The 72,089-nt window shown below is 42.9% G+C and overlaps 3 protein-coding genes, 2 long non-coding RNA genes, 1 other non-coding gene and 2 pseudogenes across 17 annotated transcripts in view; 6 read left to right on the plus strand and 2 right to left on the minus strand.

The window, feature by feature from the left end:
- The window catches only part of LOC9268054 (uncharacterized), a 6,577-nt gene extending 5,843 nt beyond the window's left edge, over nucleotides 1-734 (plus strand). For all 5 annotated transcript variants that reach the window (XM_066311250.1, XM_066311246.1, XM_066311242.1 and 2 more), the window contains one exon: nucleotides 1-734. This exon is cut by the window's left edge and continues 1,876 nt beyond it. The gene's annotated coding sequence lies outside the window, so the exon portion shown is untranslated.
- Nucleotides 735-4,119: 3,385 nt separating this feature from the next.
- Nucleotides 4,120-19,760, plus strand: LOC107279886 (uncharacterized). The gene is made up of 7 exons (XR_010741803.1): nucleotides 4,120-4,352; nucleotides 9,988-10,234; nucleotides 10,387-10,464; nucleotides 17,577-17,674; nucleotides 17,863-17,994; nucleotides 18,390-18,456; nucleotides 19,310-19,760. It is a non-coding gene; the product is annotated as an uncharacterized protein (transcript).
- A 196-nt stretch (nucleotides 19,761-19,956) lies between these two features.
- Nucleotides 19,957-22,998, plus strand: LOC107279885 (light-mediated development protein DET1-like; annotated as a pseudogene).
- Nucleotides 22,999-27,198: 4,200 nt separating this feature from the next.
- Nucleotides 27,199-28,038, plus strand: LOC136357192 (uncharacterized). Its single transcript, XR_010742372.1, has 3 exons — nucleotides 27,199-27,263; nucleotides 27,375-27,457; nucleotides 27,887-28,038. It is a non-coding gene; the product is annotated as an uncharacterized lncRNA (long non-coding RNA).
- A 199-nt stretch (nucleotides 28,039-28,237) lies between these two features.
- On the plus strand, nucleotides 28,238-29,531 carry LOC9268740 (uncharacterized). Its single transcript, XR_001543412.3, has 3 exons — nucleotides 28,238-28,425; nucleotides 28,504-28,543; nucleotides 29,224-29,531. It is a non-coding gene; the product is annotated as an uncharacterized lncRNA (long non-coding RNA).
- A 1,340-nt stretch (nucleotides 29,532-30,871) lies between these two features.
- Nucleotides 30,872-32,823, minus strand: LOC4324532 (NAC domain-containing protein 26). The gene is made up of 3 exons (XM_015774370.3): nucleotides 32,694-32,823; nucleotides 32,324-32,554; nucleotides 30,872-32,225 (listed from the first exon to the last, which is right to left on the minus strand). Exons 2-3 carry the CDS (start codon nucleotides 32,505-32,507, stop codon nucleotides 31,408-31,410), a joined length of 1,002 nt encoding a protein of 333 aa, XP_015629856.1. The 5' UTR covers nucleotides 32,508-32,554; nucleotides 32,694-32,823; the 3' UTR covers nucleotides 30,872-31,407.
- Nucleotides 32,824-40,150: 7,327 nt separating this feature from the next.
- On the minus strand, nucleotides 40,151-41,315 carry LOC107277234 (uncharacterized; annotated as a pseudogene).
- A 604-nt stretch (nucleotides 41,316-41,919) lies between these two features.
- Nucleotides 41,920-54,113, plus strand: LOC4324533 (ABC transporter B family member 9). Of its 8 annotated transcripts, none has more exons than XM_066308694.1 (6): nucleotides 41,920-42,066; nucleotides 42,147-42,346; nucleotides 42,425-42,626; nucleotides 43,358-43,473; nucleotides 43,699-43,809; nucleotides 53,524-54,113. In XM_066308694.1, the coding sequence occupies exons 2-5, from the start codon at nucleotides 42,232-42,234 to the stop codon at nucleotides 43,773-43,775; spliced, it is 510 nt and encodes a 169-aa protein (XP_066164791.1). In that variant the 5' UTR covers nucleotides 41,920-42,066; nucleotides 42,147-42,231; the 3' UTR covers nucleotides 43,776-43,809; nucleotides 53,524-54,113. The 8 variants fall into 8 exon arrangements, with proteins under 8 accessions (XP_066164791.1, XP_066164792.1, XP_066164789.1 ...); XM_066308695.1 differs by having other exon boundaries at nucleotides 43,699-43,786; XM_066308692.1 differs by having other exon boundaries at nucleotides 41,920-42,346; nucleotides 53,530-54,113.
- The last annotated feature ends 17,976 nt before the right edge of the window (nucleotides 54,114-72,089 follow it).

Raw genomic sequence — 72,089 nt, forward strand, 5'->3', positions numbered from 1 at the left:
GTTGACCACTCCGCCCTCCACCAAATGGTACATGGACTCAGGTGGTTCCTCTGATATGATGTCTAACACCGGTACCCTCACCACCTCCCAAAGCTCCACCCGCAATACTCCCTCTCATATTATTGTTGGCAATGGCTCCCTTCTCCCTATTACCTCTATTGGTCGTGCCTTTTTACATTACCCTAATCATTCCTTTGTCCTTAACAATGTTCTCATTTCCCCTGAGATTATTAAGAGCCTTATTTCCGCATGCCGTTTTTCTCGTGATAATTGGTGATCCGTTGAACTTGACCCTTTTGGCCTCTCTGTGAAGGATTACCCAACCAAGGCCGAGATCGTCAGGTGCAATAGTTCCGGTGACCTCTATCCTCTCCCGGCAGATGCGTACTCTTCGGCGGCCTCTGCACGTGCCTTTGTCACTACCTCCACCAACATTGACCTTTGGCATTGTCGTCTTGGCCAATTTGGTCATGAGGCTCTCATTCGCTTCGCACAGGCGTCTGTCATCCCACCACCCAGAGTCACCACCTCTTTATGTTATACTTGCCAATTAGGTCGTCATGTGTGTCTTCCCTTCCCCACTAGTACTAGTTGGGCCAAGGCAAACTTTGATTTAGTGCATTGTGATTTGTGGACATCACCTATTCCTAGTGTGTCGGGATTTAAATATTATCTTGTCATTCTCGATGATTGCTCGCATTATGTGTGGACCTTCCCACTTCGCTTTAAATCCGATACATTTTCTACACTATCTCATTTTTTTGCCTTTGTGAAGACCCAATTCGCCACGACCATTCACAGCATCTAGTGTGACAACGGTAGGGAGTTTGACAACTCCTCCGCCCGCTCCTTCTTCCTCACCAACGGGGTCTCCTTGCGGATGTCTTGCCCCCACACCTCCCCACAGAACGGTAAGGCCGAGCGTATGCTTCATTCCCTGAACAACATCACGCGCTCCTTTCTTTTTCAAGCCAACCTTCCCGCACAATACTGGGTTGAGGCCCTTCACACCGCCACCCACCTCATCAACCGCCACCCAACTAAGAATCTACAACACCGCACACCCTTTTTTGCCCTCTGCGGTGCCCACCCATCCTATTCCCACCTTCGCGTGTTTGGCTGTAAGTGTTACCCCAACCTCTCCGCCACCGCCCCCCACAAGCTAGCCCCACGATCCATTCCGTGTGTGTTCCTCGGCTATCGCCTCCACCATAAAGGGTATCAGTGTTTAGACCTTGCCACTGACAGGGTTATCATCTCACAACATGTGGTGTTTGATGAGACGTCCTTTCCGTTAGCCGAAATGACTAATAATGAGATTGCTATTGATTTGGAGTTTTTGGAGGATTTTACAGCTCCTATTCCGGCGCCTATTGGACATCGCTCCCGCCTTCCCCGTTCTGGTCCGGCGGCCTGCGAGTCCGACAAACCTACCACTCCGGGGTGGGGGGCAGCCTCCTCTACTCGGCCGGCCGGCGCGCCGACTGAGCCAGCCTCGCCTGTTGGGCCGTCCTCTCTTGCTCGGTCGGTCGGCGCACCGACTGGGCCGGCCTCGCCAGCTGGGCCGTCTCTTGATTTGTTGACCCAACCAAACCCGACTTGGTGTGGCGCCTCAACAAGTCTCTCTACGGCGTCAAGCAGGCCCCCCGGGCATGGTACAGCCGATTTGCCAGCTTTCTCCTGTCACTTGGCTTTGTTGAGGCTAAATCAGATACGTCTCTATTCATCTACCATCACAGTGCTGATAATACGGTCTACCTACTGCTCTATGTGGATGACATTATGTTGACAGCCTCCTCTGATGCTCTGCTTCGCTGGACCATACGGTCGTTACAGTCGGAGTTCTCCATGAAGGATCTTGGCAGCCTTCACCACTTCTTAGGCATTTCTGTCACACGACAGTCTTCTGGCCTCTACCTCAGTCAGCGGCAGTACTGTCTTGAGATTCTAGAGCATGCAGGCATGACTGACTACAAGCCGTGCTCGACCCCAGTGGATACAAATGCCAAGTTGTCAGCTATTGTTGGTGCTCCTGTTGCTGATCCTACCGACTACCGGAGTCTTGTTGGCGCCCTGCAGTACTTGAGTTTCACCAGGCCAGGCATCTCTTATGCCGTGCAGCAGATATGTCTTCACATGCACGACCCGCACGAGCCGCATCTTGCCGCTCTTAAGCGCATCCTGTGCTATGTTCGCGGCACCATTGACTTCGTCGTCCACCTTCGGCGTTCCACTACGGTCGACCTGATCGCATATTCCGACGCTGATTGGGCAGGTTGTCCCGACACCAGAAAATCTTACCCCTTCCTTCCTTGGGCTCGGCCCATTCCCTCCCCCTCCTTCCCGGCCAGGCTGGCCTCCCTTCCCCTCCCTCGGCCTGCTCGGCCCTCTCTCCCCAAAGTCTATTTTACCTCCCTAATCCAGCCTCCTCTCTCCCTCCATCGCCGACAGGTGGGCCCGATAACCCCACCTGTCAGGCCCTCCTCCTACCTCTGGCCTCCCAGGCCGAAGAAACCATGGCCGGCCGTTGCCGCCCACGTCCCACCGAATCCGGCGCCCTCCCGCTCGCGCCCTCGCGCCCAAACCGAGTGGAATCGGTTCCCCTCCATTCCTCCTGTAACACCCTGAAAATTCCCGACAATAAAAATCACTAAAATTTCAAACTTTTTAAAACTTTTGCATCATGCTGGATATTATAAATTGTCACAATGAAACATTAAAATTAAAGATGTACAAATCGCAAGAATAAGTTATCTATCGATCCCATAAATATTATGCACAAGGCAGAAAACTAAATGAAGGAAAAGTTAATTATTAATTTCTATAAATTATAAATCAAATATTAAATATTCAAACCATGTTGATAGCTTGGTTTCATACGTAACAAATGAAAACGGTAAGATTAAATCGAATTCATCTGAATCCAATCTCACATGAAATAATGGCCACTTCTTTACAATGATCTCATCTATAGATGATTGTTTCGCTGGAATATTTAAATTAACATTTAAAACACTTTATCAAGTACCATATGGTATAGAATTCATCATATAAATATATAAACAGAGTAAATACATCACTACCATTGTAATCGTCACATTAAATATTTTAATTAATTTTAGAATTATCAAACCCTCCAAGTTATATTGGAAAATTTTTGGATAATCTAAAGCAAATTCATTTGGGAACTAATGAATAAGCAAATAAATATTCAAATAAAATATTTGAATTCTTGAATCCAAAATGTATGGAGCTACATCTCAATTCCAATCCCAACTATTTTGCAGATTAACCCCTCCCTTTCCTTCCTTTTTCCTTTTCTTCCTTCTCTCTCTTTTCCAGCCGGCTACTGTTCATGGGCCGCCAGGTGCTCGACCGGAGCCCTATCCCGAACCGAACTCCTCCCGAGTCCCAACACAGCCGCCTCCCACCTAGACCGCGTTGTGTCCGCGTCGCGCCTCTTCCGTACGTCGCTCTGCACTGCGCCCCGCGTCGTGCCCGTGCGCTAAATGCCGCGCATCCCTTCCCTCGCGCCGCATCCATCCGCTCCCAGTCCCAGGCTGACTGCGCCACTCCCTCTCGTGCGCCACTTCGTCGCGTCTCGCACCAACATCATGTCCGCACCGTGTCCAACCCTGAACCGGACCAGCTCCCATGAGCCCGCGCCACGCCAGGCAGGTCCGCGACTCGACCCCGGTCAAGCCGCCATCTCCTTCAGCCGTCGCTCCAAGAGATGAGGAACGAAGCCGATTGGATAAGCGCGTCGCCATCGCCACATCCACCCCATTATCCAAACGCCATGACGTCCCGTCGCCCCTCCATGCACCCGCTAGACAAAACGATGCGCCCCTCTTTGTGTCCAGTGGATAAAACGGAGTCCCCTTCCCCAGCTAGGGCTAAAACTCGCAGACTATAGGTTATAGGGTGATGATGGCCCACAAAACCTTAGTATTGAAGGAGATCAATCTTTATCTGTGTCATCGACCTCATTGCTCTTATCCGATCGCCATTGAACTCTAGCTCGTCCAGGCCATGTGCTGGCGATCTTATCCCCATGGTTTCCTTACACCCTAAGCTAAGCCCCCATAAAAACCCCATCCCTCTCTGCCTTTTTCCCTCGAGTGCATTTCATCGAACACCTTGCGATCACTCTCTCACCACTGCTAGAGATCACCATTGCGAGGCTCTCTGGCCGGAGCTGGAGGTTGGAGGAAGTGGAGGCGGAGCTGCGCTGCCGCCGTCGCCATTGGGGAGGTTGGACGCCAAGGAACGCCGACGAACACCTTCGGGCGCCATCAACGCCGTCTGCCTCTGTTCCGCGACATGGAACTTCGTCGTTCCTCCTTTCCTCGGTAATTCCTCGCTCCTGTGACTCATACTAGTCCCCTGGGAACTAAATCCCCCATCAATTTCGTCGATTAGGTCCATAGCAGTGCCAAGCCCGAGCTCCAAAGCTCCGCCCATGGAGTTCAACGTGGACATGCCATCCCGGGGGCTCTTCCTTCTATTTTTATGTAAAAACGGAACTCGTACACCATAGATGCTCAATCCCTCATCAGTTTGGTCGGAAACAAACCCTACCACCCTAGCCCCTAGCTACCCGAGTTCGGCCATGGCGGCCATGCGACGCTGCTCGCCCCCGCACCATCCTACGCTGTGGCCGCCGGCCGAAGGTCGCCGGAGCCTTGCCGCACCCTCCCCTCACCGCCGTCGGGTCGCCCTCGACCGGCCTTGCCGTGCGCGCCTTATTTCCCTGCTGCTTCCGCTCGGTCGGGAGGAAGAAGAAGACGAAGGTAGAAGACGACTCCTGGCCAAGTCGCTGACAAGCCGGGCCCGCTCCAATTTTTATCCGGGGTAAAACAAATCGGCTGAAAGAATAATAAAACCCTGACCCCACCTGTCAGTCACGGTAGGTTATGGATAATGATTCGGAACTAAAATAATCAATTATGAACAGTGCTATTTCGCAATTATTCCTATTTGAATCTTTAAACTAGTGTAACTTACTCGGATTTGAGTGAAACTTGAACCTAAATTCATATAAAGTTCATATTCTTTTCAATGGTATATAATTCATTATTTAATAAAATATATTTATAATTATAAAATAATTAATATCAAGATGATGCATAATAGTCAATTTAAAAATGTGCTAACAAATAAAATTTATATTTTACAGTAAAGTAGATGTAAGAATATTTGTCTCTAACATGTCTTGTCACTGTACCAACCACACAAACTAATTTTAAATGATGTCTCAAATTAATGTATAGGATGATACTAGACTACTAGTACTATTTAATGGTTGTGTAATTAAACCCATGACTTATAAATTATTTACATAAAGTTTAGCCTCATATTTTATAACTAAAATATTAATACTTATAGATGAATCTTTAACTTGTTTATGAGAAATAATAACAGAGTTGGTTGTATTTGGACCACTTAGAAGTTAGTCGGTACAATGTCATCATGTGGAGTAGTATATGTATAGTTCGGTTAACCTCCAGTGAATAGTCAACAGAACCATCACATACAGTAAACAGGTACTTGTTATAAATCCTAACCACATATTAGCACTGTGTATCTCATTTATACTATGATGATTAGCCCCTAATAAGCCGCCATGACAATAGAAAGACTAAGAATCTTGGCCCTTAGCATGATTAGAATCCATTAGCAAGCCGGAATAGTATGAGCAACCCTAGGTTCGACACCATCATTATATTTTTCTTGTGCACATTTGATTGTTATTTGAATATTGGTTTTTCTCGCGTATTATAGAATTTGTATATCGGTTAGTCGTGAGGCAACGTATGTAGCTTCCAGGAGGTGAAGGTTGATCAAGATTATATTAAGAATAAGAACTATCCTGAGTAGGCAAGTCATCACCCCATCCCTTGAGCATGTTGGTCCCAATTGCGAAATTGTTTTGTTTATAAATAAAATTGCATGCAATGATGAATATCCTACTTGTTATTATGCCACGCCTTTGATTATTGTTTACCTCATTATTTCCTTGTACCCATGATTACGTATGAGTCCTTAGTCAATTATGACAAAAGCTTAGTAATGGTACTTTAGAATCATGCATTCTCATATACGGCTCCGGTGGGTTCCGTTCCCTTAACCAAGCCACTGCCTATGAGTCGCCGGCTCATTCTTCAACAGGCACGCGGTCAGAGATCACTTTCCCCTCCCACTGGTTGGGAGCTCAGCACGGTTTCACGTTCTATTTCATTACCCACTGGGGGTTCTTTTCACCTTTCCCTCACGGACCTTTGGTATAGGTTCAAATGCTATTGGACGCAATCTTATTTCTATCTATTCTTTAAATAACTATACTAAAACTTTTTTGCATGATATGCTATATGCTTGGGCAACTACCTTAGGGAAAGTAGTTGAGATACGGCATGTGGAGACATGAGCGCCACATTGCCATGACATTGGTGACATGATTTGTGAAAGGAAAAATGAAACTAAACAACTATTTTCGATTGGGGCGGCTGGAGGACTTGGGTGGTGTCCGGTAAAGGCTAGTGCCGTCCCTGTTCAGTTAAGGATCGAGCCATGAAGCTAAGCATGAAACGACCTCCGTACAACCGTACTTCTCGAGTGGGTATAGACCTAGCGTTGTAAATAGCCGAGCGGAGGCAGTATCCCTGCATAGTGGTTTTCTTGATGTGTGTGAGGCAGGGCCTACGGTGGGGCAGCCATTGGTAGGACCGCGTGGGGCGGGTGCCTACAGTGGTGTCGCCATCGGTAGGACTGCCATGTGTAAACCTAAACTTAACTATAACTTAATGCATGTGTGAGTCTTCCCTTCCCGGGAGAGCCAGAACTCCTCTCACTGCTAGAAACTTATGACGCCTAGAGTGCATGAGGATGTAAGTTCATGGAGTGGGTACTGCCAATGTGAGGTTATTGAAAGGCTTTGCCGTGACGCGTCTCATGTGTTGGGACGAGGCTCATGTGTTGGGCAGTCGCGGAGTACGGGTAAAGTGTACATCCACTGCAGTGTGAGTAAACCAAATCTATTCGAATACCCGTGCTCGCGGTTATTGAGCACCGGGACATGTATTACACTTGGCTAGACTCTAAATTCTTAAAATGATGGGTGAGATGATGCATGATGATTTTGTACTGGTGGATCAACTTCTCGAGAGGTGAGAAGGGGTAGACCCCAGAAAACCATGACGACCAGTGGCGGGAAGCTATCCTTGGGAATACAATGGATGGTGGATAGAACTGTCGTTGTTTAATGAACAATGGAGTTAAAACCTGATCAGTTTATGCTAGGTCTTAGGTTTGTGAAATGATATTTGAAAACTCAGCTTTACGCAAAGTAACCATAGCCACTCCTTGTATTATCCTGTACATTACTGCATTTTGTGTGGTGGCTTGCTGAGTACTTTTGTACTCATTGTTGCTCTATATATATCTTTTAGCAGAGTGTTGAAGAGAAGCCCTTGTTTTAGTACGCTTGCGTACTTAACAAGATGATCGGAGTGCGGTTTCGATCTAGGTCTCGTTCCCCAGTCGACTGCTTGTGGCATGTCAACCGGGCCCTTGTATTATTTTGTTTTCCGCTGTTGTTTCTCTGATAGTTGTTGGCCTGCCTGGCCCTAATGCAAGTATTTAACTCTCTTAGCCTGAATTCATACGTGATGTGTTGTGATTCGGCTATGTATGTGTGTACCAACTACTGATCCAGGGATTGGTACTGATAAACACAGAAGATTTCCGATTTCCAAAATCGGGGGTCGACACCTCCACTCAAATCCCCCACTCTCCCCGAGAAAATCGGCGCCGAGCCGCCCCAGTCGCCCACATTGCCGGAGTCCCACGCCGCCGCCCGTTGCCGCCCCGTCCGGGCACGTTCTCCCCTCCCCGAGCTTATAAAAAATGCTCCTCAGGACTCCCTCTCTCTTTTCCCCATCTTTCCAGAGCCCGCCGCACTCTCTCTCGCTCTCCCCACACCGAGCCCGTGCACCGCCGCTCGCCGGTGAGCTCCGGCCACGCGCCACCACTGCCCTAGCCACTGCCAAGCCGCGCCTCCGCCTCCACTACATTCGCCGCACCGCGTAGCACCCCGGCCGCTGCTCCATTTTCCCCATCCAGCCCAAAAATCCGCTCCCGCCGTGCCGACCTCTTCCGCCGCTCACCGGCGCTATTCAGCCGCCTGCCACCGCTGCTCCCGCAGACTGCCCGAGCTGAGCCAAGCTAAGCGAGCTCGAGCCAAGCCCGAGCTGAGCTCACGAGCCCAAGCTTTTTTTCCACCCCTACCCGCAGTCCCCGTGCCGCGCCGCTCGCACCACTAGCATCGCCACACCTCACCGCGCACCCGGCCTTCGCTTGGTTTCCCCAAATAGCCACCGCAACTACCACCCAACCGTGAACCCGAGGTCACCGCCGCGTGACTGACACCTCCGGCCGCTGTTTCCGACCTCCTCACGGTGCGCCGTCACCTCCTTCGGCTCCGCAAGGGCAAGGAGATCCTCGGCCACCACCTCACTGCTGCCGGGAGCCGTTGTAACCATCTCCCCTCGCTCCCCGGTGAGTCCCGCTGCAAACGCCATGCTCGGCCGGCGTTCCTCGCCATGCCGCGACGCCTCTCCCTCCTCTAACCCCTCCTCTTTGCTCCCCAGGTCCCGCTGGCCCTCGGCCGCACCTCCACCACTCTCAGGAGTCGCCGGAGCGCCGTCCCCGACCCCAACCCGAGAAGCGCCGCCGCTAATCCTTGTCGTCGGCCGCCTTCCCATCTTCGCCTCGCCATCACGTCCTCTCGGTGAGCCCCCTCTCCTTCCCCCGCCACCTCCCATGTGCGACGCCGCCGCTCGCCGCTGACGACCATCGGGCCCGGCGGCGCCGCCTCCTGATCGGTCAGCCGGCTGCTGCCGCCCTGCTAGCCCATGACCGCCCGATCCCCCTCTGGGTGATCTAGGCTGTGCACGTGGCCCTCCCCGTGCCACCCGGCATCGGTGCCCCCGTGGCGCCATGTCGGCGCCACGTCGCCCTCTCCGTCCGCCATGGCCACCACGTGGTGCGCCCGCTTGCCGGTGCCGCGTGGACCCGGTCCACTGTGCACCCGCCTCCCTTGAGCCACCGACAGGTGGGGCCCGCTTGTCGGCGCCACCAATCCCCTCGGTGACGTCATAAATCATGATAATTGCGCAATAAATTCGGTTAATAATTATAGAAATTCATTTAAATGGCTCAAAACTTCTAAAATTCATATCTAATTCATACGAACACCAAATTGAGCCGTTCAACTTTGCAAAATTCATCTAAAATTGAGCTCTACGTGTTTGTTTACTTTTTATATACTGTTTACTTAGTTTTTATTAGAGTTTTTCCTCATTTTACGTGACAGCACGGTGACATGCCGGTGGATTGTATCTTGTGGTTACAGTTGTGCACCTCTGGCCAAAGTAAAACTATTCGAATAGCCGTGCCCGTGGTTATGGGCGATTGACCAGATTCACTGTGATCAGTGTCACCCCTAATAAATCGACTCAATGCACTGGTTAGCTCAGGTGGGATGGATGGCCTGTTCAACGTGGTGTAGCGTTGATCTGGGGAGATTTAATATTACTTTAATTAATCAACTTTTTTACCGTTTGCTCAATAAAATGCTTTGCAACCGCCTTTATGCAAAGAGCCACAAGCCATCCTTTTACCCCCTTGCATGTCTGCATCATTGGTGTGGCTTGGTGAGTATGGTGGTTGTACTCAGCCTTGGTATTATTCCTCTTTTCAAAAGTGAAAAGTGTAGTGCTTCTGATCTGAAGACGATGTTAAAGGACAAAGGCTCAGACCCCAGTTGAGTGTTGCCTATGGAGTGGAGCTGAAGCCCCGCTAGGATCGCCTTTTTCCGCTGCTGCTGTTTTCGTTTCGATGCGAGGACTAAGTGCCTCTTCTCTAAGTATTTATGCTTTATTTACGTTGGGAACTGTATATTACTTGTTATTTTGTGTACCCTTGCAGATTTCTGGATAGGGATTTAATACACAAAATGGTCTGGAAATTTGGGCTAAATTTCTGGTTCAAGGATTTCTTAACACAAACTGAGTTCCAACTGGAACATGAATCAGAGAAGATTATGTGTACAATTAAGCAATTGAACTGATCCTAATGGCTGCCAGTGGTGGTGTCGCTGCCGGACTATTGTCCTGTTGTCTTCTTCGACCAGGGCTGGGAATGCACGAACTGACCATCAGCAACACTGAGTTAGGTGTGGATGGTTTAGTTCCTATTTGTCAATACTGATTTCTCACAAGATACAATTTCTGATTTTTCTCTATGCGCTGGGGATGATGGCCATGTAGCTTCCAGAAGCTTTTATTCTTTCCTGGTTGATGTGGTTGTCACCCTTGTCTATTGCAGACCACCTGTTCGATGGAATGCAACAGAAAGAGGACACTTTCAGCCAGATTGCATTAGCACCAACACTGCTTGGTGGACGTGAGTACTACACTATCCACATGCATTTGCTTGGTGCTATCAAGAGATGCAATTTTATTCAACACACCGTCACAACCATTCGTCTGAATCTTGTTCTGCATGATGGTGCATTTGCCAATCTGAATTTATGAATAGTTATGAAGGATCAGAGATCTAGACTGACCAATTGAAATTGGCAAATATATGCCAATATAGGAATTAATTTACAAAAGTTCGTCACGCGAATCACATAGTAATTTTTTTGCCGAAGACGCACCCAATACACTCCAATATGTCCAAAAATCATTTTTTATGCTTTTTGAACTTTTTCATTCCAGTGAAAAACATCGCACCCATGTGTGCCAATATTGGCATTAATTGACAAAAGTTCGCAGCGTGAATCACGGAGTGATTTTTTGCCACGAACGCACTCAATACACTCCAATATGTCCAAAAATCATGTTTTTGTGCTTTTTGAACATTTTCATTCCGGTGAAAAACATCGCACCCACTGTGCCAATATATACCAATATTGGTACTAATTGACAATAGTTCGCCGCGCAAATCACGGAGTGATTTTTTTGCCCCGGACGCACACAATACACTCCAATATGTTCAAAAATCATGTTTTGGTGCTTTTTGAACTTTTTCATTCTGGTGAAAATATCGCACCCACCATGCCAATATATGTCAATATTGGCATTAATTATCAAAAGTTCGCAGCGTGAATCACAGAGTGATTTTTTGCTACGGACTCATACAATACACTCCAATATGTCCAAAAATCATTATTTTGTGCTTTCTGAACTTTTTCATTCCGGTGAAAACATCGCACCCACGTGTGCCAATGTTGGCATTAATTGACAAATATTCACCGCGCGAATCACGGGTTAATTTTTTTTTTGCCACGAACGCACCCAATACACTCCAATATGTCCAAAAATCATGTTTTTGTGTTCTTTTGAACTTTTTCATTCCGGTGAGAAGCATCGCACACACGTGTGCCAATATTGGCATTAATTGACAAAAGTTCGCCGCGCAAATCACGAAGTGATATTTTACCACGAACGCACCCAATACACTCTAATATGTCCAAAAATCATGTTTTTGTACTTTTTAAACTTTTTCATTTTGGTCACAAACATTGCACCTACGTGTACCAATATATGCCAATATTGGCATTAATTGACAAAATTTCACCGCGCAAATCACGAAGTGATTTTTTTCCACGAACGCACCCAATACACTCCAATATATCCAAAAATCATGTTTTGGTGTTTTTTTGAACTTTTTCATTCCGGTGAGAAACATCGCACCCACGTGTGCCAATATTGGCATTAATTGATAAAAGTTTGCCGCGCGAATCACGAAGTGATTTTTTTTTGCCACGAACGCACCCAATACACTCCAATATATCAAAAAAATTATGTTTTAGTGCTTTTTGAACATTTTCATTCCGGTCAAAAACATTGCACATACGTGTGACAATATATGCCAATATTGGCATTAATTGAGAAAATTTCGCCGCGCGAATCAGGAAGTAATTTTTTTTCCACGAACGCACCCAATACACTCCACTATGTCCAAAAATCATATTTTGGTGCTCCTTGAACTTTTTTCATTCCGGTGAGAAACATCGCACCCACGACGTGTGCCAATATTGATATTAATTGACAAAATTTCGCCTCGCACTCCCATAATCCTACTGGACACTGCAGACAGCGCCATGACCATGATAGTATCCAATTGGTCCATCTCTGCCACCGAATCCTCCGATCCGATTCCCTGCACGACGTGCTCCAGGCGCCTCTACATGCTTCCGGCAACTCACCCTGGGACTGGGAGGGCTCTACACTCTAGTTGGTACAAAATTGAAAGACAATGCATGCATGCTCTCTCTCTCTCTAGGCAAAACTGTTACTGGCAAATTACAACCATGAAACTTCCTACCATCAAACAAAAATTTCCATGTTGGGCGTAATCAATTCGATCCATCAGCCCTTGAACCTAACACTACGGCTCACATTTGGATTAATACCAGACATTTCACCTCCGTATAGTCCTGAGGGCTTCTTCACGCCACGCACTTGACTTCCCCGCTTAACAAGCTTTGTTTGATGCTTAACCTGAACACTCACAAGCAACAAGATCATGATCCAAATGTGAGTCTCTCCCGGGTGTAACTAGAGATGTACCGTGTGTTTTTTCTGGCACTCGGTGAGTTCCGTAGTGTTTTCAAGATACACCACGTAACTATTCTCTTTACAGAGTGTTCTCTTGATACTAGGTAACACTGAAATATTACTAAGTGTTTTGTTGGTACACTAGGGAACATGGGTCCCAAAGTCCCATCTCCAGATCATTTTCCGTTGGCGCGCACTCATCTGTTGCTGTGAGAACGTTTTTTCTTGTGGTTGGTACGCAAATGGCACAGAGGAAACGGAAAAGCAACGCTCCAGCTTTTAGTTACCGTGTTTGTTAAACATGACACCCGGTAATCCTAACTAACTAACGGAGAAACTAGTGGAGGGGCCCGCATGTCAATGAAGGGGTTGGAACTTCCCGTCTGTGTGTGCTGCCGTTTCCTCCAGGTGCGAAAAGTTATTACGAAAACAATTATGGAAAAGAACTCTAGCCATAAAAAGCCACGTCGTGACTCGTGAGAAACACAACTTATATATAGTACATATTACAGATTTTGTTCGCATATCAATATGTCACAGATATGGGAGATGTTTTTTTTATTATGCCACCAATATACCATTTACATGCGAACAATTCCATATTATTAGCTACATATCAAAAATATTAAATTTCGGCACTACTAAAAGAACCATTTTTGCAAATGGGCGAAATGCATTTTCGCATGCGGTTGGCCGGACCGCATGCACGAGAGAGTCTGCAAAGATCACGATCTTCGCATGCGGTCAGCGCAACCATAAGCCAGTCGCATGCGAAAATGAAAAATCACGATAAAAATAAAAATTTCAAAAATCGAAAAATGTAACCGTTGCCAGCCTGTGGTCGTCCTCCAGTCGCTGCCACCGTCGTCCTTATCCTCCAACTGTCGCCGTCATTCTCAAGCCGCTGCCGCCACCGTTGACATCGTACTCCTTTCCCGGATCCAACGAGGAGGCGCCGGCCGCCGGGAGAGCGCCGCCGGCGAATCGGGGCAGGGTAGGGTGGCCACCGGCGGATCCAGGCGGGGGAGGGCCGCCGCCGGCAGATCGGGGCGGGGGAGGATAGCCGCCGGCAGATCCGGGTGAGGGAAGGCCGCCGCCGTCTCCCATGCCTGCCCCTACCATCATCGCCGGAGTCCGCGTCGCGGGGCGGCGCCGCTCCTGGCCGCCGCCACCGCGGCGGCACCTGCTCCCAGCGCCTCTTCCTCGGGCGCACCGCCCGCATATGCGGGATGAGAGAGAGAGGAAGAGAAAGACAGGAGAGAGGGTGAGAGTGAGGAAGAGAAAGAGTGAGAGGGGAAAATACCAGAGATGGGAGAGAGAGGAGAGAAGAAGAGATGAAAAATTTTGAAGTGGATAGGAGGGAAAAAATTGTTTAGATGTGAAATATTTTTACATGCGGACCACTTAAAGAGTCCGCATGTGAAAATAGATTTTTGCATGCGGCTCTTTAAGAGGACCACATGTGAAAATAGTTATTAAAAAATTAATTTAAAAATATAAGAATTTCGAATTGAATTTTATAATGCTAAATGAATTCATATGAAAAAATTGTCAAAAACAAACTTGTAGAACTCATTGAGATCTACCAATTTTCTTTTGGTCATTTCTTCATCCAAGTTTGATTGAACTATATAAAATTTAAATTTTAAAATATAAGAAATTCAAATAATTTTTTGGGTAGTAAATGATTTCAAATGGAAAAATTGTCGATAACAAAGTTGTATAACTTATCAAGATCTACACCTTTTGTTTTGGTCTTTTTTTATGTGACTTTGTTTGAACAATTTAAATTTGAATTTCAAAATATGATAACTTCAAACAACATTTTCAAATACTAAATGATTTCAACTGAAAAAGTTATCAACAACAAAGTTGTATAACTCATTAAGACATACAACTTTTATTTTAGTCATTTCTTCATCTGACAAAGTGATAATAATATTGTTCACAAAGTTTATAAAACTATATGAGAGATATGTAAATTTTGTGAACAATGTTAGTATCACTTTATTGAATGAAGAAATGACCAAAATAAAAGTTGTATGTCTTAATGAGTTCTACAAGTTTTATGTTCATGACTTTTTCAGCTGAAATTATTTACTACTTCAAAATATTATTTGAAGTTTTAAAATTCAAAATTTAAATTTATAAAACAAAGTCATAAGAAAAATGGCCAAAATAATAGTAGTAAGAATACAATAACATGACAGAGCATGATTTTAGAAACATTTAGAAAAAAAATCATCCAATTTAAAGTTTATATGAGTGTCGGTGACATGGGGCCGGGGGTATCGTGACTAGAGGCTTGGGTAGCCGCGGTCACCCACGTGGCCCGACCCCCTCGGGGGGGTCGGGCCCGAGGATGACGTGGCCACCCCTCCCTCTGTCTCCCCGAGGGGTCGGACCGCTCCCGTTTCGGCCCCGAGGGCTGGGGCGCCCTCGTTTTGGCCCCGAGGGCTGGGGCGCCCCGACCCCCTGTGGTTTTGGCGCCATGTGTGTGGGTTAGGTGAGCACAGCGGGGCTCACCTAATCACATTTATAGCAGGTTGGACGAGCGCGCCACGCCGCATTTAATGCGGCGCAGCGCACGCTTATCCGGTCCGTGACCAGTCGCGGTGTGTGACCGGTCACAGACCGGTCAGATCACGGGTTAGGTGGCAACAGGCGGCCTGTCACACGCCTCGCCCCGTCCCGTCGGAATGATGAGAGCTTCCTGGCTCTCGTCCCTAGCCGGAGCCGGCGTGCTAACTCCTAGAGTTGGTATGTCAGTCCCGGTCAGAGCCATTCCAGGTTTCAGCGCAAGTATGGCAAGGAAGTCGCTGGCCATTAAATGAAGGTTGAAATGGGCGTCCACCGGAAAAGCGGGCGAGCGGGGCAGGAGGCGTGTGCTCTGCTTGTCAGAGGTCACTTCCGGCTGTAGACTAGCCCTCATTGTAAAAAGCATGTTTCCTTTCTTAGGCAGCTAGAGGCCCTTGTGGTGACCCCTGACTAGATAAAAAGGAGGCCCAGGCCTAGGAGAAAAAAAAAGAAGGGAGGGGGACTCTGGAGGGAGGAGAAAAAAGGGGAATGGGTGCTAGACCCTGAACTCGGGCTCGCTCTCCAGCTCTCTGTATTCCTTCACGCACAGATCCACCAGAACATAGGAGTAGGGTGTTACGCTTCTCAGCGGCCCGAACCTGTCTACGTCGCCCGTGTCTTGTGCTCTTCCTCTCTCGCGGACGTTCCTCAGATCGAGGGCGAAGAACCTCACTTAGCGCCCCCGGCCGAACCGGCGAAGGGGGGCTTGCACGGTCTCCCGGTGAGGAGCCCCACGCTCCGTCAATGAGTGAGATAAACTAGTTTCAAATTTTAAAATTTTATTTCTTAATACGCTCGTATGGAAAAATTTTGTAATGCATTCATGATACACCTTCTTCAATTATGTAGTTTGCAATAGTTTGATGGAAATATTATCCTATTAGAAGTTTAAAATTTTCCATTCTAAATGTTATTAGAGTGAAATTGTTCTTTGCCCAACAGAAGTATATGTTTTTAGTGATATAATAATAAATAAGCTACACGTTACAACAAGTAAAAAAATGAATTGGTTAAAGTTTTAATGAAACAAAAAATTTTCCCTCCAAATTCCCAATTTCTGGTGGTGCGCGGGAATACAAATTCCCATCTTTCTAGGGCAGCAGTAACCTTCCTTCGCGTGAGCCGTCCGATCCGTCGGTCTCAGACGATCAAAGCAGTCCGTGCCCCCATCACCTCGCCAAATCCAGTCCCCACTCGCGCTCAGGCTTATCTCCGCCTCTCCCTCCTCTTCCCACGCGCCGCCGCCGCCGCCGCCGCTGCCGCCTTGGCTCCTTCGCTCGTCCGCGCTGCAGCCTGCAGCTTGTGGACGCCGGCTCCTCGGCGAGGATGTCGACCGAGGGGTGCTCCTCGTATCTTTGTCGGCTGCCAGGCCCTCCGACTTTAGCAGTTGGCGGTGCTGCCGGCGGCGAGTTGGTCGAAACCTCCTCGTCTTCTGGACCGCCGCATGCTTCCCCTCCGCATCGGAGTACTGCCTCCACCTCCCTCTCCTCCAATCCTCCCCGGCCCAGTTCCACCGCCGTCCCTCCCCTTTTCCTCCCCGGCCAAGTGCCACCGCCTCCTCCTTCTCCACCTTACTATCCCCAGCGACGCCGCCGCCGCCATATCTCCTTACATCTTCCCTTCATCTGGCCGATGCAAGCTGGGGACGACCAGATCCGGCGTTTTTGAGCTCAAAACCACCAGATCCATCCCCTAGCGCGGCAAGGGGGGAGGCCGCCATCTCCAGATCCAATAATGCCCCTCTTTTTCTTCTCCGGTCGTCTTGGTGGCGGCAGCATATGGCGGCCGTCCCTTCCGGGCTCAAAGAGGAGCGTCCGTGTGACCACCGCGCTCCAGGCCCGCGTTGTGAACGCTGTCCAGCTCCTTGGTGGCCACAAGACTACAAGAGTAAGCTAGCGAGCATCACTGTGCGCCATGTCAATCTGCATAGCTACATTTTCTGTCTTTTTGCAGCTGAGTTACTTTTAGCGAAGATCGCTTCTCACGAGGTGCTTGTTGTTAGCGATCTGCTTTTATGCCGGAAGGAGCTACCCAGTCTGTAGCTTTCTATATATCGCCACAGTACTTTCTAGTCATGCATTCTTAATCGCTGCATATATGTTATTCATCAGAAATACTATGGCATTTTTCATTAGTTATAGATGACGAGATGGTCCATGGTGCATGGTGCTTTGGGATTCTATAGTTTGTATAACTAATAACATTGGTCTTAGTTTGTTGGATACTCAAATTTTCTTTTCACTAAAAAGCTCACAATGTTGCTGCATAACATTCAGAGATGCACAATAAAATAGCTTTAGAAGGGATATTTTTTCTAGATCATCACAATATTTTATTTCCGTTTGCTGACATGCATGCATTTTATTTCTATAGAGAATTATAGGTCAGGAGTGGAAGAGACGTGGTGAACCAAATATAACACATAAAGAAAAACTTGTACGGAATGGTGCTTGGCGTGGTTCTACCAGCAGGTAATTTCTCATTTTTTTATTGCCCTTCTACATTATGTTTGTTGATCACAGCATGCTTAATGCATACGCTATACCTTGACATGTAGAGTCTCACAGACATGATTTTATATGAGTGCTAATTTCAGCTAAAGGATTCCACACTTGAGTTAATACATAGTACATATGACATAAATGAGGTTTCTGGACAGATAAACATGAGAAGGTGATGACAAAGGCAGTTACAATAAATAGTGGCTTAGTGACAATAGGACAGGGAAAAGACAGTGATAGAACTGAGTTCTACGGATATATCAAAGAAATGTTCAAGCTTGGATTTGAAGGTAGCAGAACTCTTATTTTACCTGTTCTATTCAATTGCTACTGGAGTTGAGGTACACCCCAAATTATGGTTTGGTAGAGGTAGCACATGCATCTTCCTAAACCATTTCTTTGTAAAATACCATTTCTTCTTGTTTTCTGTATATCTGTATTTTAGTATTACATATATACATAAGTACATGCTCAAAATTGGAGAGGTAATGAGGTGGATCATCATTGTTTATGCCCTTGCTGTGCCAAATGCCACTGGGTTAAATGTTCCCCTGAAGTTTTATACTTCATTTTTTAAGGATTACATGATTGCATTCCACTAGTTCTAGGATTTTTTGAAATAAAACGGTGCTTCGTAATGACCAAAGGATTTGCATTTCTAAATCAGACCTCATCATTTCTGCAGATATTCTTTTTGCTACCATCTAGAGGAAGCTGATTTGCACCAGTGCCATCAAATACTCACCTGCACTGTAAGCTCTCGCACACCTGATTCTTAGCAAGAAAATGTATCTTATTAATCCATTTTTACTATGGCTAGATTAATGGTTCAAGTTTAGTTATGATATGGTGCTGCCATCTTGCTAACAATAGTGCTAACTGCTACTTCCTCCATTTCACAATGTAAGACTTTCTAGCATTGCTCATATTCATTTAGATGTTAATGAATCTAGATATATGTATGTGTTTAGATTCATTAATATCTATATGTATGTGGGCAATGCTAGAAAATCTTACATTATGAAACGGAGGGAGTACCCAATAAGAGTGAAATAAAATACTGCTGATTTTTTTTGAGGGGATAAATACTGCCGAATTTTGGAACTTGCTATGCTGTGTGCCGTCTTTCATTGGTACTGCTGTGTGCCGTCTTTGTAACTTAATTTGTTGTGGAGCAAAATTTTTTGTTTTAATTGTTTGTTGAACCAATGGATTTGTTTACTGAGAGTCCAGCATCTGAAGAAGAAGTTCTATTTTCACTTTCAAGACTATGTTGATCTTATCATATGGAAGGTACCTACAGTGTATCCACTGCTCACTTTGTCTCTTACTCTCTTTCCCTATTTTTATTTCTTGAAAAGTTTCTTAACACTTCACCTGGAACCAATATAATTAATTTTAGCTAACTCTCGGTAATAACACAACCTTGATGATAGAGCACATGTGCTGATAACCGAACATACCATATTCTATCAAATATACATATATATATTTTTCGTAAAGGTGCTTATAACATGATGGTTGAACAGCTGCAGTTTTTGGATCGTCATCACCTATTTATGCAGTTTTTGGATCGTTGTTAACAACCAAATTTGGTAATTTCAGTATCAGAGATGGAGATAAAATTGAGGCGGAATCCAAGATGGAAGTCGTTCTGGAAACAGAGCAAGGATCTGCTAAAGTCCGCATCTGCTATGACCGGGATCGGCAGAGTCCGAGTTGGACAAGGTTAGCCGATTGAGCCGAGTCCGACAATGTGACGCGGTACACATTGTCGGGTTGAGTTAATGAGCTTCATGAGGATTGTCATGCACGGATTGAGTCCTGAGACGGCAATTATATCTATTAATTAGGATATTTCATGTAATTTTCTTAGAGATATGTTTGGGCAAAAGTCTGCTGCAAAGACTTATGGTATCTTAGAGTTTGTTAGAGATAAGAGTCATGTCCGACACGAACATATTTTGTAATCTCGGGTATAAATAGACCCCGAGCCCTATGTAATACAACAACACACGTTCAATACAATCTCGGCGCATCGCCACCCTTTTACTTTCGTTTTGTTTCGACGAGTTCTTTCTTTCGAGTTGAGCTGTATCGGTTTCGATCTTCAACTAGAGGTAAAACTTGTTATGGCAGCTTGCGTTCTCGGGATTAGTGCTTCCATCTTCATGATACTCTAATCTTGTTTATGTAATTCGCCGAGTTATCATATATTCTGTATAATCTTAGACTATTGTTATTAACCTTCAATCGGCTAACATCTATCATTGGAAGGCAGCCAGATTAGGTTAAATATCTATGTTGGCTTAGATTATACATGATATCCACCACTCTATGAAACATCCAACGGCTTGATTGTCTAGATATTGTCTTTCTTTTCATACTTATAGCTGCATCAGTTGAGTTTGATCTTATAAGTCGTGATTAGAATCTTAATCTCTAGCCTGCTTTTGGTTGCCGATTAGGGTAGTATCGAGGTTTCAGCCGATCTTACCTGATTTAGCTTTATATCTTACATGCTTAATTGATATGCTAGATCTGCCCTTTATGTTAAGATCTTATTACAACAAAGTATATTAGGCTTTTGTTTGATATATTTTACTTGCTTTAATATCTTAATATAGAGTAGTATCGGGGTATTAGCCGATACATGTTAGATCTATCTGATCGGCTATGCTGTAAACATTTATAATCATATTGTTAATATATATTTCGATCTAAGTGATTTATACTATCTCGGCATGGCGACCGATCTATCCCAATCACTTGATTTAAGTATATATCGACATAAGGATTATATATTGTTAATACCTACAGCCGATCGAGTAGATTTAGTCCTTTCCTACTTATTTATATTTGCCGATTGATTCAAATATGACATCGGCTCAGAGATAAATGATATGTCATCGGCAACTAGCCGATCGGCTATCATTTATGGATTTAACCGCGGTTTCTTTGTCTTTATTTCTTGTTGATTGCAGGATCAAATCAACTGGCATGCTCATGAACCTAAAGGCAAGATTTTAGACCTGTACTGGAGTTAAGCAGATCTCCCAGGCCTCGTGTTTTTCGCATCAACAATCGTCATCACCTATTTATCAAGTTTGGTAGTGTGGATGGAGGGGTAAATCCATTTTTCCAGACATATTACAAGTCAGTTGTGCATAATCTGATGTCATTTAACTGTAAGTACATTTATGTTTCTTTAGGTTTCTCGCAGCAGTGAACAGAATTTAGCATTCTTTGCTGTGTACAACATGGAGACGACAGATATTGTTTCACTCTATCAGGTACCTATTCTCATTGAAACATGTTGGAGTTGTTTCTTTTTGTTACGTTGAGCTTATCATGCAATTTATCAACAGAATTCTTCGGAGGAACTCTATTCATTGTTTGAATATTTTTATGACCATTTTCACACAAATCCACAAAATTCATCGCATGGAAATTTTATCTCGTCACATTCCAATAATGTTCATGCTCTCGATCAACTTCGGACAATTAAAAATAAAGCAAGCAGCTCCTCACAGGTAATATTGATAGCATCAAGGGTATTATTTTTTTTGACTCACTACAGTTCTTGGCTCTGTTATTCTGTTTTTATTGTTTCCACAAGGTGTGAGGTTGTTTGAAAGTTATTGTGCTAATTCCTACATCTTTTGCAATGTTCTGATTAAAAACCGCACGAGTTTCAATTATTAAGTCAATACTGCTCAGTTCTACATGCTTGGATATAATGTACAGCAACACTAAATCACCAACATTGTACTGAATAATACACTAAATCCCAAATGCATAATGAAAGTTTTCTTATTTTCTGAATCGTCTTGGCATTGAACTGTCTATGATGTGAGGAATTTAAAAGGTATCCCTGTATTACCCTTAAGCCTTGAACCTTGTGAGCTTGAGCAGTCTTCCAGTAAGGGCCTTTTTTTATGTCTGCTTTCTATTAACACCAGGACAAGTGGTTTGCTTGTGAAAATTGTAGAATGAGCCAGATCTTTGTTACGGAAAGCTAGAGGTGTGAAATTACTAGTTGATGATCTTGGATATTTCTTGAAATCCACATTTATTTAATGTTATCTTACTATTTATATATGGCATAAGGCATATGCTAACTAATTTGTGATGCTGACTTTTGGTAAATGCCTGCTCTATATTTAGCAGTTTGTTAAAAAGATGATGGCGTCACTACCTTACACTTGTCAATCACAAAGTCCTTCACCATACTTTGACCTATCATTGTTTCGGTATGATAAGGTACACTCTTCAACTTGTTTGAAATAACTATACATCAGAAAGCAGTTGATATTTTCAAAATTTCACAGTTTACAGTCAAGTTCAAACTTCAAACACATAGAAGATGCTACCTTGACTAACAAATATGTGACACAATCTTCTCTAAATATAAGCCACGCGAGGCGCTTTTGTCTATTTTCTCCCCCTTTTGACCTTGCTAAATAAAAACTACAACTCGCATGAATTATGGTTGTTCTTTTCCGTGTGGGCATAACTGAAGGGTAAGAAAATCATCTACCCACTTTCGTAGGTCCCTTTGATCCACTCCTATGAATAAATGGCAGTTTTTTTTTTTCTTATTGTTATTTAGTTCTTGACATTTCCTTGTCCCTCGTTTTCAGCTGATTTCAGCGATTGATAGGCACTGACACTGTACAGAGCATCCAATAAAATTCATATCAGTGAAGCAGCCAAATGTTGTCAAATTCAAGATAAAACCAGGTATTTCTTACTAGATCATCATCGTTAGCAATTATCATCTAGATTCTGAAGTTCTTGCTTGTATCTTCATATAATTATCAAGGACATTGTGTAATATTACATTACGAAGGCCACATCATATGAATAAACCAAAATAATGGTTAACATGTTGTGTAACATATAGGCGTACTATATGGCTGAGTGTAGAATAAGTAACTTTCGAGTTTGATCTATTTTTTGTTGGTCATGTAAATCAAAATATCCTTGGTTTAAACTTTTCAGGTTCAGATTCTGGTGCTTCTGACAGCAGGGCAAAAAGAATTTCTTCCTTCTTGTTTCACCCATTTTTCCCTCTCGCACTTTCTATTCAGCAGACATATATGCAGCCAACTGTTGTCAATTTACATTTCAGGAGATAGAAAGATATTGCCGTTCCCTCAATTGTATTTGTAACAGTTATGAGCGGTGCACAGCTCAGTAAAAATTTTGGCCGCCTGTAGTAGGATGTTTTATCGGCAAAGATCTTATTATAGGCAAAGGAAAAATGTGGTTTTAGGTTCTCCCTTTGATTATGCTGGAATGTACATTTTGTAGGAATATGGCTGTCTGAAGGCAAATGTGGTTCATCTAAAAAAAAGGAAGGTAAAATAGAGTGAACAAAATGAGCTTTTATTTTGAATTCATTACGCTGTCTTTCCCTCCTGATCCCCAAGTCTTTCCCAGGGGCCTAGCTCAATTTGTCACTGTACATAGATCGTCCATCTTGCAACATGGCTTGTAGGGGTGGCAATTTCCCTGTTGGGGTCAGGGACGGGCGGGGGAGAATTCTCACCCACGTGTGAGTGGGGACAAGGCCCTGCAAAATTTCGGGGATGGGGCAGGGATCGGAATTAACTTGCTGGTGACCTGGAGGGGCTCTTGATGTGAGTTACTTTTCTAAAAAGCTACCCATTGCAATAATATAGACCCAACAATCTCATTCAAAATTGACATATAAAAACTCAACGCCTTAGTTCCCCTCAACTGTAATCTTTTTCGTTCCATCAACCAATCCACACTGTCGGGGGCTATTGAAATTTTATCATACTATTATTCAATGTATTGCAATATTTTTATGGAGCGTTAACTCCATCCAGGTAATGCGGGGCCCCGGTCACCCGCCGGGTCCCCTGTGGAGGCGGGGATGGGTGATGTTTTTCACCCGACTTCCATTCCGGGGCCAGGGGCAGGGGCATTCCAAGTTTCCAACCCAACCCAGCCCCCTGTTGCTACCCCTAATGGCTTGAAAGTGTTACTATTAAATTAGTTAGTTGGTTTGATGCGATCATGATCATTGACTCAGAGATAAACATCAGTAGTTGTTTATCTAAGGGGTGTGGACTCTGGATTATGGGCTTCTGCAGTTAACCATTTATTTAGTCCAGGAAACCCCAGCCCTTGACGATAGATCCGTCTGTGTTGAGTGAGTACTTTTGTTAGGTGGGCTCAAAGGAGAGTAATTATATAAGACTTCCAGGGATGTGATAAAGGACATCGAATGAGCATTATGAACTATCAAACTATCCCCAAACTCGTCTCTCTACTGCTTCTTCCTCTCGAGTTTTTTTCCTGTTCTTCCACCCCTAAACTCTTGATTTCTTCTCTCAAGCTCCCAATCTAGCTTGGCGTGACACCGGCATATCGTGGGTTCGTGACACTTGGATAGTTTGATGGAGTTGGACCATCTATCAATCAAGATGATAGTAGTGAACCATGCAGGAATTGCTAGAATTCCGTTGAATGTTTTTTTTCCCATCCTAGTCTTTTTTATCGGTTCAATCTGTTCAATGATTCGGACCAACTGTTAGGATTCTCTCAATTTACACATGTTCAGGTTTCCTCTACCGAGGTTGAACCGAGGGTGGATCTACGAAGCAATCAGAGGAGGAGGGGGGGCTCATCTCCTTCTTTCTCTTTCAGCACCCCTACTTTTAGTCCTCTTCCCTCTCCTCCTTCTCTCAATGCCCCCCTTTAGCACCAATGTTGAATTCACCCCTTTTAGCAATTAACTACCATCTCGATAGAGAGTATGTTTCTTTTATATTAGATTCAAGGGGCTTGGATTTTACTAGATCTTTTATATTGTAGCCCTTTATAAAAACTTTGTTTCACAATTAGACCCCCATTTTAAAAAAACATATTCTAGATTTGGACCCTGCCTTAGGCCAGAATAGTTGGCGTTGAGGTCCAAAGCCACGGTGTCGATGTCTTTTGCACCGACCCATAGCCTTATTCAGTGCGATGGTGAGATACCCGAATATCCACATTATCCACCCCCACTGATGGAGAAACCATCTTTAATCGGTCGACCAAATTTTACAATAGTCCCGGTTCCATTAAAAACCGGGACTAAAAACGATTTTTAGTCCCGGTTTAAAAAATTTTGATCTTTAGTCCCGGTTGGTAACACTAACCGGCCAGGACTAAAGATGATTTTTAGTCCCGGTTCATCCCCTGTCAGATGTATGTCAGGGGGTCGAGGATCTTTAGTCCCGGTTACCACTTTAGTCCCGGTTGGTGGTACCAACCGGGATTAAAGATCGATTGATCTATACTCCCGGATCTATACTCCCGGTTGGTAATACCAACCGGGATTAAAGATCGATCTTTAATCCCGGTTGGAGTTATCAACCGGGAGTAAATATTTCTCTCCCACATCCGATCGGTTAAGTCCCAGACAGATATTTAGATAAGATTGGAACATCCCCTCTCTTCCTCTTCTCAGATCCAATGCTCTTCCTCCTCCCCTCCCCTCTCTTCCTCTTCTCAGATCCAATGCTCTTCCTCCTCCCCTCCCCTCTCTTCCTTCCCTCCTCCCCTTCCTCTTCTCCTCCCCTCTCCTTCCTCCTCCTCCCCTCTACTCCGTCTTCCATCAGCCGGCCGGCGGCCGGCGGCGGCAGCGCGTGGGGAGGCGGGCGGTTGGCGTGGGGAGGCGGGCGGCTCGGCCGCGTGCGTGGAGGCGGGCAGCGGCGCGCGGGGAGGCGGGCGGCGGCGTGGCGCGGCCGCGCGTGGGCAGGCGGCCGACGTGCGCCAGCGGCGGCCGCGGCCGGGCGCCGGCTCATTTTTTTTAATAATTTGTGGATGTATAATTTTTTAGATTTTTTGATTCATTGCATCGCATGGATCTAAGATGTATAATTTGTATAATCTGTGATGTATTTAATTTGTGTGTAGTTTTTTAGGATTTGTGATATAGTTGATCTGTGTGTAGGATTTGTGATGTATTTGATTTGTGTGTATAAGTAACTTTAATATTTGGGATGTTGATTTGGGGATGTGCATCCCATTAGATTCGGGAGAAAATATATAGATTAACACTAGCCATTAGCAAAATCAACAACAAAATAAAATAAAAAAAATCTCGAGGAACTGTCGTGAACTGTCGCTTCCCAACACCAACCGGGACTAAAGATCGATCTTTAGTCCGGGTTATTTGAACCAGGACTAAAGATAACGATCTTTAGTCCCGGATTCGTAGTTCCGGTAGGAAAACCGGGACTACAAAGGGTTCTAAACCGGGAGTAAAGAATATTTCTCCACCGGTGCCCCCTTGGATGTGAATAGCAAAAATGAGTTACTAGACAATGAAGACGCACCGTAGCCCGGAGGCCTTTGCTGTGGATGCTTGGTGCACGTCTAGCAACATGCACACATGCTTCAGAGTTGTCGTCCTTAAGCTAGCCAATGCTCCAATAGCGGCGCTATTAAGCCAGCCAATGGCCCATCAAGGCTTTCACCCGCGTTTTCTCATTCAGTCCCACACAACTAATCCACACAAGGAGCATGACTGTTACCGACCACCACACTGTACATCCAACGTCCAGCATGGGTTCATAGGGTTGCTCTTGTTCATCGCCATCCCTTCATGTGCAAGCCACTGCCTCCACCCTCACACTGGAGCTTCCCATAATCAAATCTAGAAGCAGACTGGCTATAAAAAGGTGAGGAGCTCCATGCACTACACCATGTCCTAAAATTCCCGTCTGACTTTGGTTGGGAAAGATGCATGTATACCGATTAACGGTCGGTCGGTATAACTTTTCGACGAACGGACAGTTGGGAATTCTAATTTTATTAGCGAACTGTCGGTCGGTAATTATGTAACTTTTTACTGATAAACTGTCGGTTGGTAATAATAAACTTTATAAAAAGAGACAGTCGGTCGATAAAAATATAACGATATCTCGTCGGTCGGTAATAGGCTAATAGCCGGTGGAGGAATTTAGGGAGCCAAAATTTTCGCCTCTGCTTGGCCGGCACGCGCGCGCGGTTGCGGTGGAAAATTTTGCGGCATTAATTTTTTTCGGCATTATTTGCACCAAACCCTATCTATCCCTTTGATCCATCGCCTGTGTCCCCTCCGCCACTCCATCGCGCGCGGAGGCCAAGCGCCTCCGGCGCCGCCGCCGCTTCCTCCCGGCGGTGCTGCCTCCAGGCGCCACCGACGCTTCCTCCCCACGGCGCTGCCCCAGGTGCCGCCTCTTCCTCCCCACGCTGCGCCGCCCTTCTTCGTGCCACCGCCGCCGCCTCTCCGCTTCGCAGCGCCGGCGCCGACTCCACCTCAATACGCCATCACCAGTCGCCCTAGCCCCCACGTCCACCTTCACAGCCGCCCTAGCCCCTTCCTCCGCCACCCGCACCAGCCACCCTAGCCCCCAGTCCCCCACCTCCGCCACCCCCACCTCCACCTCCACCACCCCACACCTCCGCTGCTTCCTCGAGCTCAGCCTCCCCTTACCCCTTCACCCCCAATCCCTTCCTAAAAAATCAGGGAAGTGTTCAAGAGCCTCTAAGCAAGGTAAAATTGTTTGGTGCTTTTCTCTATTATAGTATAGTTATGTATAATGTGGTAGCAGGAGGGAAAAAAACAAACTATTTACTAATTTCTTTTGCATGGAACAATGTACAGTTATATGGGTATTGAATGATTGAAGACCACGGGTGTTCGCATGCAGCAAGACAACATCATTTGAAAGGAAGACATCAAGAATTGTAAGTTAGTGTTCAATTTCTCAATTTTGCTGTGATGGCTGTTTGTCCAAATAGAGTCCTGTGTGGAATGGCGATCTGTGTATGCTGTGATGTTCTTTTGTGAAATAGAGCCATGTGTGAAATGACTATATGTGCATGCTGGCAGAACAATATTAAATAAAATCTTGCAGCGACGTTGTGAATTTGGTTATATTATGCAATATGTAACATATAACAACTTCTTTGATATGCAGTTGTAGTTGTATTTTTTTGGTACTTTTTAATAATTGTCTCTCTCCTTGCAAGGTTTATCTAGACAGGGAAGGTATTTACCCTATTGGTAGTTTGAATTGGCTGAAGAGGATGAGCACCTTAACTTATTTCAACAGGCTATCTAGCATCTGCATTTGATAGCTATCATTGGCTCCCTTTCTAATTGCTCTCACGCAGGACTTTGGCTGTTTGTAGAGCCCACCATGTGAAGAACAAGAACTTGCTATTGGGAGTCATGATAGTGATATTGAGGCTGACTGTGCTCATTTGCAAGAAGTGCTTTTCAATTACAATGAAAACATTGTGCACAGAAGAGTTGTACAAAGGGGAACTTCACGATGTGTTTCTGTCACTCCAAGAGGCCGCACAACCTCTTGCAATGAAGATGAAAGCCTTGTAATGTCTACATCCTTCTCTATGCTTATCTTAGGTATATAATTACTTGTGTTATATTCCCTTTTCTGAACTATACTGTGTTTTAGGTTGGCAAGGATGTTATACTCTATGCTGTCACAAGAAATGATGTCCCAGTAGCCAAGGCAACAATTGTCTCAACGAACCCAATAACAACAGTGGGAGGTCAAGCTCTTGGAGTCCAATACTATGAGGTGGTTGTGAATGTGGTGTTAAAGAGGGACACCGTGCTTCCTTGTCCATTTCGTATTAAAACTATGGCTGATGCGTAAATGCTGTCTATTGCATGGCCAAATAACAAAGTAAGAACTGCAGTATATTTTTGTTGTTTTGGTTCTCATGTATCACCTTAAGATACTAACTAATGCTAATATTGACAGATCAGGGCAAACAAGAGGCCAGGTATCTCCCAATGCGGAGGTATTTTACATATAAACTTTACTTTTTTTCTTGCACTAAAATATGATTTATAGAACCGCTGAATTCTAAATATTGAATATTCTAGTGTTGAGTTCTCTCTGCGACGTATTTAGATGTGAACTTTACTACCATGCACTAAATTATGATATGTTCAAGTTCACTCCAACAATATCCTGCTGCAACATATTGATGTAGCCCTCAAAGTTAGAAGTTACTTAACCTGTCAATTCAATATAACAATCTGATCAGAAAGTTCATTTGAATTAGAAAAAGCCTTGTATATGGACTCCATGCTTTTGTTTCAATCTGAACTGGCCTTGTTTATGCTGGTAACAATTAGTATACATACTGCCTATGGTTCAGCTGAAAGAAACCTGAAGGATTTATCATGTAAATTTATATGGTGAGATAAGGGGAGTTATAAAAGTAGTATTCCTAGTTCTTTAATATCCTTGAACTTAGTGATTGTTGAGTATTACTACTTCATGATTCAGGTTGACATGTTAGGTGGTCTAAAATATATCATTTGGAAAATGTAGAAAGTACAGGTTACTGGAGGCATGTATTTTGCCCAAGTGATGGGAGGCAACAACAGTACTAGCATGTTTTGTAATTTTTTAGTTAACTACATTTTCTTAAAAGTAATTTGTTTAACTGGAACATAATACCTTTTTCTGTAGGTGGAGGTTCTGGAAGGACATAGAGGTGGACCTTGTCTTATGTTGACAACAAGCTATGGAGGATGACCTTGTTTTGGGGGCAAGACAAGGTCATCCTTTTGTAATGGAGTTTGCTACAGAGGCGAACTTGTTGGGAAATGCCAACATACTGCATGTAATGGAGTTTGCTTCAGGATAGATATGGTGGAACTTGGATGAAATGTAAATCTTTTGGACACCTGTTGTATCTATGCCACATGCGTACTGCATGCATGTATGCTTGAATTAATCTGTGAATGAATTAAAGTTAGTCACTATTTTGATTTGAAGTGTTGTCTTCAGTCCAATATAATGAATCTATGGAGACTAATTTGGTGAGAATATTGGTTTGTCATTTCTAATTGTGATGAACAAGTATATAATTTGATATGGATACATTAATATGAAACTGGAATTGTGATGTTCGACTGACAGTGGGTCAGCAATTCTCATATCTGCGGCAAATAGTCGGTCGGGAATTGTTGTGGGTGGGGATAAATATGTTGGTCGGTATAAATAAGGTCGGTCGGCAAATCTAACCAACCACCGTCTGATAGTCGGTCGGTAAAAATATGTTGGTCGGGAAATCTCTTTGCCAACCAGACTTATTCCGACTGTGCAAGTTGGTCGGGAAAACATTTACCGACTGATGGTTGGTCTCTAAATGTGGCCTTCACCTACCGATCCTCTGTTGGGGATTTTGTGTCATGGTGTAGTGATGGAGAAGGAGGATGCGCATCCAACAAAAAGGAAGATAAACCGCCACCGCCGCCTAGCAACTCCCCTACTCTCCATCATTAGCCCTCGAGGTCTGTCATGTCGCCGCCGCCGCCTAGCCACTCCCCTACTCTCCGTCATCAGCCCTCGAGGTCCGTCACGTACGCTGTCACCGCCGCTCACTGCTACCTGACCGCCTCCCGCCGCTCCCGCCTAGCTAGCACCGTCACTTCTCCTCGTGACGACGTGATCCTCGCACCACCGCCATCTCACTATCGCCCACATGCCAAGAGCATCAGATGCGGCCTCCTAGAATGTTTAGCCGTTGTTGACCTCCTGGACTTGGTGGAGCATGGCCTCCACATTGCTGCCCTCGCGCAGGTGTTGCCTCCTCACCGTGCTGGCTTTGTTCATGATTTGTCATGACACTATCATCATTGCACCACCCTCTGCCCAAGTCCGAGATGTGTCGCTTCGGTGGTGGTGAGGCGGAGGATGAGGGAGGGAGGGCTGGGCTTAAGGTTTTGTGTTTCGCCTTCCCCTCCGAGTCCCACACACGAGAGGCAACATGGAGGGGTCTCTCACGGTGCCTATCAAGTATCTGTTTTGTCTGTTTTTTATTTTTTAAGTTGGACATATGTAATAAGAATCCAAACCCTTTAGGGAGGAAGAACAAACATGTGAATGTTTGTTATAATGTGTCACTGAATCAGACCGTTCATTTTTTTTAAACTGAGATGGCAACGCAAATCATGCGGAATGTTAGGTAGACCGTAGACATGCGGTCCCATGCATGTTTTAATTTTGTTCCTATATATCCACACCAAAATGGATATTAGCTACATAAATGAATGATGAATTAATGCAAGAACACCTAATTAGAGTACATATGAAAACTAGCTAGTCGATCGTATCACCTGAAAATTAAGTTCATAGTATATAATAAGTACACCATACACCATGCATGTTATAATTAAACAAAATAATTAATTCACATAATTCAATCCGTACGGAGGGATAGAAGGCATGCACTGCTAGCTATGTACAACACAATCAAGCTGGGCTCACGCACAAATACATGCAGTACACACATTTATCTATCACGCATGCATGTATACCTATATATATCTTGTATGTATATACCTGTAACTATACCTTGCTATACGGTGCACGGCTGCACGCTCACACACATACATATTGCTGGTACACACATATTATTAGTACATACAGTATATGATAATATAGCTAGCCAATCTATAATAACTAATAATCTCTCAGCAAATCTCACTCACATCGATCACACAAGAAGCCAAAGGCAATGCAAAAGCCATGATGCATATGCATAAAAATGGAGTATAGCTAATTAACCCACCACCCTCTGTCATCACACTCGCGCATCGGCGCATGCATGTATGTATCTATGTATGTATGTATGTATGTATGTATGTATCAGTACTTCCAGATGGTAGCGTCCATGTTGCATGCCACCGACGAGATGTCGGCGGCGTTGTTCTGGTCGGCAGCATCCTGCGGCGACACCACCAGCGACGACGGCTCGCTCACCACGAAGCCTCCGGCGGCCATGTCCATCTGCTGCTGCTGCTGCTGCTGCTGCTGCTGGTAGTACATCGACGGGTTCCCAACAAACTGCTGGGCGCCGCCGTTGATCTGAAGCGGGAAGCCAGGTAGAGTGGAGTAGGAAGGCGGAGGCGGAGGCGGCGCCATGAGTGAACCGGTGGAGAAGTCGTCCAACATCTGCAGCTGGTCAGACATGGAGGGCATCTGCATCTGCATGGGGACTTGGATGATGCTGGCGGAGGCCATGGCCATCTGCTGCTGGTAGTTGGCGGCGGGCACCTGATGAGCAACCGGCATCTGCATCTGCATCGGCATCTGCATGGGCACCTGCACCGGCTTCTTGATGCCGGAGCTCTTGTGGAAGATCCTGCACACGGCCCAGTCGTCCTGCCTCGGGGGCTCTGCGGAGGATGGCGGCGGCGGCGGCTGTGGCGGAGAGGCGTCGGCGAGCCTGTACTCGTGCATGACCCAGTTGGTCTTGTCGCCCTTGGGAGCCCTGCCCTTGTAGAAGACGAGCGTCTTCTTCATGCCGATGAGCATGTGGTGGTTGCGGAAGATCTCCTTGTCCTTCCCCGTCGCCTTCCAGTATCCCGCCTCCGTCGCCCTGTTCGTCCTCATCCCCGTCGGATACTTCCGATCCTTCTGGCAGTAGAAATACCACTCCTTCTCCCCGTTCATCTTCGCCTTCCCTACATTTTTTTTTCACATCATATCATATATATAAATTTCCCTAATTATATATATATATAATTTTTTTCAATTCAAACTAATACTATATGATGTTTACCTGGCAAGTCCCATGGCTCGCACTTGTTGAGATCCACCTCTCCAATGGCAGCCACGCAAAAGCCCCTGCTGTCCACAACCTTGGGTGCAAGGTAAAAGGTGATGATCTCCTCGTCCGTTGGGTGAAACCTAAAGCCCGGAGGCAGGTCAGGCTGCCGCTCCACCTGCTGCTGCTGCTCTCCCATGCTCACCACGTACTACAGCTCTCAACGATGATCTCGATCGCTTCAACCTGACATATATAACCAATAATACATATATAAGCAAATCATTAACCAAATTTAGCAAATCGATGTAGTTTGTAAATGCCGAAATCTCAACTTCTAAATAGTGCAAACATAATTAAGCTAGTCCTCATATATTGAACATACCTCAACAAGCTCGCATGTAAATTAACAAGCGCCCCAATGTAGAAGCGAATTAAGATGGATGGATGGTGTTGTGATGAATGCAGGAAGATGTAGGCCGGAGGGTTGGGTTAAATAGTGGGAAGGCGTGTGCACACAAGCCACTTGTCAGGGAAGACTCTATCTCTACTTTAACTCCTGCCGTTGTTTGTTTCCGATGGTCTGTTTCATCTTTTCAATTGTGAGTGCTTATGCTCCGCGTGCCATCTATGGATACATCTTCTCGTGGGCTCATTTCTCTGTGGGTGCCACAGCTGGAATCGATCGATATATCGAGGCTTTACTGTCCTGGCTCATCGTATTCTTGCATCGAGATACATCTATCGTTATGATGTATCGCGTGTTTGGCTACTTTAATTCCTTTAGCTATAGCTGCATTGCTTTACCATTTGTCTTGATCGTTTTTGCATGCTTCCCTAATTGTCTCGCTACATACAAAGTGCATCGCTTTATTGCTGGCCTAATGCTCACAAGCAATACCGATCCTCATGTTGATCACGCATATACAGTCAGGTTATTGCTAAATCTTGTAGAATAAAAAGATATATCAATCCAGACAATATAATTAAACTCGCGTGCAAAGCTAGCGCTAGCATAGTCATAATCTTGTGATCTGCATAGAAACACATGGCTGGAGTAAAGAAGAGGAAAAAAAACATGAGAAATCGAGATGATTCTATTCTACCCCAGTACAAATTTCATATATGTAGTAGATTCAAACATTCACGTGTACCACACTGTTTTAATAAAATGGCTCGAATAATATATACTTGTGTACGTGACGTGGTTCCCCTCAGATTCCAGCAATCCCAACGGGATTTATTCTCATAGATAGATAGATGTATAAAAATTGTTTCGTATCCTTCACTAAAACAGAACACGGGTGCCATATTAATTAATTTACACATTTTGCCATGCATGTCTACAAACAGCAGACATGTATATCATATATATTAATTTTGTCTGACTTGCTTAGCTTCTGCAGATACATCCATGTAATTCTATCTCTATCAAACTTCGCACTTGATGATAATATGATTTATATGTATGCAAAACAAATTAATTAAAGCTCTGCATTAATATATCGATTTTGCTATATCTCACTCGAAAGATTTTTTCTTATCTCTCACTCGATTTTCTCACTCAAATTTACAGTGCATTTTCTTATAAGTTACAGTGTAATTTATAAAACTTACACTGTAACTTTTGTAAGTTGCACTGTAATTTTTGAATCTTCGCATGTAAATTTTAAATTTTGTATTGGATTTGGTCTTTTTCTTGAGGATATGGTAATTTAGTGTCCATTATGGTGTTTCTTAATTGCTTTTTGCTTTTTATTATATCTATCAGATTTTAATCCAAAAATTAAAAATCTGTGTGATACGATCGTAAAAATCTTTCGAAAGATGTATAGGTTTTTCGATTTTGCTATATCTCACTCGAAAGATTTTTTCTTATCTCTCACTCGATTTTCTCACTCAAATTTACAGTGCATTTTCTTGTAAGTTACAGTGTAATTTATGAAACTTACACTGTAACTTTTGTAAGTTACACTGTAATTTTTGAATCTTCACATGTAAATTTTAAATTTTTTATTGGATTTGGTCTTTTTCTTGAGGATATGGTAATTTAATGTTCATTATGGTGTTTCTTAATTGCTTTTTGCTTTTTATTATATCTATCGGATTTTAATATAAAGATTAAAAATCTGTGTGATACGATTATAAAAATCTTTCGAAAGATGTATATCGTATGTCATCTAATATATACAGATGACAGATGTCAATCAAGTGGATGTAGATTGATCACGCTGCTCATGCATATGCATGCAAGCGATGAAGAAATATTATCACTCGTATAATTAATAATCTAGCTGCTGCAGGGTGATCGATGATCCTAGCTTGAATCCATAACGAGGCTGGTTACCATTAAGCTAGCTATCGCAAGCTAGGGGACACATCGATCTGTGCAGCCATCTCTCGTCAATACTAGAAAACTCATTTTCAGCGTAGTAGGGGTTCAATTTTCGCAGATGGGCATGTCCTTCAGAGCCAAAACCCTGCCGGCAAAAATTGTATCTGGGGTGGAGGGGGCGGTACGCCTGCAAAGATGCCCCTATATAGTCATCTTCCTCTCCGAGCCCTGTTTATTCTCCCCGAAGTTTCTCTCTCCTAAAGTGACTTAAATATAGGGGGGGGGGGAGGTTTTGAACTTCAAATCTTCGGGGGATTTTCCTATGGTGCTTAGATCTACTTATTTCCACACTAGATATGCAATTTTTTAAGCTTTTAGACCTCAATTTGTGATGGATTTATGCATGTAAAATTGTGAAGGAAAAACTCCATATTTTTTAATTTACTTTGTTTTGATATGTTGATATTAGATGTATGTTAATACTTGATGCCTCTTGCTGTAGTGGTTTAATGTGGTAACATAAATTCTCAATTTTTTTTATTTTGCTATCACATCCACCTTCTAGTTCTAGATCTTGTCACATATATATATATATATATATATATATATATATATATATATATATATATATATATATATATATATATATATATATATATATGAGAGAGAGAGAATAAAATTTTTAATGTCAATATGTTTTTTCAATAAACCCTGCAATTTGGTATTAATAGTGCAAATATTTTATGTTCTTTTTTTTTAGAGATATGGAAAGTCGGGAATAGATGTATCATTGGCTAAGGTTTTTGTCTCCATATAGAGATGAAGTGTCTAAATTTATATATATATATATATATATATATATATATATATATATATATATATATATATATATATATATATATATATATATATATATATATATATATATATATATATATATATATATATATATATATATATATATATATATATATATATATATATGAGAGAGAGAGAATAAAATTTTTAATGTCAATATGTTTTTTCAATAAACCCTGCAATTTGGTATTAATAGTGCAAATATTTTATGTTCTTTTTTTTTAGAGATATGGAAAGTCGGGAATAGATGTATCATTGGCTAAGGTTTTTGTCTCCATATAGAGATGAAGTGTCTAAATTTATTGGTATTGCGAAGGCACACGCTGAGAAGAATAATATGAGGAAGATAATTTGTCCATGTGCTGACTGTAACAATGGAATAGCCTGGGAAGATGCTTATAAAGTGAAGGAGCACTTAGTAACTCATGGATTTATGGACAGGTACAAAATGTGGACACGTCATGGCGAAGAACAAGTGGACGGGCCTAAAAATGTAGTTCCGACATAAGTTGAAGACATGGTGCACGATGATGGTCCTAGGGATGGCAATGGGTCGGGTCGGGCACGGGTAGAGCAAAACCATGCCCGACATTGTCCACCCAAACCCTACCCACTAGAGTTAGCGGGCAAAACTCCGTGCCCGTACCCATGCCCGGCGGGCGCGGGTATGTCCGGCGGGTACCCAATTGATCTCACATGAATAATAAGTTGAAAGATATGTAATTTAAAAAAGAGAAATAAAATCAATAATTTACCAAATTATCGGTTATCAACAATAATTTGAATTACATCACAACTTAGTATCAGTAAGCATCACAAATGAACAGAGAGAAATGGTATAAGAATTAAGAAATGAGTCAAAATTAGCTAATACATATGTATCGGGTCGGGCATGGGTTACCCACTTGTAAAAAATGAAACTCGCCTATTACCCATAACATCTTCGGGTCTCGGGCGGGCGTGCACATGGGTAAAAAGTCACACCCATGTCCATGTCCATCGGGTCGGGTATCCACGGATATCCGGACCCATGGGTAAAATTGCCATCCCTAGATGGTTCTGTTGAGGACAAAATCGATCTAGAGGAAATGTTACGTCATGCAGAACCCGAGGTGCTGATGGGATCGGCTAGAGGTTTAAATAACTTTGAAGCTTTATAGAAGGCAGCTAAGGAAGTTCTGTACGATGAGTCGAAGGGCTGTGACAGTGAGTTCACAACATTACGGTCAGTTCTTGAACTTATGAGGTTAAAGGCGAGACATGGATGGTCTGATACCAGTTTCGACAGTCTTTTAGAACTTCTGCATAAAATGCTCCCGAGGCCTAACTCACTACCATCCAGCACATATCAAGCGAAGAAACTCATATGCCCCCTTTCACTTGGTGTGGAAAAGATTCATGCGTGCGTTAATCACTACATACTGTACAGGAAAGAGTACGTTTCTTTAGATGAATGTCCAACATGCGGTGCTAGCCGGTACAAATCGAATAGCAATACTGGCCTAGAACCGTCTGACAAAACTGAGGGAACTCAGAGAAAAATCCCGCAGCTTGTGATGTGGTACCTTCCTGTCAAAGACCGCATTAAACGGATATACTCAAATCCGTGAGATGCGGAACTAATGCTTTGGCATGAAAAAGGGCGCAAGAAGGATGGGATGATTCGACACCCGACAGATGCTCATCAGTGGATAAACTTTGATGCTCAGTATAGAGAGTTTGCTAAAGACTCACGGAACATTAGGTTTCCCTGAGTACTGATGGAGTTAATCCTGATAAGGCGGAGGAACCCGAGATGCATAAGGAAAATCCAGTGCCGGAAGTGCCACCGGAGATTGAAGTGACGGAGGTGCCCATGGAGATTGCAGTGCCGGATGTCCAAATAGAGATTAAAGTGGCAGAACCAGAGGTGCAATTTGTGGTATCAGTCGGGACAGATATAGAAGAAGTACCAGGATTGCAATGGGACGGTACAGAGCCAGAAATATTTGAAGACCCTTCTCCTGCGAAAGACCCCGAGGTGCAAGAGACCCCGGTCCCTGAGAAGGCCACTACCAGTTCTGAGGTGCCTAGAGTGCTTAGGAGCCACGACTACAAGTCCAAATATGAGAACAAGGAGAAGTTCATGGTAACCGTCTTCAGAGGGGGTAAGGAACGTGCCAAACACAAAGATGATGACCCCCAGAAGGCCGCTGAACTAGCCGGGCCAACATACTGGCTAACTGATGATTGCCCGGAAAAGTACGAACACGGGAAAGCACTCTTGCCGGATTGGGCACTAAACGAAGGACCATAGGAGATGAGAAGATTACAAACCTTCTACATGGAAGCCAACAAGAAAGGCTTGGGCAATATAACAGCTCGATCATCGGCAGATTGTTTCAGTGCCGAAGGTTACATATGGCTAGATTTGTCAGATCTCCACGCCATATATCGTCGGGATAAGATGGACGTCAACTATGTCGGTGTTTGGTGCATGTGAGTATGAGTTTTAATTAATTACATGAAAAATATGTACAATACAAATTCATGTGATTGTTACTAACAAACTTCTTCTGTAGGATGCAAAACATGGATGCTAAGAAGAAAAAAGAACCTATTGGCTTCTTGGATCCAACTCAGATCTGTCAAACACAGCATACCGTGAGGCTAGCACCAGGGTCAGACCAGCTGAAGGGCAAGACTCCAAAAGAGATAGCTGAATATCAGAAGGGCCTGCACAAGGAGAAGTTGATTACTGTCGCACAGTACATTGAACGAGCCTTCTTGCACTTTCAAAATAAGAGAGTCGTCATGGCCGCTCATAATTTTGAGTAAGTCCGGTACATTTATCTTCTACACATATGTCTTATTTTAGCTGGTACTAACTAACTATGCTGTTGTTAATATGTAGCGATCATTATATCTGTTTACTCATCCACCCTAAAGACGGAACCGTGGTAGTCTTGGACCCTCTCGATTACAAACACCAGTCATACAAAGAATTTCTAACAATCTTACAGTAGTAAGTGATTATGATTCTTGCATTTTTATATGAATGTATTATAAATAAGTATCCTTCTTAATGTGAAATGGTACGACATCCATACAGTGTGTACCAATACTACAAGTTCAAGGGTGGAGAACAGACCCGAATAAGAGAGGAGCTGCTAGTACGTACCTATTGGCCGGTAATACTACACTCACTTAATGTATTCCAATTGTTTCACTAATTGCAAAATTTATCTTTTTTTTTCTATGATATGTCCTGAAGTGTCACAAGCAACCTAGAGGAACTGTCCTCTGCGAGTATTACGCGTGGGAATTCCTTAGGGTTAATGGGAGGTATAGGGTTAACGCAGAGGATGTAAGTCTCTATACTATGTACTAGACCGCTTCACATGTTTATGATATTAATATATTGTTTATCTTCAATGCATGCAGTTGCCAAGATTAGAACGTCGAACAAGCTTTGACGATACAGGCATCACAAATGTCCAGCATGATCTGTGCCACTTCATCCACTCTGAGTGCTGTCATGTGAAAGGAGATTTCTTCGACCCAGATGGTGCCCTAGCGACAAGTGACGAATTCAAGGATCTTCTGGAGTGGAACACTGCTATGCCATAATATGACTAGATGGCGTATTTGAAGTCACAATGTAAAAAATATTGTAATATATATATTTTGGTAACACTTTTGAGTTATACAATATATGTAGATTTCTCAATACCAAATGCTTGATAATCTTCCAATATATGTACATAATAATCTACCTACAAGAATTTCTATTAACGGACAAATTATTATTAAATTTCAAAATTTCCTACCTATTTTCGCAGGCGGCTATTTTTTTTTGCAGGCGGCCGCTTTCTATTTTCGCAGGCGAACCGGACTAGCCAATGTCCGCCTGCGAAAATCCGCCTGCGAAAATTATCTTCGCAGGCGGACGGCCGCTCCGCATGAGAAGACCGGCGATCTTCATAGTCGTTTGTTTACAGGCGGACGGCCGCCCCGCTTGCGAAGACCCTTTTTGGCCGCTTGCGATAATGCTTTTTCTAATAGTGCGTATCACTTGATTTCTACAGCCATGCATGGCAATTAATTAATTAAGTAGCATTTCTAATTAGCTAATTTGTCTTCATTTTAATTTGATCGAACCCACCAAGTTGCCATTGCATGCGGCATACATGTATATATACTTATACATATGCTTGTACACGTCATGACTATCTATCTATCTCTATCTCTATCTATATATCTATATCATCGTTAGTTATTTTGTTTCATGTATAGCTACCTTTTCCAGATATGCGGACACCAGTACATGCATCGTGCTTATATTTTATAATTACTTTTCTACAAAAGAAAACGCATATGCACATATACGTATACTACGCGCGCGCACATGATACATGCATGCATATGCAGCTAGCTAGCCATGGATATCCGGCCGGTTTCCTGGTGTATAGCATATAGCTAGTAGAGCAGATGAATGGATAGAGCTAGTGATATATTGCTCGATCCCTAATCATACGCCGCGCGGGGGAAACACGTCGGTTTCGCCGGGTTTCTCCACGACGCGCGCGTACTTTTGCGTGCGGGGCGGGCGCTGGGCTGGGCGGGACGTCCGCATCGGTCGATATGGAAGAGTCGAAGAGAACGCGCGTGTTGCTCGGAGTTTTCTTCTTGCATCATTGCGAGACAACGACAAGAGCACAAGGAACGGGAGAAGAAGTGTAAGGGAAGGAAAAAAAATTGAGAGGGGAGACAGGGACCCCCAGAAGTGTTACGCTGCGACTGGTACGGCTTGGGGTTTCCTCCGTGAGACCGTGACGTCGGCTCCGCTGCTTCCGTCGTCGTCGTCTCCTCCTCATCGTCGTCGGCCTCCGACTCCGATTCCGCTAGGGCCATCCGGCGGAGCGGGCTGGGGCCGAGGCGCCGCCGCTTGGCGGCGGCCGCGTGGCGGCTCCGGATCACCTCCATCTCGTTGCGCCGCCGCGTGGCCTCCTCGTCGACGACGAACCGCCGCATCAGGATGTCGTCCGTCAGCGACTTGCCGCGGAACACCGGCCGCCTCGCGCTCTCCCCGCCGGGGCCAGGCGTCCTCATCAGCGCCCTCTGCTCGGCCGCGGGCGGCGGTGCCACCAGCGGGTTGCTGTTTCCGCCTCCGCCGCACCCGGACGCCGACGCCGAGGACGCCCGCGGGTAGCTGTAGCTCCGGTGTGGCGTCACGTCGCCCGCCTGGAAGTAGAGCGCCTGCTCGTTGTACATCGAGATGGGCGCGCACAGGCAGACCCGCGTGAACAACGCCGCCACGTTCAGCGACGACGACTTCCTCAGCCGAGCCCCCATCCCCGACGCCGCCGCCTTCCCGCCCGTCACCCCCGCCGCCGCCGCGGCCTTCGTCGTCGTCCCCGTCCCCGTCCCCGCCCCCGTCGGCTGCTTCCATATCAGCAGCAACACCTCAACCGCCCGCTGGTACCACGGCGACTTCTTCGACGACACCCCTCTCGACCTCGCCGCGGCGCCGCCGCCCGCCTCTTTCGACGACCTGCGCATGGAACCATCACGTCAGCCAAACACGTAGAACCGAAGCAATCATCATCATGCCACATGCAAGGTGCGCCTAACTGCGTACCTCGTCGTCTGCTGCTGCTGCGTTGTTGTGTTCTTGGCCATGTTTTGCATCAAGAGGGAGTGGAGAAACATCTGGGCAGGGCGGCGCGCGCGAGGTGGGGAGAAGAGGAGATGGGAGAAGAACTGAGGTCACATCAAGTTGTTACATTCGTGTAGTACTTGGAAGTGAGAAGGGATCATCAGATCAGCTCAGCTCCCACGGCGTGGAGGTACACTGGGGAGTTAGTTAAGGGGGTCGGTGACGGTCATCGTGCTGGGGGGAGGGGCAGTTTGGTCATGTGGCTTTTTGGGCCGTAGGATACTAGGATCAATGTCAAAGTTCTCTGGAGGGAATAAGGCTGCGTCCATGACCCAACAAGGAATGCTTTTTTGGGACCCTTCCAAAACTGAAGCATATGAAGTACACTCCGCAGGTGTGTTGCATACTCGCACTTGCATTATTGCATACATACATTTCCCTTGGAATTTTACAGCTTTCGGTAAAATCCATAGTTCAAAATGGGCTTAATGGTAACACAACATGACACTAGTCATGACTCATGGGTGACAAACATACTTGTGATACTTGATACTAACCCCGTTGCAATAGAGAGGTTTAATTATTTGTAGATAGCTACTGCTACAGAATATAAGGGAGTTTAAGTTTTTGCTTGTACTGTTTGACTAGGGATCAAGCCGCACGCCGCCATCGGAGTGGCCGGGTCTGTGGCTTAGTGAAGAAGGAAACGAGAGAAGAGGTGGCGTGCACGCAGCAGCACCTGATGCGACACAAGTCACGACGACCTCGGCTCGAGCCCGCGCCCCGTCTCGTCTTCCCCGCGCGGATTTCTCGTCGGTTTCTCTTGCTGGCGCCGCTTCTTCCTCTTCCACTCCACCGGCCACCACAACGCCGCCACGAAATCGCTGCCGTTGTCTAAAAGAAAGATCTCTCCTTCTCGCTTGACAGGTTGTCGTCTCCTCTTTGTCCCCTCGCCTCTTCTTTCCCTCTCGTCTTTCTCCTAGGTGGATTTCTCTGCCTGTGTCTAGATGGTGCGGAGACGGCGGCAAGCGGTGGGGCAGTGACGGGGACGATATGGGCTTGTGATTCCGATCCGGTTGGGAGGTGACGACGATGACACCGGTGAGGTCGTCGGTCGTCTTGAGAATGTGTGACAAGATCGGTAATTTTGTCCATCTTCTTGTCACATTCCTGAGCAGCTTCGCAGTGGCCTTCGCGCAGCAGAACAGTAAACATTCAGTCTTCCCTTCAGTTAACTTTGTGTACATGTCGCCATGTCTCTGAACATTCGGTCCGACAAATGCAGGTTGCGTCATGAAGAGCACGTACAGCTCCAACGTTCCGGAGAACGTCGCAGCCGGCATGGCCATGGGCACGGTCATAGTGCTCCTCTTCTGTGGCTACTCCCTGGGGATTTCTTATGATGCCAAGCTGATCCTGGAGAAGGGATATACATGCACCGGAGCACAAGTGATGAATGTCATATTCGTCGTGCTCATCGGCTTGCTGTAAGTTTCTCGGCCATCCTCCTAATCAATTCAGTTGCATTGTTCTCGTGATTGACAAATGGTTTCCTTGTAAGAAATATTATGAGTATAAAAGTTTTTAGGATTGAAAAAAATAATATCATCATAGAATTTTCAGTTAGTTATTTGGTGACTGATAAAATGGTCTTTACCCATTGGAGTATTTTGATTTTGTGCTGATTTAGACATGTTCGGCCAGGACAAAAAAAAGGTAAGTTAGCTGCTGTTTGACACTTGACAGTAATAAGGGATTGTTTTCGTTAACATCCTGCTAAACCAACTGTGTGCACGTATATTTTGTTTTCGTGAACATCCTGCTAATAAGGGATTGTTCAGTTAGCAGCAACAAACTAAGAGCATATCCACTTTATATTTTGGTGTCAACACAATACCAATTCACTGTCACAAAAGTTGAATTATCTCATTCGACAAAGGCAATAATGCAACACAGGCCTTTTGGATTTACGTCAATTGTATTTTCATAGCGTCTTCTTTTATTAAAAAATTGCTTCTTCTCATCTCTTTTTCCTTCAAAAAGAACCTTATCAGACAATTTCAGTATATGAGTTTTCAATAGTCAATGAATTAGCTACTACAGTCGGTATGTGCTATTGTATGTTTTCCATGATTGTATATGATATTTCTTTTCAATTAAACTAACAGTAACTACTTATTAGTTCCAGAAGCTGAAACTTTACTGTTGCATTCACCAGAGCTTCAGGTCAGGCATCTCCAAGCATGAGAGAGTTTGCAGGAGGCCAGGCTGCAGTATACAAGATATTGGAAACAATCAACAGGGAACCTAAGATCGATGCATACAGCACCACAGGTAGGAAGCTAGATGACATTCAAGGGGATATTGAGTTCATAAGTGTTTACTTTTCGTACCTGGCACTACCATGGTCCAATGAGAAAATATTCAGTGTTCTCGCTTGCCATACAAAGTGGTACAACTGTTGCATGCATTTGTTCAGAGCTACCGATTGGCCCATTTGGGATTTTGAAAATTGGATTAGCTAAATTTCTGTTGACATTTTTTTCCTACCATTTTCAGTTAGCCATGCACTGCGGTCAGCGTCATGTTTTCTGTTGCCGGTGCACGTCTCAAGAGCCAGGAAATGTATAACTTGAGGAGCTTACAGGTACTACTACAGTTCTGCTATTGGTAGGTGCTCTCAAACATATGTGGGATATGCTTCAATGGGGACATATATATGTAGAATGTTTTGAGTTGCAGTAATGATTTATGATTGTGTGCATCTGCTTTGTTTTTGTTTATTGCTGCAGCGTCTAATTTACCTATCAATATTCAAGAATCATATTACTAGCCAATTATTTCATATGACCTAGAATCTAAAGTCAGGAGTATGCAAAAATATGGGTATTTGATCTGTAGGATCGAATCACAAGAACTAAGCCAACCAGAGGGGGGTGAATGGTTGATATACCCAAAAACCAAAACTTATAGCGGAAATAAAAGTTACTCTCAAATTCGATGGATTGCGGTCTAACCGAAGGTGTTGCGCTGGTCGAACCGCCTGATGAACGTCGGTCTGACCGAGATCGAACTCCGGTCGAACCGACGAGATGCCTGCTGCCGACTCCTGTCACCACCAGTCTGACCGCCGTGTGCCCGCAGGTCGGACCGCCGCGATGCTGCCGGTCTGACCGCCGGTTAGACCGTCGAAACCCGGTGAAACACAAATCGAAGAACTCTCAAAGTAGATGACAACTTTATTGCTTCTCTCTGTGTTTGCAAAGTGCACCAACAACACTCCTTACAAAAATCTCGACTAAACTCGAAACCCTAGCTAAACTAGCAACTCAATTGCTCTCCAAAAGCGATACAAAATCGATACCGGGAAGCCTCACGCTCCCCCTCTATTTATACATGAGGTAGGCAGCCTAAAGCCACGAACCAAACTCATACTAAGAGTCCTAAACACCTTAGGAAACCCTCTAGTACAAGACACAAACTTAACATAACCAATCGTACCAAATTTGGACTCCTTCCAAATTCGACTCCGCATCCCATACGCACACAATACCTCCATCGTATGCCATATGGAATCTTCACCAACCACGTGCATCAACTCTAGCCTTAGTATCCCGCATGATATCTGACCACCACGGACATCGTCTTACCACCAAGCCGACTCCCGGTCCATCACCGCAAATACTCTCCCGAGGCATCGAGTCACCTACACATGAAACAAACAAAGAAACCATATTCCAAGACCAAGCTATCCCCAACTTGACTCATTGTTAGCAAACAACAGTATTATATACGTATAGTATCCATCTAGAAGCCATAACCATGAAACAATCACGGATATCCAAAGAACCAACCCAAAACCAAAACCAACACAGCGTCGGCCGGTCAGACCGCGGGCCTGGCCGGTCTGACCGCACACATATCTCCGGTCTGACTGGCAAGCTCCACCCGGTCGGACCAGTCACATAAAATAAGAGTGAATCCGATCATCAGCTGAAAATTGATTATCTCCAAAACCACTTCAACGATAATCTCCAAATATCAAAACCAATAATCACAGATGCCAATTGTTCATCACAGAATAAGAATCAAAACACACTTTGATCTTACAATCTCCCCCTTAATGAACACATTGGCAAACCTCATCAAAAATGTTTGGTGTTTGGAAAAATAAAAACAAAAGTGGTAAAAAGCACACTTCGTACAAACGTACACATTGTGCTCAAAAATCCAAAAGAAAACTTCTCCCCCTTTTTAAAAGAAAGAAATTCCCAAAAACATGCTTTTCTCAAAAACTCTCAAAAATCCAAAAGAAAACTTCTTCCCCTTTTTAAAAGAAAGAAATTCCCAATTGAACTAAAAATTTTCATATTACTTCTCCCCCTTTTGACAATGATTTCATCAAGCATAGGAATTATGTTCATTAATGTATAAGAGCTTAGCATACATATAGCATATCATGTCATGTGTTGCAATAAAAAGAAGATGAACCCATCTATATTATAGCAAGCATGCATTAAAGTATAACCATGAACCAAAGATTTTACAATTAAGCTTGAATCAACAATCAAAATTCATGATTTCATACGATTTATAATGCAACATCTTAACAAGCACATAGGTTGAAAAATAAACACTAAACACATATACCTATTGCATTTATCACTCTTTCTCAAATAAACTTTAGCACAAAATAACCAAGAGAATTTTTGAATTTTTTAAGCCTTTTTGCTCATATTTTTCTCTTTTATTCCGGGTATGTCCCTGTCGTCAATACTGTTTCTAGGGATTCGGCACCCATTATTTTGCTCACATCGAATACGTCCTTGTCGTTAAGACTGTTTCCAAGGATTCGGTATTCATTTTTTCATATTTTTTATTCTCTTTTTCACAATGAGCAATTAAAACAATTTTGAGGAATAACAATTCAATAAAGCATATATATAGAGCATTTATAAATCAAACCATATGCTAGCATCAATATTGCATATTTTCTTAATTCAAGTAAAAGAATTAGTGTCATGCATCATCTCACTTAAAAGCAATATCTAAATCTCATGAAAAGACTAGAATACATACAAGCTATTCTAGAGACAAATAAATCTTCAAAGTATTGCTAGCATGCATAAGGAAATACCATATGTATAGAACAAATATCTCTTTTATCAATTTTTTCATTGTCATATTTTTGCTTGATAAAACCATGAGGTACAAACTCCCCCTCAACGCATGCCAAAAGGATTTATGAAAAAACACTAACTCCCCCTCAAAATAACCTCAATTCTCCTCGAACAAAAATCAAGAAGAAATCAAAGATTTTGAAAAAGACATCCAATTGCCAATGATATCACCAAGATTCTCATGAATTGACATGTATACACTTGTATTAACAAAAACTACTACCTCAAACACTAGCATATGAAAAGCTAATAATTAAGAAAGTAAAACCAAATATATGTCAATCCAAAAGTAAATTGATGTTACCTTGAGAAGCAATTGTCATCTTAAAATGGAACACTCATGGGGAGTATGCCGCCAAAAATACCTACGAATGAGAAGGTGTCGAGGCCTCCGTGTTGGGGTTAGAAATAAGAAATTTTGGAATCCAACACTGAGTCACACGACCAGTAGAACCAGTAGGTACATATGCACTGACAAAATCAGAATCAGACTTACCTGAAAAATTACCTTTTTGCTTCACAAAAGTCTGATTTGAATTTCGCGCAAAATTGCCCCGAGGCCAGTCTGACCGCCGCTGTACCTGCGGTCTGACCGGGCCTGGCAACCGGTCTAACCGCCGGTTCAACTGTGGTCTGACCGCTGGCCGGTCTGACCGACTAGTCAGTGTCGGTCTAACCGTGGTCCTCGAATTAAAACCCGATTTTCGCCAACATCGTTTTGCAAAAGCAATTTCTCTTTCCTTTTTCTGTTTATGGGCAAGTCTAAAACAAAAACCAACCAAATGTCCATCTTTTCCACAAAGAGAACAAGTGTACTTCTCACGACTAGTTTGTGAAGTAGATGGTTTTGAAATCAATGGTTTTGCATCAACAGAAGATTTTGCATTCACAACATTTGATTTCGAAGAAGATGCATTCAAAGAAGACATGATGCCAGCAGATTTAAACACAGTGTTCTTAGGCTCAGTTTCAATCAAAATTTCACCCCTCCTAGCAACACCCAAAACAATAGGAGGATGTCTAGCATGATGAGCATAAGTGAAAGAGCATCTATGCCCCTAGTGGGTTTTGGTTTATTGATGACAAATGATTAAGGGACTAATGCACTTATTGAGTGTATAAGCAAGTGATTAGTCCGATGAAGAAGCTAGGAAATGGACTTATCGATGGATGAGAATTAAAGAGAAGATATTGAAGATGCGGGTATGAAGTGACTACCTATGGCAAGACGGTGAAGCGCAAGCGACGCTCAGTTGTGATGGACCATGCAGTGGTGAAGGGCAAGCAAGGGGCTTGGCGCCGACGAACCGAAACCGGTGGTGAAGGGCGAGTGAAGACTGTGTCGTGATGAACTGTGAGAGGCCATTTGAAGCCATGTATTATCCACATCAATCATTTGAGAAATGGAAGACGAAATGTCAAAGATCAAGAAGATGAGATCTTCCCGATGATCAAATGACCTTGACGTTGGTAACCCTACAAGTGAAGAAACAATATGGTGTGAAGGTACTCCTATTGGTATAACTTTGCCTTTCAAATTTGAGTTTAGGAGGCCGTACTATTAAGAGGGATACCACATGCATATAATTGGTTGAATACTAGTGCTCAAAATGCTTCATCTTTGTGTGAGTTGAAAAACCTAAGCCAAAATTTCAATCCCGAGTTGTTTCACTTGTCACAACACTTACACCGGGTTTCTATGCAAGTTTTTCAACATCTCTTGAAGGTTTTGGACCATGTTTTATGTTGGGTTTGATAGCCCACGAAACTAGCTTTCCATAGAGTCCAAGATCTTTGAAATCGGAGTTCGGAGTAAAAAGTTATTGCATTTTTACTTGAGCAACATCAGACTATCCGATTTGAAATCAGACTATCCGATGTATCGGACTATCCGATTTTTCACAGAACTTCTATCTCTGTTTCGATTTGAAAAATCCTATCGAGTGAGTTTTTCTAAGTATCGGAGTATCCGATGTCGGATTAGATAGTCCGATGACACAAAGACTCCGAAATTTCATGGAACTTGAGTCTCTATTTGAGGACGAAGTTTTTGCTTCTAAAATATCAGACACTCCGATTTAACATCAGATAGTCCGATGTCTCGGAAAGTCCAAAATTTCATGGAACTTCGTTCTCTGTTTCTCGTTGCCTTGGAGGTTTAAAATATCGGACTACCCGATCTTGTATCGGACTATCCGACGTGGGCTGAAAGATTCCCCTCCAATGGTCACATTTTGGGGGATCTATATAAACCCCCCACCAACCCTTTTCTAGGGTTGCCCAAACTCATTTCATTCAAATCTTGTTTTGGGTTGAGCTTTGTGCTAAGTGCTTTGGATCTTTGAGCTCTCTCCCTCTCTATCTCAAATCCCCCTTGTTCTTTGTGACTTGGATCTTTGTGGGTGGATTTAGAGTTTGGGAGTTTAGTGTGTGTTCCTTTTGATCTTGAGCACTAAGATTTGTCCAAGAGTTGTGTGGTGTTTATTACTCTTGGAGGTTGAGGACTCCTAGACGGCTAGGTGTCGTTCTTGGGCCACCGATCTACGTGTGGTTGGCTAAGAGAAGTTTGTGAAGGCCCGATCTCGCCTCCGTAAGGAAAGAGATACCCTTAGTGGAAGGAGTAGTGCATTTGTGCAACCTTACGAGGATAGGGTTGAAAAAGACCAGACTCTTTGCGAGCCCCTCAACGGAGACTAGAACCCCCTCAAGGATTTGAACTCCAGGAAATACATCGCCGCATAAACCTCGGTGATATCCTCACTCTCTTTACCTTCTTGTTCCATTGCTTTGTGCTATGCTAATATTGTTGTTCGTCGAGCTCACCTCTTTGCTTGTGGATTGAATCTAGATCTCTTATGTTGTTCTTTTGTTTGTATTGTTGTTGTGCAGGTCAGATAGTCTGATCTCAGTTCAGACTATCTGATCGCATAAGACTATCCGACCTGATATCAGACAATCCGACCCTGTTTTGTTTTAGCTTCCGCATTTCCCCCTCTAGGCGACATCAAGGTCCTTTGAATAAGAATCAAAACCTAAACCACGATTGTGTGTGCTAACGTTAGATTGATCAAGAATCATGTTGAGGTTCTTTTTACCATCAGAAAATCTTTGCAAAGAACTTTTCAAATAAGAAACCTCCTGAGTAAGAATAGCACAATTTTTACAAGCATCCAAAAGACCTTTTTGTTTTCTACAAGTTGAGCATGAAAACACCTCATCTTGTTTAATAATTTCTTCCATGTGTTTAACACGCTCTAAAGCATCTTTCAACTTCAACTCATTCAAAACACACTTTGAACAATCTTGAGAAATCAAAACACCATTGTTTTGTTTTGCCTTATTTGCACATGAAGCATTGACCAAAGAACTTGCACAAAAAGCATCTTTGTATTTTTTCAAAACGTTCTTTGTCAAAATCAACTCATCAACAACACGAGCATGTAAAGCAAATCCAAGAGCAAAAGAAGACTCCAACTTTTTAGATTTTTCAATCTCAAATTCTAATTTCTTGGAATTAACAGAATTGACATCTCGCAAAGCATTAATTTCAGAAAATAAAACTTCACAAGATTGACAATTATCATCATTAGGAATCAAAGATTTTAATCTAGCAATTTCAGCATTAAGAATCTCAATAGTATGATCCTTCTCATCAAGCACAATAGAACATGTTTGAAGTTTCTTAGCAAATTTATAAGCAGCATATTCTAATTGATCATAACTAAGCTTTTCTTCATTATCATCATTAGATTCATCAACATCAGAACTTGCATTACGAGCAATAAAAGCTAGATCAACTTGCTTACCTTTGCTCTCATCTTCATCTTCCGATTCATCAAAAGCTTTTATAATTTCTTGGATTAACCACTGAATACAATGCTTCTTCTTCTCCTTCTCCTTCATGTTCTTCTTCTTATTCACGTCATCATCTTTGACTCTACCATCATCTTCCTTCTTTCCTCTCCCAAGCTTAGGACAATGCGAGCGAAGATGATCAAGTGCTCCACACTCAAAACAACGATTCGGTTCTCCTCTTTTCCTGTTCCTAACATTTTTCATAGCTCGAGAAAATTTGTTAGATAACAAAACCAAGTCCTCCTCCTCGAACTGTTTGAGTTGATCATCGGACATGGCATTAAATAAAGCAAGAACAGAAGACTTCGATGAAGAAGCACCAACATCCAAAGAAGTTGAAGAAAAAACCAAAGCACTAGACTTAGAATCAACTTTACGAGTAAGAATATTCATCTCATGAGTTTTCAATTTTGTGTAAAGCGAATCCAAGGTCAAAGTAGACATGTTAACAGACTCCTGAATAGATGTAACTTTCATCTCCCAAATAGACATGTCAAGACCATTCAAAAAGTGACGAGAAATCTCAGATTGTGGATAATTAGCATCATAAGAAGAATCAACAGATCTAAGATCACTCAAAATTTTATTAAACCGAGAAAGATAGTCATCCAAAGCTTCTCTAGGTTTCATCTCAAATTTAATATACTCCTTTTTGAAAAGATCACGACGAAGTTCGTTAATATTATTTGTTCCTTGATGAAAATTACTCAAAGCAATCCAAATCTCATGAGCAGTTTGAAGATGAGCAACACGATCATAATTCGAACGAGAAATCCCACTCAAAAGAATATTGCGAGCTTTGCTATTTTGTTCAAAAGCAGTTTTTTCAACAGCAGTATTAATAGCTTCAGGAATCACATAAGGATGAGAAACTTTTTTCCAAATATCATAATCTTCAGCCATAATATAAGATTGCATCCTACTACACCAATGAGAAAAATCGGTTCCATTGAAAACATGAGGCTTAGTTGAAAACCTAGCGGGAGTAGCCATGGCAAAAACTCTAGATCGATAAAAATCCAAAAAAGAAAACAAGGCTCTGATACCACTTGTAGGATCGAATCACAAGAACTAAGCCAACCAGAGGGGGGGGTGAATGGTTGATATACCCAAAAACCAAAACTTTTAGCGGAAATAAAAGTTACCCTCAAATTCGATGGATCGCGGTCTGACTGAAGGTGTTGCGCTGGTCGAACCGCCTGATGAATGTCGGTCTGACCGAGATCGAACTCCGGTCGAACCGCCGAGATGCCTGCTGCCGACTCCTATCGCCGCCAGTCTGACCGCCGTGTGCCCGCCGGTCGGACCGTCGCGATGCTGCCGGTCTGACCGCCGGTGTGCCGCCGGTTAGACCGTCGAAACCCGGTGAAACACAAATCGAAGAACTCTCAAAGTAGATGACAACTTTATTGCTTCTCGCTGTGTTTACAAACTGCACCAACAGCACTCCTTACAAAAATCTCGACTAAACTCGAAACCCTAGCTAAACTAGCAACTCAATTGCTCTCCAAAAGCGATACAAAATCGATACCGGGAAGCCTCACGCTCCCCCTCTATTTATACATGAGGTAGGCAGCCTAAAGCCACGAACCAAACTCATACTAAGAGTCCTAAACACCTTAGAAAACCTTCTAGTACAAGACACAAACTTAACATAACCAATCGTACCAAATTTAGACTCCTTCCAAATTCGACTCCGCATCCCATACGCACACAATACCTCCATCGTATGCCATATGGAATCTTCACCAACCATGTGCATCAACTCTAGCCTTAGTATCCCGCATGATATCTGACCACCACGGACATCGTCTTACCACCAAACCAACTCCCGGTCCATCACCGCAAATACTCTCCCGAGGCATCGAGTCACCTACACATGAAACAAACAAAGAAACCATATTCCAAGACCAAGCTATCCCCAACTTGACTCATTGTTAGCAAACAACAGTATTACATACGTATAGTATCCATCTAGAAGCCATAACCATGAAACAATCACGGATATCCAAAGAACCAACCCGAAACCGAAACCAACACAGCGTCGGCCGGTCAGACCGTGGGCCTGGCCGGTCAGACCGCACACATATCTCCGGTCCGACCGGCAACCTCCACCCGGTCGGACCGGTCACATAAAATAAGAGTGAATCCGATCATCAGCTGAAAATTGATTATCTCCAAAACCACTTCAACGATAATCTCCAAATATCAAAACCAATAATCACAGATGCCAATTGTTCATCACAGAATAAGAATCAAAACACACATTGATCTTACATGATCATGAATATCTAGCGCCCATTCTTGATTCTAGAATTTATTGGCGATCAATTTACCTATTCATTATACAATGTGTCAGTTCACTACCCTTTTCTTCCATTTCCTTTTTGTAAGATTTTTTTTGACAACACTAAACTAGATTAGTGGCATGTTTATATATCTCACCTTGTAATTTATTATAAGAACTCATATAAAATTATCTCACTATGACTCTGAACTTGCCTTCATATATATATTCTAGGATGAAATTTTTTCATAAAGATCTTAAGTGTTGTGCTATTGTACCTAAGAAAGATTCATATCATCCCTGGAACATCGCTTATCCTGCCATGAAATTGAGAAAAGCAATAGTTACATAATTTTGTTTCAGAGGATAATCAATATGTAATATATAGTACTTTAAGATGGTAGGGAAGAAAGTGCTTAGTTTTTAAGATGTTGCAGAAAGTATTTAGAATTTTATATAAGACAGAGGGGATAAAAATGACATTGCGATTTATAGATAGAGACTGTAGGTCAATCATATTCCAATTTAAGGAGACTACTTAGAGATAAAGAAATCCTTAATACATGTAGTAGAAATGTATGTAATTCATAACCTAATATTGTCGAGGAGACCACATGATTGCTTGAGGATCCTCGTCAATCCTTAATATTAATTCGAGGAGACCAAAGGTGCCTCTTCTGATCTTCTCAATGATGCTTTCACATACTACCATGGTTGTTGGTCATCATGTACTACGGTGATGTTTCCACCTGCTTGCATTGTGCTAATAGATATTTTCAGTGGTGTACCCTGAACAAAAAAAATACCAAGAGTCCAATACATACTAATCATGTAACTATTTATCGATATTGTAGTTAACATGCTGTAATTTAGCTAGAATTTGATAATTTACCAGGGACCCCCAGGATCCCTGGAAACATAACATAAGCATGCCACTAGATACTTCTACGTTTAGCATATGTATGTTTTGTTTCATATTTGCAGCGTGGTTTTCTTTTTATGGTTTTCATGATTAATTGAAACATAATTAGTCAGCTTGCTCATCTCCGTGTTCATCCCTAGGTGCAGGACTGCATGAAGTTGTTCTACTGTCGAACTCCACGAATATGGGCTGCTCGCATGGTCCTCTTGTGCTGACGAATATCGGCTAGTATTGCAGGCTTCGGCGCTGCAAGGGGTGCCAGCGCCGTTAGCAGAGCCCAGCTGTCCCTGCTCCCAAGGGACGACGATGACTATTGCAGCCATAGTGGCACCCACGCTTTGTGAGGCAGTGGAAGTAAATTAACGACATGGTCAGCCACAAAGCAGGTCTACTCGGGGATTGCCAGATTAGCAAGATCAGTTTCATGGTAACATCTTGCAGCCCCTCCTCTATATTGTCTTATTCTCCAATTCATTCAAATGTCTTGGCATATTGTTTTGCTGTGTTGTTTTTTATGAGCTCTACTACTGTTGTGTTGGTTTCTTGCCTTGTATGCCTCTTTTATGGTTTCACCCAAGAAACAATTGGAGTATGAAACTAGACTACTAGAGTCACTGAGGCTGCATTCGGAAGGAGTTGTCTCTGGCAAACAAAATGATGTATGTATTAACGCATGATTGTATTCGCTAAAAAAACTCGAAGAATGAATTAATATAATTTTTTAAAACAACTTTATATATAATATATATATATATATATATATATATATATATATATATATATATATATATATATATATATATATATATATATATATATATATATATATATATATATATATATTGCAAAAAACTCATTGCACGTAAAAAAAAACGAGAGAGATGAGTTGGGAAAGTGACCAAAATAGCTTAGCCTGAGTCAGCAATCAAGCAGTGCACCATCTTAGCTTTTTAAGGAACTCGAATCAGTCTAGACAGTAAAAATCAAATATTTTGGTAATTGATCTGTACTAGATTAAAGGTTAACTATTTTGTCATGTTGAAGGTTTTTCATTTCAAGCGCACATATAGAAGATGGAGTTCTTAATGTTCTGCAAATATTCTAACCATTATCCATATACCAGTGCAGCAGTGCTGGCCATTATTTTAATGTTGTCATATATGTGCTCTACTATTCATAATGTGAAATACAAATTAGGTTATTGCAGGGTTTGCACTTTTGATTTCTGTGCGAATTTTGGTAGATTTCCCTTTTTTCACTTCAAACTCCCTCTGCTGCCTGTTTCCTTCAAAATATTACATGCCATGTTTCTCTGTTCAAAATTTACCCTCATGTATACATATTCATTTATCTATGGTGTTTTTGCTTACAATAGATACCTAGGTTTTATCCCTGGCTTTTACATCTTTAATTACTACTGCGCTCTCAAAATTAGCTCAAATTATTCTACCACCATGTGTTGTGACAGGATTAAAACATACTAGATGATGGGGCGCGCCTTTGCGCGCCGCCTGAAAGACATCAACACAACCAAAAAGAGATGCTAATTATACTTATTTTCATATTAGTTCGTTTGTCAATAACTATCATCCGATATTTGCAGGCACATTTAATTTCATTTGTCAAGTGAAAAATGACACAAGGATAATTATCCCATCACAACTACAAAACAACAAGCACATGGAGTAACCGTGTTGAACACTTGAACCCTCTCCAATTTCTTACAGCTAAAAAATGAAAACAATGTTCCAATGCATTACTTGTACAAACCACTTCATATCCAATATGTCGAAAAATCAAGTTTTGGCGTTTTTTGAACTTTTTGATTCCGGTCAAAAACATCGCACCCTCATGTGCCAATATTGGCATTAATTGATAAAAGTTCACCGCACGAATCACGTAGTGAGTTTTTGCCACGAACACACCCAATACACTCCAATAGGTCCAAAAATCATGTTTTGGCGTTTTTTAAACTTTTTGATTATGGTCAAAAACATCGCACCCTCGTGTGCCAATATTCGCATTAATAAACAAAAGTTCGCCGCGCGAATCACGAAGTGAGTTTTTGCCACGAACGCACCCAATACAATCCAAAATGTCCAAAAATCATGTTTTGGTGCTTTTCGAACTTTTCATTCCGGTACAAAAAAAAACGCACCCGTGTGTGCCAAAATATAGCAATATTGGCATTAATTGACAAAATTTCGTCGCGCAATTCACGAAGTGAGTTTTTGCCACGAACACACCCAATACACTCCAATATGTCCAAAAATCATGTTTTGATGCTTTTTGAACTTTTTCATTCCGGTCAAAAACATCGCACCTGTGCGGGCCAAAATATGCCAATATTGGCATTATTTGACAAGAGTTCGCCGCACGAATCACGAAGTGAGTTTTTGCCACGAACACACCCAATACACTCCAATATGTCCAAAAATCATGTTTTGTCGCTTTCTGAACTTTTTCATTCCGGTCAAAAACATCGCAACCGTGTGGGCCAAAATATGCCAACATTGGAATTAATTGACAAAATTTCGCCGCGCGAATCACGAAGTGAGTTTTTGCCATGAACGCACCCAATACACTCCAATATGTCCAAAAATCATGTTTTGGTGCTTTTTGAACTTTTTCATTCCGGTCAAAAACATCGCACCCGTGTGGACGAAAATATGCCAATATTGGCATTAAGTGACAAAAGTTCGCCGCGCGAATCACCAAGTGAGTTTTTGCCACGAACACATCCAATACACTCCAATATGTCCAAAAATCATGTCTTGGTGCTTTTTGAACTTTTTCACTCCAGTTAAAAACATCGCACCCGTACGGGCCAAAATATGCCAATATTGGCATTAACTGACAAAAGTACACCGCGCGAATCACCAAGTGAGTTTTTGCCACGAACACATCCAATACACTCCAATATGTCCAAAAATCATGTCTTGGTGCTTTTTGAACTTTTTCATTTCAGTCAAAAACATTGCACCCGTGCGGGCCAGAATATGCCTATATTGGCATTAACTGACAAAAGTACGCCGCGCGAATCACGAAGTGAGTTTTTGCCACGAACACACCCAATACACTCCAATATGTCCAAAAATCATGTTTTGGTGCTTTTTGAACTTTTTCATTCCGGTCAAAAACATCGCACCCGTGCGGGCCAGAATAAGCCAATATTGGTATTAATTGACAAAAGTACGCCGCACGAATCAAGAAGTGAGTTTTTGCCACGAACGCACCCAATACACTCTAATATGTCCAAAAATCATGTTTTTGCGCTTTTCGAACTTTTTCATTCCGGTCAAAAACATCGCACCCGTGTGGGCCAAAATATACCAATATTGGCATTAATTGACAAGTTCGCCGCACGAACCACGAAGTGAGTTTTTGCCACGAATGCACCCAATACACTCCAATATGTCCAAAAATCATGTTTTGGTGCTTTTTAAACATTTTCATTCCGGTCAAAATCATCGCACCCGTGTGGGCCAAAAAATGCCAATATTGGCATTAATTGAGAAAAGTTCGCCGCACGAATTACGAAGTGAGTTTTTGCCACGAACGAACCCAATACACTCCAATATGTCCAAAAATCGTGTTTTGGCGCTTTTTTAAAATTTTCATTCCGGTCAAAAAAAAATCGCACCTGTGTGGGCCAAAATATGCCAATATGTCCAAAAATAATGTTTTGGCGTTTTTTGAACATTTTGATTCCGGTCAAAAACATCGCACCCTCGTGTGCCAACATTGGCATTAATTGACAAAAGTTCGCCGCGCGAATCACGAAAGTGAGTTTTTGCCACGAACGCACCCAATACACTCCACTATGTCCAAAAATCATGCTTTGGTGCTGTTTGAACATTTTCATTCCGGTCAAAAACATCGCACCCGTGTGGGCCAATATATGCCAATATTGACATTATTTGTCAAAAGTTCGCCGCGCGAATCACGAAATGTGTTTTTGCCACGAACACACCCGATACACTCCAACAAGTCCAAAAATCATGTTTTGGCGTTTTTTGAACTTTTTGATTCCGGTAGAAAACGTCGCACCCTCGTATGCCAATATTGGCATTAATTGACAAAAGTTCGCCGCGCGAATCACGAAGTGAGTTTTTGCTATGAATGCACCCAATACACTCCAATATGTCCAAAAATCATGTTTTGGCGTTTTTTGAACTTTTTGATTCCAGTAGAAAACATCGCACACTCGTGTGCAAATATTGGCATTAATTGATAAAAGTTCGCCGCGCGAATCACGAAGTGAGTTTTTGCCATGAATGCACCCAATACACTCCAATATATCCAAAAATCATGTTTTGGCGGTTTTTGAACTTTTTGATTCCAGTAGAAAACATCGCACCCTCGTGTGCCAATATTGGCATTAATTGATAAAAGTTCGCCGACCGAATCACGAAGTGAGTTTTTGCCATGAATGCACCCAATACACCCAATACACTCCAATATGTCGAAAAATCATGTTTCGGTGCTTTTTGAACATTTTCATTCCGGTCAAAAACATCGCACCCGTGTGGGCCAATATATGCCAATATTGACATTATTTGTCAAAAGTTCGCCGCGCGAATCACGAAATGTGTTTTTGCCACGAGCACACCCGATACACTCCAACATGTCCAAAAATAATGTTTTGGCGTTTTTTGAACTTTTTGATTCCAGTAGAAAACATCGCACACTCGTGTGCAAATATTGGCATTAATTGATAAAAGTTTGCCGCGCGAATCACGAAGTGAGTTTTTGCCATGAATGCACCCAATACACTCCAATATGTCCAAAAATCATGTCTTGGCGGTTTTTGAACTTTTTGATTCCAGTAGAAAACATCGCACCCTCGTGTGCCAATATTGGCATTAATTGATAAAAGTTCGCCGACCGAATCACGAAGTGAGTTTTCGCCATGAATGCACCCAATACACTCCAATATGTCCAAATATCATGTTTTTGCGTTTTTTGAACTTTTTGATTCCGGTCAAAAACATCGCACCCTCATGTGCCAACATTGGCATTAAGTGACAAAAGTTCACCGCGCGAATCACGAAGTGAGTTTTTTCCACGAACGCACCCAACACACTCCAATATGTGCAAAAATCATGTCTTGGGGCTTTTTAAACTTTTTCATTCCGGTCAAAAACATCGCAACTGTGTGGGCAAATATATACCAATATTGGCATTAATTGACAAAAGTTCGTCGCGCAAATAACGAAGTGAGTTTTTGCCACGAACGCACCCAATACACTCCACTATGTCCAAAAATCATGTTTTGTCCTTTTTTGAACTTTTTAATTCCTGTCAAAAAATTGCACCCTCGTGTGCCAACATTGGCATTAATTGACAAAAGTTCGCCGCGCGAATCACGAAGTGAGTTTTTGCCACGAACGCACCCAATACACTCCAATATGTCCAAAAATCATGCTTTGGTGCTTTTTCAACATTTCCATTCCGGTCAAAAACATCGCACTCGTGTGGGCCAAAATATGCCAATATTGACATTATTTGACAAAAGTTCACCGCGCGAATCACGAAATGTGTTTTTTGCCATGAACACACCCGATACACTCCAATCTGTGCAAAAATCATGCTTTTTGAACTTTTTGATTCCAGCAGAAAACATCGCACACTCGTGTGCCAATATTGGCATTAATTGACAAAAGTTCGTCGCGCGAATCACGAAGTGAGTTTTTGCCACGAACGCACCCGAAACACTCCAATATGTCCAAAAATCATGTTTTGGAGTTTTTTGAACTTCTTGATTCTGGTCAAAAAGATCGCACTCTCGTGTGCCAATATTGGCATTAATTGACAAAAGTTCGCTGCACGAATCAAGAAGTGTGTTTTTGCCACGAACGCAGCCAATACACTCCAATATGTCCAAAAATCATGCTTTGGTGCTTTTTGAACATTTTCATTCCGGTCAAAAACATCGCACCCGTGTGGGCCAAAATATGCCAATATTGACATTATTTGACAAAAGTTCACTGCGCGAATCACGAAATGAGTTTTTTCCCCGAACACACACGATACACTCCAATATGTCCAAAAATCATGTTTTGGCATTTTTTGAACTTTTTGATTCCGGTCAAAAACATCGCACCCTCGTGTGCCAATATTTGCATTAACTGACAAAAGTTCGCCGCGCAAATCACGAAGTGAGTTTTTGCCATTAACGCAACCAATACACTCCAAATATGTCCAAAAATCATGTTTTGGTGCTTTTTGAACTTTTTCTTACCGGTCAAAAACATCGCACCCGTGTGGTCCAAAATTTGCTAATATCGGTAATAATCTTGTCTTGGTGCTTGTTGAACTTTTTCATTCCGGTCAAAAACTTCGCACCTGTGTGTGCCAATATATACCAATATTGGTATCAATTGACAAAAGTTCGTCGCGCGAATCACGAAGTGAGTTTTTGCCACGAACGCACCCAATACAATCCAATATGTCCAAAAATCATGTTTTGCCGTTTTTTGAACTTTTTGATTCCGGTCAAAAACATCGCACCCTCGTGTGCCAATATTTGCATTAATTGACAAAAGTTCACCGCGCGAATCACGAAGTGAGTTTTTGCCACGAACGCAACCAATACACTCCAAATATGTCCAAAAATCATGTTTTGGTTGATGTGACCATGGCTACTACGGATACATCCGTTGCTCACATCATGGATGAACAACAAGATATCAAGTTCGAGTCCTCCAAGTGCCAGAATCCGATTCGGCCACCTACTACACTGCTGACTTAGAACGGCCGCCGAATCAGCATACAACCTCCGTTTTCGGCCCGTGAGTACTTGATGGAAAGCTCTCGGAGCCCTCTTTCCAACGGATCTAGCCTCATCTCCGAATTCTATCTCGTCTGGCTGGAATCACACGTACAAGGTGCTGCGTCACCTATAATGGGCCTATGGGCTTGTAACTTCATTTGGGATCCCGGCCCAGGTGGGGCCCATGTGGGGTGCGCCCCAGCCAGGTGGAGCACGACCCTAGGCACCCCTAGGTCGTCCTCCCACCCCTATTTATATAGCTAGGTACCCCTTCAGGGTTTCTTGGGTTTTGATAGATTAAAGATTAGCCATTGCTACTTGCTTACAGCGCGCGTGTCGGCTAGACTGTCCGTCTGCTTGTTCTTCGGAACCCCAACTTATCATTTGTATTAAATTCCTATTTGTAATATCAGATTGCTTTTATCTTGTTCTTGCTTGTTTCTTCGATTTTCTTGCAGGAATAGGGTTGATCTGCACCGGCAAGATCAACAACCCTCGGAGAGGTGTATCAATCGCTAAGGCGCAACACAACGTCTCGCGCTGTTGTAGTCGGATCGTCAACGTTTCTCCCAAATCGTAGTTATCACAACTCACCGAAAGATCGGGCCAACAATAGCCTTGAGTGTTGAGAGGAACTCAGGGTTCATCATTGGTGCTTTTTGAACTTTTTCACACCGGTCAAAAACATCGCACCCGTGTGGTCCAAAATATCCTAGTATTGGCAATAATTGACAAAAGTTCGCCGCGCAAATCTCGAAGTGAGTTTTTGCCACGAACGCACCCAATACACTCCAATATGTCCAAAAATCATGTTGTGGTGCTTTTTGAACTTTTTCATTCCTGTCAAAAACATCGCACCCGTTTGGGCCAAAATATACCAATATTGGCTCTAATTGACAAAAGTTCGCCGCGCGAATAACGAAGTGAGTTTTTGCCACGAACGCACCCAATACAGTCCAATATGTCCAAAAATCATGTTCTGGTCAAAAACGTCGCACCCGTGTGGGTAAATATTGGAATTAATTGACAAAAGTACGCCTCGCGAATCACTAAGTGAGTTTTTGCCACGAACGCACCCAATACACTCCAATATGTCGAAAAATCATGTTTTGGTGCTTTTTGAACTTTTTCATTCCTGTCAAAAACATCGCACCCGTGTGTGCCAAAATGTGCCAATATTGGAATTAATTGACAAAAGTTCGCCGCGCGAAACACGAAGTGAGTTTTTGCCACGAACGCGCCCAATACACGCCAATATGTCCACAAATCATGTTTTGGTGCCTTTTGAACTTTCTCATTCCGGTAAAAAACATCGCAACCGTGTGGGCTAAAATATACCAATATTGGCAATAATTGACAAAAGTTAGCCGCACGAATCACAAAGTGAGTTTTTGCCACGAACGCACCGAATACACTCTAATATGTCCGCAAATCATGTTTTGGTGCCTTTTGAACTTTCTCATTCCGGTCAGAAACATCGCAACCGTGTGGGCCAAAATATGCCAATATTGGAATTAATTGACAAAAGTTCACCGCGCGAATCACGAAGTGAGTTTTTGCCACGAACGCACCCAATACACTCCAATATGTCCAAAAATAATGTTTCGGTGCTTTTTGATCTTTTTTATTCTGGTTAAAAACATCGGACCCGTGTGGGCCAATATTGGCATTAATTGACAAAAGTTCGCCGCGCGAATCACGAAGTGAGTTTTTGCTATGAATGCACCCAATACACTCCAATATGTCCAAAAATCATGTTTTGGCGTTTTTTGAACTTTTTGATTCCAGTAGAAAACATCGCACACTCGTGTGCAAATATTGGCATTAATTGATAAAAGTTCGCCGCGCGAATCACGAAGTGAGTTTTTGCCATGAATGCACCCAATACACTCCAATATGTCCAAAAATCATGTTTTGGCGGTTTTTGAACTTTTTGATTCCAGTAGAAAACATCGCACCCTCGTGTGCCAATATTGGCATTAATTGATAAAAGTTCGCCGACCGAATCACGAAGTGAGTTTTTGCCATGAATGCACCCAATACACCCAATACACTCCAATATGTCCAAAAATCATGTTTTGGTGCTTTTTGAACATTTTCATTCCGGTCAAAAACATCGCACCCGTGTGGGCCAATATATGCCAATATTGACATTATTTGTCAAAAGTTCGCCGCGCGAATCACGAAATGTGTTTTTGCCACGAGCACACCCGATACACTCCAACATGTCCAAAAATAATGTTTTGGCGTTTTTTGAACTTTTTGATTCCAGTAGAAAACATCGCACACTCGTGTGCAAATATTGGCATTAATTGATAAAAGTTCGCCGCGCGAATCACGAAGTGAGTTTTTGCCATGAATGCACCCAATACACTCCAATATGTCCAAAAATCATGTCTTGGCGGTTTTTGAACTTTTTGATTCCAGTAGAAAACATCGCACCCTCGTGTGCCAATATTGGCATTAATTGATAAAAGTTCGCCGACCGAATCACGAAATGAGTTTTTGCCATGAATGCACCCAATACACTCCAATATGTCCAAAAATCATGTTTTTGCGTTTTTTGAACTTTTTGATTCCGGTCAAAAACATCGCACCCTCGTGTGCCAACATTGGCATTAATTGACAAAAGTTCGCCGCGCGAATCACAAAGTGAGTTTTTGCCACGAACGCACCGAATACACTCTAATATGTCCGCAAATCATGTTTTGGTGCCTTTTGAACTTTCTCATTCCGGTCAGAAACATCGCAACCGTGTGGGCCAAAATATGCCAATATTGGAATTAATTGACAAAAGTTCACCGCGCGAATTACGAAGTGAGTTTTTGCCACGAACGCACCCAATACACTCCAATATGTCCAAAAATCATGTTTCGGTGCTTTTTGATTTTTTTTATTCTGGTTAAAAACATCGGACCCGTGTGGGCCAATATTGGCAATAATTGACAAAAGTTCGCCGTGCGATTCACGAAGCGAGTTTTTGACACGAACGCACCCAACACACTCCAATATGTGCAAAAATCATGTCTTGGGGCTTTTTAAACTTTTTCATTCCGGTCAAAAACATCGCAACTGTGTGGGCAAATATATACCAATATTGGCATTAATTGACAAATGTTCGTCGCGCAAATAACGAAGTGAGTTTTTGCCACGAACGCACCCAATACACTCCACTATGTCCAAAAATCATGTTTTGTCCTTTTTTGAACTTTTTAATTCCTGTCAAAAACATTGCACCCTCGTGTGCCAACATTGGCATTAATTGACAAAAATTCGCCGCGCGAATCACGAAGTGAGTTTTTTCCACGAACGCACCCAATACACTCCAATATGTCCAAAAATCATGTTTTGGCTTTTTTGAACTTTTTTATTCCGGTCAAAAACATCGCACCCTCGTGCGCCAACATTGGCATTAATTGACAAAAGTTCGCCGCGCGAATCACGAAGTGAGTTTTTTCCACGAACGCACCCAATACACTCCAATATGTCCAAAAATCATGTTTTGGCTTTTTTGAACTTTTTTATTCCAGTCAAAAACATCGCACCATCGTGTGCCAATATTGGCATTGATTGACAAAAGTTCGTCGCGCGAATCACGAAGTGAGTTTTTGCCACGAACGCACCCAATACACTCCAATATGTCCAAAAATCTTGTTGTGGTGCTTTTTGAACTTTTTCATTCTGGTCAAAAACATCGCACCTGTGTGGGCCAATATTGGCATTAATTGACGAAAGTTCACCGTGCGAATCACGAAGTGTTGTGGTGCTTTTTGAAATTTTTCGTTCCGGTCAAAAACATCACACCTACGTGGGCCAATATATACCAATATTGGCATTAATTGACAAAAGTTCGCCGCGCGAACCACGAAGTGAGTTTTTGACACGAGCCAATACACTCCAATATGTCCAAAAATCGTGTTTTGGCTTTTTTGAACTTTTTGATTCCGGTCAAAAACATCGCACCCTCGTCTGCCAACATTGGCATTAATTGACAAAAGTTCGCCACGCGAATCACGAAGTGAGTTTTTTCCACGAACGCACCCAATACACTCCAATATGTCCAAAAATTATGTTTTGCCTTTTTTGAAATTTTTTATTCCGGTCAAAAACATCGCACCCTCGTGTGCCAACATTGGCATTAATTGACAAAAGTTCGCCGTGCGAATCACGAAGTGAGTTTTTTCCAGGAACGCACCCAATACACTCCAATATGTCCAAAAATCATGTTGTGGTGCATTTTGAACTTTTTCTTTCCGGTCAAAAACATCGCACCGGTGTGGGCCAATATATACCAATATTGGCATTAATTGACAAAAGTTCGCCGCGCGAACCACGAAGTGAGTTTTTGCCACGAACGCACCCAATACACTCCAATATGTCCAAAGATCATGTTTTGGCTTTTTTGAACTTTTTGATTCCGGTCAAAAACATCGCACCCTCGTGTGCCAACATTGGCATTAATTGACAAAAATTCGCCGCGCGAATCACGAAGTCAGTTTTTTCCACGAACGCACCCAATACACTCCAATATGTCAAAAAATCATGTTTTGGCTTTTTTGAACTTTTTTATTCCGGTCAAAAACATGGCACCCTCGTGTGCCAACATTGGCATTAATTGACAAAAGTTCACCGCGCGAATCACGAAGTGAGTTTTTTCCACGAACGCACCCAATACACTCCAATATGTCCAAAAATCTTGTTGTGGTGCTTTTTGAACTTTTTCATTCCGGTCAAAAACATCGCACCTGTGTGGGCCAATATATACCAATATTAGCATTAATTGACAAAAGTTCACCGCGCGAATCACGATGTGAGTTTTTGCCACGAACGCACCAAATACACTCCAATATGTCCAAAAATCATGTTGTGGTGCTTTTTGAACTTTTTCATATCGGTCAAAAACATCGCACCCTCGAGTGCGAACATTGGCATTAATTGACAAAAGTTCGCCGCGCGAACCACGAAGTGAGTTTTTGACACGAACGCACCCAATACACTCCAATATGACCAAAAATCATGTTTTGGCTTTTTTGAACTTTTTGATTCCGGTCAAAAACATCGCACCCTCGTGTGCCAACATTGGCATTAATTGACAAAAGTTCACCGCGCGAATCACGAAGTGAGTTTTTTCCACGAATGCACCCAATACACTCCAATATGTCCAAAAATCATGTTTTGGCTTTTTTGAACTTTTTTATTCCGGTCAAAAACATCGCACCGTCGTGTGCCAATATTGGCATTTATTGACAAAAGTTCGTCGCGCGAACCACGAAGTGAGTTTTTGACACGAACGCACCCAATACACTCCAATATGACCAAAAATCATGTTTTGGCTTTTTTGAACTTTTTGATTCCGGTCAAAAACATCGCACCCTCGTGTGCCAACATTGGCATTAATTGACAAAAGTTCACCGCGCGAATCACGAAGTGAGTTTTTTCCACGAATGCACCCAATACACTCCAATATGTCCAAAAATCATGTTTTGGCTTTTTTGAACTTTTTTATTCCGGTCAAAAACATCGCACCGTCGTGTGCCAATATTGGCATTTATTGACAAAAGTTCGTCGCGCGAACCACGAAGTGAGTTTTTGACACGAACGCACCCAATACACTCCAATATGTCCAAAAATCTTGTTGTGGTGCTTTTTGAACTTTTTCATTCTGGTCAAAAACATCGCACCTGTGTGGGCCAATATTGGCATTAATTGACAAAAGTAAACCGTGCGAATCACGACGTGTTGTGGTGCTTTTTGAATTTTTTCGTTCCGGTAAAAAACATTGCACCTCTATGGGCCAATATATACCAATATTGGCATTAATTGACAAAAGTTCGCCGGGCGAACCACGAAGTGAGTTTTTGACACGAACGCACCCAATACACTCCAATATGTCCAAAAATCATGTTGTGGTGCTTTTTGAACTTTTTCATTCCGGTCAAAAATATCGCACCTCTGTGGGCCAATATATACCAATATTGGCATTAATTGACAAAAGTTCGCCGCGCGAACCACGAAGTGAGTTTTTGACACAAACGCACCCAATACACTCCAATATGTCCAAAAATCATGTTTTGGCTTTTTTGAACTTTTTTATTCCGGTCAAAAACATCGCACCCTCGTGTGCCAGCATTGGCATTAATTGACAAAAGTTCACCGCGCGAATCACGAAGTGAGTTTTTGCCACGAACGCACCCAATACACTCCAATATGTCCAAAAATCTTGTTGTGGTGCTTTTTGAACTTTTTCATTCTGGTCAAAAACATCGCACCTGTGTGGGCCAATATTGGCATTAATTGACAAAAGTTCACCGTGGGAATCACGAAGTGTTGTGGTGCTTTTTGAACTTTTTCGTTCCGGTCAAAAACATCACACCTACGTGGGCCAATATATACCAATATTGGCATTAATTGACAAAAGTTCGCCGCGCGAACCACGAAGTGAGTTTTCGACACGAACGCACCCAATACACTCCAATATGTGCAAAAATCGTGTTTTGGCTTTTTTGAACTTTTTGATTCCGGTCAAAAACATCGCACCCTCGTCTGCCAACATTGGCATTAATTGACAAAAGTTCGCCGCGCGAATCACGAAGTGAGTTTTTTCCACGAACGCACCCAATACCCTCCAATATGTCCAAAAATCATGTTGTGGTGCATTTTGAACTTTTTCATTCCGGTCAAAAACATCGCACCGGTGTGGGCCAATATATACCAATATTGGCATTAATTGACAAAAGTTCGCCGCGCGAACCACGAAGTGAGTTTTTGCCACGAACGCACCCAATAAACTCCAATATGTCCAAAGATCATGTTTTGGCTTTTTTGAACTTTTTGATTCCGGTCAAAAACATCGCACCCTCGTGTGCCAACATTGGCATTAATTGACAAAAATTCGCCGCGCGAATCACGAAGTGAGTTTTTTCCACGAACGCACCCAATACACTCCAATATGTCCAAAAATCATGTTTTGGCTTTTTTGAACTTTTTTATTCCGGTCAAAAACATCGCACCCTCGTGTGCCAACATTGGCATTAATTGACAAAAGTTCACCGCGCGAATCACGAAGTGAGTTTTTTCCACGAACGCACCCAATACACTCCAATATGTCCAAAAATCTTGTTGTGGTGCTTTTTGAACTTTTTCATTCCGGTCAAAAACATCGCACCTGTGTGGGCCAATATATACCAATATTGGCAATAATTGACAAAAGTTCACCGCGCGAATCACGATGTGAGTTTTTGCCACGAACACACCAAATACACTCCAATATGTCCAAAAATCATGTTGTGGTGCTTTTTGAACTTTTTCATTTCGGTCAAAAACATCACACCCTCGAGTGCCAACATTGGCATTAATTGACAAAAGTTCGCCGCGCGAACCACGAAGTGAGTTTTTGACACGAACGCACCCAATACACTCCAATATGACCAAAAATCATGTTTTGGCTTTTTTGAACTTTTTGATTCTGGTCAAAAACATCGCACCATCGTGTGCCAATATTGGCATTTATTGACAAAAGTTCGTCGCGCGAATCACGAAGTGAGTTTTGCCACGAACGCACCCAATACACTCCAATATGTCCAAAAATCTTGTTGTGGTGCTTTTTGAACTTTTTCATTCTGGTCAAAAACATCGCACCTGTGTGGGCCAATATTGGCATTAATTGACAAAAGTAAACCGTGCGAATCACGAAGTGTTGTGGTGCTTTTTGAATTTTTTCGTTCCGGTAAAAAACATCGCACCTCTGTGGGCCAATATATACCAATATTGGCATTAATTGACAAAAGTTCGCCGGGCGAACCACGAAGTGAGTTTTTGACACGAACGCACCCAATACACTCCAATATGTCCAAAAATCATGTTGTGGTGCTTTTTGAACTTTTTCATTCTGGTCAAAAACATCGCACCTGTGTGGGCCAATATTGGCATTAATTGACAAAAGTTCACCGTGCGAATCACGAAGTGTTGTGGTGCTTTTTGAACTTTTTTGTTCCGGTCAAAAACATCACACCTACGTGGGCCAATATATACCAATATTGGCATTAATTGACAAAAGTTCGCCGCGCGAACCACGAAGTGAGTTTTTGACACGAACGCACCCAATACACTCCAATATGTGCAAAAATCGTGTTTTGGCTTTTTTGAACTTTTTGATTCCGGTCAAAAACATCGCACCCTCGTCTGCCAACATTGGCATTAATTGACAAAAGTTCGCCGCGCGAATCACGAAGTGAGTTTTTTCCACGAACGCACCCAATACACTCCAATATGTCCAAAAATCATGTTGTGGTGCATTTTGAACTTTTTCATTCCGGTCAAAAACATCGCACCGGTGTGGGCCAATATATACCAATATTGGCATTAATTGACAAAAGTTCACCGCGCGAACCACGAAGTGAGTTTTTGCCACGAACGCACCCAATAAACTCCAATATGTCCAAAGATCATGTTTTGGCTTTTTTGAACTTTTTGATTCTAGTCAAAAACATCGCACCCTCGTGTGCCAACATTGGCATTAATTGACAAAAATTCGCTGCGCGAATCACGAAGTGAGTTTTTTCCACGAATGCACCCAATACACTCCAATATGTCCAAAAATCATGTTTTGGCTTTTTTGAACTTTTTTATTCCGGTCAAAAACATCGCACCATCGTTTGCCAATATTGGCATTTATTGACAAAAGTTCGTCGCGCGAATCACGAAGTGAGTTTTTGCCACGAACGCACCCAATACACTCCAATATGTCCAAAAATCATGTTGTGGTGCTTTTTGAACTTTTTCATTCCGGTCAAAAATATCGCACCTCTGTGGGCCAATATATACCAATATTGGCATTAATTGATAAAAGTAAACCGTGCGAATCACGAAGTGTTGTGGTGCTTTTTGAACTTTTTCGTTCCGATAAAAAACATCGCACCTCTATGGGCCAATATATACCAATATTTCCATTAATTGACAAAAGTTCGCTGGGCGAACCACGAAGTGAGTTTTTGACACGAACGCACCCAATACACTCCAATATGTCCAAAAATCATGTTGTGGTGCTTTTTGAACTTTTTCATTCCGGTCAAAAACATCGCACCCTCGTGTGCCAACATTGGCATTAATTGACAAAAGTTCGCCGCGCGAATCACGAAGTGAGTTTTTTCCACGAACGCACCCAACACACTCCAATATGTCTAAAAATCTTGTTGTGGTGCTTTTTGAACTTTTTCATTCCGGTCAAAAACATCGCAGCTGTGTGGGCCAATATTGGCATTAATTGACAAAAGTTCACCGTGCGAATCGTGAAGTGTTGTGGTGCTTTTTGAACTTTTTCGTTCCGGTCAAAAAAATCGCACCTATGTGGGCCAATATATACCAATATTGGCATTAATTGACAAAAGTTCGCCGCGCGAACTACGAAGTGCGTTTTTGACACGAACGCACCCAATACACTCCAATATGTCCAAACATCATGTTTTGGCTTTTTTGAACTTTTTTATTCCGGTCAAAAACATCGCACCCTCGTCTGCCAACATTGGCATTAATTGACAAAAGTTCGCCGCGCGAATCACGAAGTGAGTTTTTGCCACGAACGCACCCAATACACTCCAATATGTCCAAAGATCATGTTTTGGCTTTTATGAACTTTTTGATTCGGGCCAAAAACATCGCACCCTCGTGTGCCAACATTGGCATTAATTGACAAAAGTTTGCCGCGCGAATCACGATGTGAGTTTTTGCCACGAACGCACCAAATACAGTCCAATATGTCCAAAAATCATGTTTTGGCTTTTTTGAACTCTTTTATTCCGGTCAAAAACATCTAACCCTCGTGTGCCAACATTGGCATTTATTGACAAAAGTTCGTCGCGTGAATCACGAAGTGAGTTTTTTGCACGAACGCACCCAATACACTCCAATATGTCAAAAAATCATGTTTTGGCTTTTTTGAACTTTTTTATTCTGGATAAAAACATCGCACCCTCGTGTGCCAATATTGGCATTTATTGACACAAGTTCGCCGCGCGAATCACGAAGTGACTTTTTGCCACAAACGCACCCAATACACTCCAATATGTCCAAAAATCTTGTTGTGGTGGTTTTTGAACTTTTTCATTCCGGTCAAAAACATCGCACCTGTGTGGGCCAATATTGGCATTAATTGACAAAAGTTCACCGTGCGAATCACGAAGGGTTGTGGTGCTTTTTGAACTTTTTCGTTCTGGTCAAAAACATCGCACCTATGTGGGCCAATATATACCAATATTGGCATTAATTGACAAAATTTCGCCGCGCGAACCACGAAGTGAGTTTTTGACACGAACGCACCCAATACACTCCAATATGTCCAAACATCATGTTTTGGCTTTTTTGAACTTTTTTTTTCCGGTCAAAAACATCGCACCCTCGGGTGCCAACATTGGCATTAATTGACAAAAGTTCACCGCGCGAATCACGAAGTGAGTTTTTTCCACGAACGCACCCAATACACTCCAATATGTCCAAAAATATTGTTGTGGTGCTTTTTGAACTTTTTCATTCCGGTCAAAAACATTGCACCTGTGTGGGCCAATATATACCAATATTGGCATTAATTGACAAAAGTTCACCGCGCGAATCACGATGTGAGTTTTTGCCACGAACGCACCAAATACACTCCAATATGTCCAAAAATCATGTGGTGGTGCTTTCTGAACTTTTTCATTTCGGTCAAAAACATCGCACCCTCGAGTGCCAACATTGGCATTAATTGACAAAAGTTCGCCGCGCGAACCACGAAGTGAGTTTTTGACACGAACGCACCCAATACACTCCAATATGACCAAAAATCATGTTTTGGCTTTTTTGAACTTTTTGATTCCGGTCAAAAACATCGCACCCTCGTGTGCCAACATTGGCATTAATTGACAAAAGTTCGCCGCGCGAATCACGAAGTGAGTATTTTCCACGAACGCATCCAATACACTCCAATATGTCCAAAAATCATGTTTTGGCTTTTTTGAACTTTTTTATTACGGTCAAAAACATCGCACCATCGTGTGCCTATATTGGCATTTATTGACCAAAGTTCGTCGCGTGAATCACGAAGTGAGTTTTTGCCACGAACGCACCAAATACACTCCAATATGTCCAAAAATCATGTTGTGGTGCTTTTTGAACTTTTTCATTTCGGTCAAAAACATCGCACCCTCGTGTGCCAACATTGGCATTTATTGACAAAAGTTCGTCGCGTGAATCACGAAGTGAGTTTTTTGCACGAACGCACCCAATACACTCCAATATGTCAAAAAATCATGTTTTGGCTTTTTTGAACTTTTTTATTCTGGATAAAAACATCGCACCCTCGTGTGCCAATATTGGCATTTATTGACACAAGTTCGCCGCGCGAATCACGAAGTGACTTTTTGCCACAAACGCACCCAATACACTCCAATATGTCCAAAAATCTTGTTGTGGTGGTTTTTGAACTTTTTCATTCCGGTCAAAAACATCGCACCTGTGTGGGCCAATATTGGCATTAATTGACAAAAGTTCACCGTGCGAATCACGAAGGGTTGTGGTGCTTTTTGAACTTTTTCGTTCTGGTCAAAAACATCGCACCTATGTGGGCCAATATATACCAATATTGGCATTAATTGACAAAATTTCGCCGCGCGAACCACGAAGTGAGTTTTTGACACGAACGCACCCAATACACTCCAATATGTCCAAACATCATGTTTTGGCTTTTTTGAACTTTTTTATTACGGTCAAAAACATCGCACCATCGTGTGCCTATATTGGCATTTATTGACCAAAGTTCGTCGCGTGAATCACGAAGTGAGTTTTTGCCACGAACGCACCAAATACACTCCAATATGTCCAAAAATCATGTTGTGGTGCTTTTTGAACTTTTTCATTTCGGTCAAAAACATCGCACCCTCGTGTGCCAACATTGGCATTAAT

The sequence above is a fragment of the Oryza sativa genome, chromosome 1 (assembly GCF_034140825.1).
Source record: "Oryza sativa Japonica Group chromosome 1, ASM3414082v1".
NCBI classification, from domain to species: Eukaryota; Viridiplantae; Streptophyta; class Magnoliopsida; order Poales; family Poaceae; genus Oryza; species Oryza sativa.

What these genes read in the sequence shown, in the direction of transcription:
- LOC4324532 (XM_015774370.3), bottom strand. Translation starts at nt 32,507, where the DNA reads ATGGGAGAGCAGCAGCAGCAGGTGGAGCGGCAGCCTGACCTGCCTCCG. An exon ending in CGAGCCATGGGACTTGCCAG is followed by an intron (nt 32,226 to 32,323) that starts GTAAACATCATA and finishes AAAAAAATGTAG; the next exon opens with GGAAGGCGAAGATGAACGGG.
- LOC4324533 (XM_066308692.1), top strand. Translation starts at nt 42,232, where the DNA reads ATGACACCGGTGAGGTCGTCGGTCGTCTTGAGAATGTGTGACAAGATC. An exon ending in GGCCTTCGCGCAGCAGAACA is followed by an intron (nt 42,347 to 42,424) that starts GTAAACATTCAG and finishes CGACAAATGCAG; the next exon opens with GTTGCGTCATGAAGAGCACG. An exon ending in CGATGCATACAGCACCACAG is followed by an intron (nt 43,474 to 43,698) that starts GTAGGAAGCTAG and finishes TACCATTTTCAG; the next exon opens with TTAGCCATGCACTGCGGTCA.